Source organism: Diadema setosum, chromosome 14, assembly GCF_964275005.1.
Source record: "Diadema setosum chromosome 14, eeDiaSeto1, whole genome shotgun sequence".
Classification (NCBI taxonomy): domain Eukaryota; kingdom Metazoa; phylum Echinodermata; class Echinoidea; order Diadematoida; family Diadematidae; genus Diadema; species Diadema setosum.
In genome coordinates, this window is record NC_092698.1 from 13,768,379 (window position 1) to 13,840,467 (window position 72,089).

At 39.2% G+C, this 72,089-nt stretch overlaps 2 protein-coding genes across 2 annotated transcripts in view; both read left to right on the forward strand.

Annotated features, from left to right (window-relative positions):
* Positions 1–7,351: 7,351 nt before the first annotated feature.
* LOC140238035 (uncharacterized) lies at positions 7,352–39,584 on the forward strand. The gene is made up of 5 exons (XM_072317961.1): positions 7,352–7,451; positions 7,545–7,634; positions 36,195–36,545; positions 37,108–37,207; positions 38,583–39,584. The coding sequence occupies exons 3-5, from the start codon at positions 36,239–36,241 to the stop codon at positions 39,226–39,228; spliced, it is 1,053 nt and encodes a 350-aa protein (XP_072174062.1). The 5' UTR covers positions 7,352–7,451; positions 7,545–7,634; positions 36,195–36,238; the 3' UTR covers positions 39,229–39,584.
* An 18,911-nt stretch (positions 39,585–58,495) lies between these two features.
* The window catches only part of LOC140237453 (angiotensin-converting enzyme-like), a 17,172-nt gene continuing 3,578 nt past the window's right edge, over positions 58,496–72,089 (forward strand). The window contains exons 1-9 of the mRNA XM_072317379.1: positions 58,496–58,594; positions 62,493–62,651; positions 64,857–64,935; positions 66,105–66,248; positions 66,709–66,909; positions 68,344–68,450; positions 69,827–69,999; positions 70,921–71,144; positions 71,499–71,643. Coding sequence (XP_072173480.1) covers positions 58,517–58,594; positions 62,493–62,651; positions 64,857–64,935; positions 66,105–66,248; positions 66,709–66,909; positions 68,344–68,450; positions 69,827–69,999; positions 70,921–71,144; positions 71,499–71,643 — 1,310 coding nt within the window. The 5' untranslated portion in view covers positions 58,496–58,516. The remainder of the gene's footprint in view (positions 58,595–62,492; positions 62,652–64,856; positions 64,936–66,104; positions 66,249–66,708; positions 66,910–68,343; positions 68,451–69,826; positions 70,000–70,920; positions 71,145–71,498; positions 71,644–72,089) is intronic.

A 72,089-nucleotide genomic window follows, 5' to 3' on the forward strand; every position in this document is an offset into this window, starting at 1 on the left:
CAATATTTTTAGGAAGATAGGATTGCACGTAACATCGTTACTAATTATAATGATAATAACACTGATCCTAAGATGATACAATAAAACGGAAAAAAGTCATATTAAACACAAAAATAAAGAAGAACACTATTTCATCATTAGATTCTACACCAGTGGAGGTGTACTGCTTACATCACAGGATTTTCGCAAGTTGTTGATGTGGGTTCTAACAAGGGCGTAGCGAGGGGGGGGGTGTTTTGGGTGTTCAAACACCCCCCTTTGCCGAAATGGGGGTGTTTGAGGTGTTCAAACACCTCCCTTGGGCAAAAAGGAGGTGTTTGAGCTGTTCAACACCCCTCTTCAACAATGTTTAGATGTTAAAAAAATGAAACAAAAGCTGTCTTTACCGCTTTTATTTCCGTTTTGAATTCCGCCTTTCCTTTCTTTTGTGTTCATTTTCTTTCTCTCTCTCTCTCTCTTCCCTGCTTTGCTTTCTGGCCGAATCGCGAAGATACATTGCGCATAATGTTCACCGTTTACCGGTATTAGGGAGCTTTAGATTTTAGACGCGCGGACGTTCGAGGAGAAAAAAACATGATCTGAGCGTGCGCAGTAGCGCGGATAAAGTTACTGCGCACGCTCAGATCATGTTTTTTTCTCTTTGAACATCCGCGCGTCTAAAATCTAAAGCTCCCTATCATACCGTACGCGGTACCGTAAATTGTGTATGATGCATAATTATTATGTGTGTGCAATGCATGCTATACCGATTCTGTGACGCGCTTTGTGTATTATCGAAGCATCGACGTTTCTACTTCTTCTCTTCTTTCTTTTCCTCACCTTGTCTTTTTTACTCCTTTTTTCTTCATGTTTTTTCTTTTCTTTTTTTTTTTTTGCGTTTTGGGGGCGACCACACCCATCGTCCCCCTGGCTACACGGGTGTGGTCTGGGTCAGGTTCTCCCATTTGTTTATACACAAAATGCGTCGGTTACTTATCCAATGCTGTTTTGCGCCCTTTTCCATAATTATGCATGGCAGGCGTTACACCAAAAACGGCGATCTATCCGGTCTTCCCCTCTCCATTATCTTTTGTAAAAGTAATTCATGAAATTGGGGTCTTAAGTCTTAACTATACTGATGCTTCATACATTTATTACTAGTAGTAACATTGGTTATACGAGCACAATTTCGCCGGCGGAGGGGAGGGGAGCTGAACCTTTCGGCTTTTTGCCAAATTATCAACTTCCTTATTTTCCCAAAATAAAGTGAGAAAAACGCTACACAATGCACTGCCTCAAATTTTGATTTTTTTTTTTTGTTCTTAATAATTGAAGTTAATTTAAGCTAATTTGTGTGTGTGTGTGGGGGGGGGGGGGGGGATCCAGACTATTAACACTTATATAAAAACAAAAGCCTTTAGCTGCCACTTCCATTTCCGGAAAGTGAATAATTTTTATTCCTCCAAAGTTAAGCTACTATTACTCTGTCTCATGATTTGACCACAAATTTTGAAGATAAAATGATATGCAATAATTTGAATGAGTTTTGATAACATAATTATTAGACCCATTCATATCCGGGTTTTATTCTTTTCTTCCTTTTTTTTTGTTGGCGGAGGCGCACAAAACTAAAAGTTCCTAATTTTTTCACGATCGACACTCCTAATAGCCCTGTCATGACGTGCCAGTATCAGCAGACCTAAGTTAGTTCTGTTCTGTAGTGTCTGGTGTGGGAATATTTTATTCGCCAACGCAGTGCATCTGTGCAAGACGAAAATGGGAAGTTGTTGCAATGAAAGATTTTTTGTAATGATTGAACTAGGTATCGACTAAGATTTTACACTTAATGTCTAAAATCATTTAATATCAAATTATTTGCATTTAATGCCCCTTTTTGAACACCTCTAATATTACCGGGGGATGCATGTATGTTCTTGAGGGACGCACATTGCACCGTGCATTGCCCCCCCCCCCACACACACACACACCATGGGCGTAAATCCCGGGGGATGGGGGGGGGGGATATATCACCCCCCCCCCTGAAATGGAGGAGGGGGGATGGCCTGTACAATCATCCCCCCCCCCCGAAATTTGAGGGGAAAAAATGGAGGAAGCAGAAATGTGATTGCATCAATTTTGGCATATTGCATGACGTTCGTACGCCCGCCTCCAGACAGGTAACAGAGCTGAATAGTCTTGTAGGATAATGTATACATAATTTTCTCAAGCGCTCGCTCGCTTCGCTCGCTCGCAAAGACAGTAATATCGACATAAGGTATGACCCAGACGTTGACAACGTCAAATAGTATAGCCCTATAGGCCTACATTGTAAACATGTAAATCCAAAATTTCACCAAGTGTGCACCAGATCGCTTAATTTCAGGTCTGAAAATGTAAAATCTTCCTCGTCTGAGAGGGGGGGTATCACCCTCCCACACACTCCCCCTATTCGGTCGCTCCGCTCCCTCGCACAGATATTCCAATTCCAAGTCCCTCCCCCACCCACCATCATTACAGAACGATGCCTCTGGGATGATTGCTTTATTGACTTAAATCAAGAAACTAGAAAAATACAATGCCTACAGGAAGATAATACCGGTACGTTATTACATACAAAGAAATGGAGATCCATATTACCATTTCATTGAATATATTTGGGCATCATTCAGGGCTATGCTACGTTTTTAAAGGGAGGGGGGGGGGTCAAAATCACCTGTCAGTCAAGAAGAAAGAAAATCAAAAGATAAGAGAAACAACAGCAAAAACTCCTCGTTCTTTCAAGGTCTGATTCTCCACCAAAAGTCGGCTGACAAGCAAAAGAAAAAGAAAAACCAAACAAAAACAAAAAAGTCTTCATATTTTTGCTGCCACTTCCCTCATACTTTATATTTCATGCAAAACAGTGCTACATTCGATCCCTGTTAAGTGTGTGTGTGTGTGGGGGGGGGGCGTCAAGCTTTTGAAATCGACATGAAAGGGGGATCAAGAAATAAGATATTTTTCTAAGATTTCTTGTAACCATAATTAAAGAGGTACATAACGTGAAACATTGTGCAAAAAGTCCGGAGCCGACAAAATATTGCGATTCAGCATGATTCCTGGTTGGCATTCTGAATATAAGCAGGATGTGTGCAGTGTACTCAGAACATCCGAACGGCAAAAAGAGTCGCTGTAACGTTGCGCAATTTGATGTAGAATGTACACCTTTGTACCTTACGCTTCGTTTATTATATCAAAGCTAGATCATTAATGATTTTGCAGTGTTGCTTTACATACTAGTCTATATCAAAATGCCTTGCATTGCCAATAATAAGACTTAATAATAAGACTATTTCCTACTTTTTCATGTATATAAAACACACACACACACACAAACACAAACAATAATATTAGAGGATGTTCTAAAGTGCAGGTTTTGGATATCCTTCCCCCATTTGGTCACTTCGACGTCCCCTCGCTGGTCATACCTCCCCAAATCATGAACATAAACTGACACCATTGACTACCCTCTCAATTTCCAAAGCGTAAAAATATAGCTACAAAAGGCAGTTTTTGGAGTGCAAAATGTCAAAATTTTCAAGCTCACTCGGTCCGCTCGATCGCATAATTTTAATCGCTATGCCATTCTCCTGATGTTGCTGCCAGTAATTGCCAGTAGTTGCGCCCGGTGCGCCCCCCTTATTATTATAAAGTATAGCTACAAACGGCAGTTTGAGACTGAAAAATGTCAAAATTTTCAAGCTCACTCGCTCCACTCGCTCACATTTAGTTGTTATGCTATTCTCCTGATGTCACTGCCAGTTCTTGACAGCAGTTGCGCCCGTTGCACCCCCCCCCCCTTAATTTCCAATGCCAAAAAAAGTATAGCTACAAACGGCAGTTTTGGGACTGCAAAATATCAAAATTTTCAAGCTCACTCGCATTTAATCGCTATGCCATTCTGCTGATGTTGGTACCAGTAATTGCCAGCAGTTGCGCCCGGTGCACCCCCCTCCCCTTAATTTCCAAAGTGAAAAAATACAGCTACACAAACGGCAGTTTTGGGACTGTAAAATGTCAAAAATTGCAGGCTCACTAGCTGCGCTCGCTCGCATATTATAATCTTTATGTTATTCTCCTAATGTTGCTGCCAGTAATTGCCAGCAGTTGCACCCGGTGCCCCCCCCCCCCCTTAATTTCCAAAGCGAAAAAATATATAGCTACAACCGGCAGTTTTGGGACTGCATGTAAAATGTCAAAATTTTCAAGATCGCTCGCTTCGCTCGCTCGCATAATAATCGTCATGTCATTCTCCTGATGTCGCTGGCAGTAATTGCCAGCAGTTGCGTCCGGAGCGCCCCCTAATTTCCAGAGCGAAAAAATATAGCTACACAAACGGCAATTTTGGGACAGTAAAATGTCAAAATTTTCATGCTCGCTCGCTTCGCTCGCTCGCATTAATCGTGATGCCATTCTCCCGATGTTGCTGCCAGTAATTACCAGCAGTTGCGCCCGTTGCGCCCCCTTAATTTCCAAAGCGAAAAAATATAGCTACAACCGGCAGTTTTGGGACTGTAAAATGTTAAAATTTTCAAGCTCGCTCGCTTCGCTCGCTCGCATATAATCGTTATGTCATTCTCCTGATGTCGCTGCCAGTAATTGCCAGCAGTTGCGCCCGGTGCGCCCCCTTAATTTCCAAAGCGACAAAAATATCGCTACAACCGGCAGTTTGGAGACTGTAAAATGTCAAAATTTTCAAGATCGCTCGCTTCGCTCGCTCGCATATACTCGTTATGTCATTCTCCTGATGTCGTTGCCAGTAATTGCCAGCAGTTGCGTCCGGTGCGCCCACTTAATTTCCAAAGCGAAAAAATATAGCTACAATTAAACGGCAGTTTGGGGACTGTTAAATGTCAAAATTTTCAACCTCGCTCGCTCCGCTCGCTCGCATTCATTTCAATTGTTATGTAATTCTCCTGATGTTGCTGCCAGTAATTTGTCGTTTCACACCGTCATTCCATAATTCATAAGGAAAAAAAAATGACTGCGCAGTGGAATGTATCATATTCCGTTATGTATTGCAGTCCCCATTACAGTTTCCAGACTGACAGCACACGCACATACGCGCACACATACATACACATACGAAAAAATATAGCTACAATTAAACGGCAGTTTGGGGACTGTTAAATGTCAAAATTTTCAACCTCGCTCGCTCCGCTCGCTCGCATTCATTTCAATTGTTATGTAATTCTCCTGATGTTGCTGCCAGTAATTTGTCGTTTCACACCGTCATTCCATAATTCATAAGGAAAAAAAATGACTGCGCAGTGGAATGTATCATATTCCGTTATGTATTGCAGTCCCCATTACAGTTTCCAGACTGACAGCACACGCACATACGCGCACACATACATACACACGCATGCACGCACAAGCATGCATACACATCCTCAAAATTACTTTTCCACGAGGTGCTCCCCCCCCCCCTCCCCTGTCTTGACCAACCCGCCACGGTACGTCACTGGCTGCACCCGTCCGGTTATGGGCTTGTAATCGTGGTGATGGTGACTATCGCCGATCACCCCCCCCCCCCCCCCCACACACACACACACACTCCTCAGCACGGATTTACGCCGTTGACACACACACACTTGTTCAACGTCCGTTGGCAAAAGCATACGGATTTGGGAGCCCACAGACACGACGTAGCAATTTTAGGCTACTGCATGGGAAACTTCTGCTGCGTCCAGGCTGTGTTTGGGCCACGGATTCACTCCCCGTATGGATGATGCGCGTGCTCTCTACGGCCATCGAGCGCACAACGAATTGACACCGTGCGTCTTTTACGAAAAAATATAAAAGACGCCCGGTGTCAGGGGGGCACATTATGCCCCCCCCCCCCCTACCAGATTTTCATTTGCCACTCCTTCGCCCTTTATCCGATTTCAACCAAATTTGGTGACTTTTCCTAAAATCTTATTGCGAACATTTTGATATATAATTCAGCTATATTTGATGTTGCTGGTTGCCATGGCAACCATAAACTAACAACCATGTCAGTCAGATTTTGCATCTTTTTTCTTTTCCCATTTTATTTAACAGCATTACAGTGGATGAAATGGGTGTTTCTTGGCTGAAATTTGTTGAACGAGTAAAATTTGAAGTAATTATGGTCTTGGAAAGTTTTTCTTATTATTTCCTGCATGTGTTTTTATGTGACAAAGGCATAAAACAATAGATATAATAGAGATAATTGAAAACAATAATACTTTCTAAAGATTGCCCTTCTATTTTGTGATATTTTGATTCCCTCACCCAAGCTATGCCTCTAACATCATTAGTTCTTCATATTTTCAATTTGTAATCTTGAAATTCCACTATTATGCAAATTAAATATGAAATGTCATAACTGTACATGTACCCATCCCAAACATTTCATCTCAGGTGTCATAATGTATTATTATGTTGACACGAATAGCGCCCCCATGTGGTGACCTTGAGAAATTTCAACCATAACAAATAATAAGATTCCACTTGTACAAATAATAAGATTCCACTTGTTTATCACTTGTGACAAATATGAAAATGATTGGTCTATGATAAGACATATATAATGGGGATAAAGAAATTATGCAGAAAAATCATGTTTTTAGCACATTTCCTATGTATTTCTTTATATTTTGGAAACTAGCGCCCTCCATGGGTGACCTAGAGAAAATTCAATTGTACAGTCGTGTAGAGTATGAGTTACTCTACCCATGTGCCAAATATGACAATGATACATCAAATAATAAAAAAGTTATAAAGGGGGGGCACAATGTGCCCCCCCCCCCCCCCCTGGGCCTGCGAGGGGTCAAAATAGCTTGGGCTTAATAGGGTTAAACACCCCCCTCTAAAAAATCCTGGCTACGCCTATGGAGCAGAGAGATTGTTTATATTAAAATGATATCTCTGTGAGCTGACCCATTTGAACTTTGTAAATTTCTCGATCGGCGATTTGCCGTTATCTGGAAACCGAGCTGCGATCGAATAATTTACAAGGTAAATCATGTGTAAATGTCATCCCGATATTGACTGAAATTGGGTAGGCGGAATTGTCGGCGGAGAGTCGCAACTGATCCTTGCCCTGACGTTTGTGATATTGGAGGTTACCAATTTTTCGTCCGCGCGCAGTGGGGAGTTATGAATGTGGTAATGAGAACAACACAGGCATACCATACAGTGTTCAAAGTGATGTATGGCCAGTGAGTGAGGCAGCAGCGATCAAACAGCATTCCGCGCGTAGTGATGTTGAAATGTGTGCGTGTGTGTATGTGTTGCGTGTCCGGCCATCCTCTGTGTGAGTTACACCAGGGGGAGGATACGCCAAGATTAAAGCCCTCAACTTCTTCACACGACGTTTTCCGAAATCCTATCGATGAGATGAACGTGCGTGTAAGTGACTCTCTGCTCTTGTATCCTGGAAAACTACATCCACCACATTTTGAAAAGTACGTTAGAGCCGTAAATCGAGGAGGACAAATTCACATGTGAATTTTTGAGCATTTGTTCGTAAACGATTTTTGTTTCCTTTTTTTTTTCAGGCTGATATTTCATCGACTGCGTTAGCGACTGAATGCAGTTTTTCCTAATCCACACGGAGGAGAGCCCCGGCAGCTCGGCGGCGGAGTGAAGTAAGTACTGTATACCGAGAGCAGTATAGGTAGGTTACGTTAGGTGTATAGCTAGTAATAATCGCAGCGATGCGTGATGGATGACAAGCTGTAATAACATCAGGAGCGCATGCATAAGGGGTCGAATGGCGCAGCTGCGTTCGTCGCAGTCCCCTCGTTTGTTTATTCAAACATTTCAGATGTTTGAAGCACGATGTTGATGCTACTGTTGAAGGTAGTATCTTGGATAAGGGGGCTACTCACCGGAGTGACTCATTAGCATGATTAGTATGCTAACCAGTGCATGGGTACTGGTGAGTACGCATATGCATACATGTACTTCAGTGTTCATTCATTCACTTGACTTGGACACACGTCCATTTGTTTACAGCTAGAAACCGCGCTTTGTAATATGCTGATATAATGCCCGGCAGTGTTTAAGCCGGCTAAATTGTAGTAGAGTTGTGGATATTGATCAGGGAATTCGGAACGTGTGATAATTTCTTTTCAACCAAGGACCACGTTGATTGATGGACAAAGCGTCTTTATCGATCCACAAAGAAGGTCGCATTGAAACCTCAGATTTGCATAGGAATTAAGCGAATGAAATTGTGCGCTCCAGCTATATGAGATTATATGCTTGCCAGTTTAGGCCTATATGAGATTAGCTGTAATCTTTTTTCACGCATTTACACTAGACAGAAGCGATAATAACTGGAAACTAACGCATACATTTCCGGAGAAGATAATCACGGGCAAACAAGACCGGTGTTGTATATAGTGAATTATTTGCATTATTATTTTGATGTTGGACAACACTATGTTTATTTGTTCGTTTTTTATTGCCCCAAACATCTTCATTGCTCTTATGCCATTGCTATTTCATCGCTGTGACTGTGCCCGTGACTGTTGTAATAACGTAATGTCAAACGGTTAATGTCATATCATCAGTCTCTTATAATACTGCCAAAACCAGCAGGTCTATACCGAAGCTTCATTCTAGCTCGTGTTGGAAAACATATTTTTATCAGAAAACCCCTTGGTTGAATATCGTTTTACGCCATATATAATAATAGGTAGGCCTATTTATATGATGACCATCTTCAGATTTTGTTCAATAATATCACTGTTTTTAGTTCAAGTTTTGACATCATTAATGGATTCTTTCTTTCAGTTATCTCAACCCAAACAGGAATCTGTTTCATACTCGATCCCCGTGAATATATGTGTACCAGTGTTCTATATATCTGATATCATTTCTGATGGTTTTTGGTTATTTTTGTTTCTATAGTACGTTGTTTATTAGTTTCTATAGTCATCATTCTGAAATGCATTCGAATGGATGAACTAAACTTCAATACTCCTCATTCTTGAGTAATTCACTTGTATCAAGTCAAGAATATCAAATACCACATTCATGTGGTAATGGTGGTTCAAGCATCGTTATGATAATTCATCTTATTATTAACATGTTTTTCCTCGAGAAATCGTTTTCCTTGACAACTGATTCAAAGCTTTGGATGAAAAAAAAAAAGATATAGTATAGGCCCTAGAGGTTGCAATTGTGAGACTGGGCAGGAGCGCAGAATGTACTGGAGATCATTCATTTCTTACAAGTAGCTTCCTGCATGCATCAGCACCTATAGACCCACACACTTATAGTTACAAACAATCGTTGGGAAATGTTCAGAGGAATATAAAAAGAATGACCCACATATTAATCATTCACCGAAGATGTTAGGCGAGCCTATGTTATAAAATGTGACAAGTTTTAACAGTGAAACTGCTTGGAGCCTTGCTTCTGATGCAATCATAACCTCGAAAACAAAGATACTTTATCAAAACAATGCATATAAAATTCACATTTATACTGTAGTTTCTAGTACTCTATAGGTACTCCTCGAGTTAAAGTACTTTTAGTTTTAGTTTCCTGAGGGGGGGGGGGGGGTTGGTTCTCTGTATGAGCCATGTTTATTATGAAGATGTGCATAATCAACCATTTGAAAAACATCTGTCGGATATTTTTGTTACATTATCCAAAGCCTCCATGGACTGAAATATTTACTCATCACTGCTCGGAAGGATGCGCAATATCCATTTCCAAATGGCTTTTTATACTGCCCAGAGAGTAATATAAGCCCAAACAGGAAGACATGATGGCAAAGAGTGTATTTAGTTTGAGTTTCATGCTTGCGTCTCTCTACGCCTTCATAGGTGCATCGAATGAGGAGTACCGGGTATCTTTATACTACGGATTTCCTCTCTATAACGAAGTTGCTGCCTGCCCCCAGTTAAAGCGGGATCAGAAAGCATCTAGTTAGATGACTGTGGATAAGACGCACCGCTTTCTGGGCGAAAGGCATAGTCAGACACGGCACCATTTTGTACCGGTGAAAGACGTGCGTCTGAATGTCAGGCTAATGAGGATGCTTCAATTACTAGTAACGGCGCGGCAGCATAATGCAAGACTATATAGGCCTATGCGAAACAGTTTCTGAATAAATTGCCTTCAGCGTGGCTGCATTATGATATTGCATGCAGACAGGTTTCTCCTTTGTCCGCGTCTGTCCTCAGATCGAGAAAGACATCTTGTACACCGAATTTATATAAGGGTGCTCTTGCCTTTCACCAGGGGGAATTAAGCGCAGGTGGCGATTTCTGCCACATCCCCTTTAATACGTCCTGCTGACGTTAACCTTTTTCCCGAAATGACGTTCTCGACGCACATATAAAATTTTATCCATAGCCAAGGCTTTTCGCGCTGTGCTATTACATCTCCTCGTTTCCAAGTTCAGCGTTTAGGACCGTTTTGCACAGCATACGAAACCTTCGTGTGGTAAATAGTGTGCCAATCATCATACAAAGTTTCTCACTCTGTGGAGTGAGGTCCGCAGAGGTGCGACGTTGAAATGAGCATACATTATGCGAAATCGATCATTACATTGTACAAATATGGCAGCAGACTGTGCAAATAGCGTGATTCCCTTCCTCCCCCTCCCCCCACCCCCCCCCCCCCAAAAAAAAAGATGTGGAGACTGCTGGTTGCATACAGCACTAGTGAGCCACCCGAAGTCTGGGTTGTGGCTGCGGTCGGATAGAAAGTCTAGCGGTCTGCCCTCTTACCATTTTAGGAGAAGTACCTCACTTAAAATGGCTTATGATTATCAGATTAATCAATGTAATTCTATGTTTGTTCGTGGAGTACGCTGACATTCAATCCAGATGTGAAACACAATATAGATAGATATCTGTCTGTCCACCTATTCTATCGATATCATTGAGTGATAGGTTTTTGATTGATATAGAATATCAAATTAACATAAAGCATACCTATCTTTACATGGTGGCAAACACTTGATAATGATCTTGATATCATTAATAACACACTCAGGATAGATATCGATAATTTTCTTTTTATCTAGAATCATGATTTTCATTACTGTCATTTCACTGTCATACTTTCAATTTGCTTTTGTGGTTTTTTTTTTCTTCATATTCTTTATTGCCCAGCTCTTTCTGTCCCGGGCTTCTATCTTTCTCTTTAAGGAGGGAGGGGGGGGGGGGGGCTGATTGAACAAGAGTTGGAGAGAGGACAAGAGGCTCGTAGTTGTGAGAAGGCTTTAACCTGTGGCATATTATACATCGGCTGTCAATCATCGCTAATAGTTTTGACTTCCCCACAATAGGGCTAAAACCTCTCCCAGCTGAACGGATTGTGCTTAAGAATACTGCCACCGTCAACTACATATAGTCAAGATTATTCAGCTCCAATACACAAGTCGAAAGCTGAATCGTCGCCAGCCAACTGAAAACCAACAAAGTGCATGTCATTTAAGGTGAATTAACCGCTTTGTGTTAGCCGCAGCAGAATTTTCATATTTCCTTCGATGTCTCACCGGAAGTCTTGAATGACAAAGGGGGCGAGGGGGGGGGGGGGGGAGGGGGAGGGGGTGGTAGAGGTTGGGAGGGGTGATTTGTTACATTAACTGGGGTAATGAGACCAAGCGAACCGACCGACTTCCATGCCCGGGGTGATTTCCTGGCAAAGTGCGCCATTAGTGGGGTTAATAAACTTCGAAATGGGGAATATGCATTTTATATATAGTATGCGATGAATCTGACGACATACTTTGCATGACGATGCGTGTGTGTGTATTTTTCCCGTCCCTGCGTATGGGAATGTTAGTAAGGGTTTGTATGAAGTAGAAGGGAAAAGAAAAAGGAGAAATGTGAGACAAACAAGAAGAAACGGCAATGTTTTCTTACAGAAGAAAGAGGAAAAACGCACGCACTGCTTCATATATATAATGTTTTATATGATGCGTTATTAGAGATATTTTGTATCGATTTAATATCAATGTAGTCTTCATGAGAAGAAGATACAAACTCTTATAGTCTTCGAACACCTGAATTACTACGTGGCCTAGGTCCTACGAAGTGAATTCTGTAGAAAATTTACATAAAAGCATAAAAACAACAAAACAAAAATGTTAGTAAAACAATGTGGAGAAAAGGAGAAAAGGTATGTTCTTTCAAGGTGTGTGCGCTTCAGTTTTGAAGAGTCCTGTGTGGCCCATCAAGGCAAATTAACTATAAGTCTTTGGAAAAAGAGGAAGAAATAGAAAAAGAAGAAGAAAAAGGAGAGGATGAAGAAGAAATGAGTAGCCGTCACGCTTTGTAAGAATTTAGTTATTTCAGTCTGCCATTATTGAGAAGATCAGAAAGTATCACAGACCTTTATTGACTATCTCATTTATTTTACAGTCACGCTGACTGCGTCCCAAATATACTCGTTGACGATAATTAGGGATTCTATTACATTCGGCGCCGCAGAGGAGGTCGTGCTTGGGACGGTGTTTGGACTTATAACCAATTCGTCTACACTTTGATCACGGTCCAAGTCCAATCTAGAAACCTCAAACAGAAGCCGAACCAAGTACAAATAGAATATCACTCTTCAAAGAATTCAATTACGACGGACCACACGAACGGCAAATGTAGAATAACGATTCCCCTCCTATTGGTTCCGCGGGACGCAATCTACTCTTTGGCGTACTTCATATAAACTGCATAATGGAGAAAGTGGTTCTAATGACAATCAATTGCCAGAGTTTGAACTCTGGACAGATTTTGTGAGGGTTTGTCGCTTGGAAACTGTAATGTAAACTTGCCAGTCCACATCCAATGAGTATACACCCTGAGGTGTAAGTCGCAGTTTTATGAGCTTTGCTATGGGCCTACACATGCACCGTTTGAAAACTTTCACTCAGAAGGATGTTTGTGGTGACCTCTGGAGGACTTTTTTGGTTGAACACTAACTGCCCAGTAGTATATGGTCCCCATTTAGGGGTACTAGACATCAACGAAGCAAGGCGGAATTTCGTTTTGCTCTCAATATCCTGCGCCTTTAGCGTTTAGACTTGCACTTGTACAGTATACCGCATCCAGGAAGGTGGGGAATAGAGACCTATCACTCAACCCCTTCTTTGTCATTGTGTGTCCATACGAGCCTATATAGGCCGAGGACACTTTTTTTGGTGGTAAAATGTGACAATTTTGTCGTTTGGAATAGTAATTCACTGTTTTAAAACGCAAAAGTCATGACCATAAATTTACAGGGTGTGTTTGAAGATTTCCCGACGCAAGACAAGGCAATTTTTCCCAGCTCGAAACATCGTATATTATTACTGTTTTATGATTTCCATAATCATGAAGAGACTCGGTGGAGTGATCAATCACACGGAATCTTTGGCACATTGTATGACCGAAAATTCTTCTGTGACCTCGTATGACCGAAAACGATAACCTTCCGCCATCCCCTTTCATCGGTTATCACAGACTTGGGAATTGATAAACAAGTTTGTTTAGGTGTCCCCTTCGGAATTCTTTGTTTCTTTTCAACACTTTTTTTTCCATTTACATTTCTTTTTATTTAATTTCCAACAATACAAAACATTATAGACATAACACAATATCAATGCAATGTTATATCGAAGACAAATACTGTGAATTAACAATACTGCGCATCACCTTCTGGTGATATAATTTTACTGAATCAAAATCAGAGTTGCTGGAAATGGAGGAGACATGCTGAAAAGACAAGGTTGTATTTTGCAGTCTCCTCGTGGACAATAACTACTACTACTGAACTGAACTAATAACACCACGGAGGCTTAAGGAAAAAGAGAGAGAGAAAGAAACACGTATACACACATACATATCTATACAAAAAAAAAAAACAAACAAACACCCAATTACGATTCGTCTATACACATAATCTTTGTAGACGAATTATTGGGTCATTTACATCGCTAAATAACATGCAGCGGAAATGTGTAACGCATTTTCTAGTATGATGACACAGTCACACACTAGGCATTCAGTCTGATGTGTACAGTACCTAATCGCCCTCTTCTCTTTTGTAATAATGTCTCCAGTTCTCGTCTCCTCTGTCCTTCTCCTAACTCTTTATTCCTTCTTTCTTTTCACTTCTCTTACTGTTGTACTTCATTTTCATCTCCTTTCTTTCACCTTGTTGTCCTCTTTTTGCTTGCAACTCATTTTTCCTCCTTTCTCCTCTTCCTCTCATGCAGTCTATACTCAGCAAAAAAGAAAGAAAGAAAGAAAGTAAACACTTCTTCAAGTTCATATTTCTCATAGAATATATGGCTAGATGTTAATGTTTTATATATCATGTTAAAGTATTTTCATTGGTTATCAGCCTGGTTGGTCAATAAAAAACAAACTTTACGTATGAGTGAACACATTTGCTTTTCTCTCCCAAGGCAGAAAAGTGAAAATTGCAAAAATAGATGAGTTGCCATTCATGCGTATGTGCTCTTCCATATAATAGTGAGAACAAAAGACAAATTTAACACAATAAGAAACCCAAATCAATTTGCAAAGATCGACCCATATGTCTTTATCACCTTTGTAGCCCCCAAAGGTAAATAAAGGCAAAAAAAAAAAATGGAGAAAAATAAATCATCTGTCAAATCCAAATTCAAATGGCATTGGAGAAGAAGCGATATTAACAAATATGGTAGAAATTTGAAATACATGTACTATTTCAATCAAGAAAATCGAGAATGATATTTGATTCTCAGATTTGTCGCACTAATTCTTAAATTTCTAATTTAAAAGGATGAAATAAAGAAATTCTGTCCATTTTATCACCTTTGCGGCTTACTCCCTATGTCATTTGAAGTTTGAGTCGACAGAAAATTATTTTCCCCTTTTAGTTTCCTACTTTGTTTTTATTTGAGAATGATAAGATAGAGAAGGGAATGAAAACTTATTGTTGCTATTTCATTCATGTCTCTCATTATGTTAGATTGGTCTTTTTAAATCATTGCTATCTTGAAGGGCATTTGAAAATGAATGACAAAATGTCAATTTCTGCAGTTTTACTTTTGTACCTTGGAGGACAAAAACGATTTTGTTCACTCATGCGTAACATTTCCTTTGTATTAACCTACCAGCTTGATAGCCAATTAGATAACCTTTGATATGGTATATGACACAATGATTTTTATCAAAATCTTTTATGAAAAATATGAACTGGAAAAAGTGTTAACTTTCTTTTTTGTTTGTGCTGAGTGTATTGAACTGTACACATTGACTATACTTTTAATCGATTACTCGTGGCTATTAATAGGTCATAAGTAGAGACTGCCTCTGTACAGTGTATAGCTACTTTACTGATACTACCTTTAAAGTGCTTGTTATAGTTCTATGTATATAATATCACGACCACTGTAATAAGCGTACTTAAATACTTCTGTTGATGCTGGTTCTATTAGTGTTACTGGTTTATGACACTGCCACTTTTACTGAGCTTACACTGCCACTAGCTACTGCTACTATACTTGTACCGCTGCTGCTGTTACTACTACTACTACTACTACTTCTACTACTACTACTACTACTACTACTACTACTACTACTACTACTACTACTACTACTACTCCTATTACTATCACTACTATACTACTACTACTATTACTACTACTACTACTACAACTACTACTACTACTACTACTACTACTACTACTACTACTACTACTACTACTACTACTACTACTACTACTACTACATACTACTACTACTACTACTATTACTACCACTACTACTATTACTACCACTTATACTTGTACTTATACTTACACTTATACTGATTATATCACATTACAGTACTCATGAACACATTCCCCCAAACCATTTTATTGTTTTCCATTTTCATTTATTTGTTATCACAGAATAATGTTTAGGCCTACCACAAAATGCTTTTCAGTTGTGGCAAAAAAAGAACAAATAAAATCGTATGTCACCCAATCGCAGGACTCACATGTGTGCGTGGTAGGTCTATCACATCGAAAGTAATATTTAGCCGCGTGTCATTTGGCCAGGGGAAAACTTGCTCGTTTCCCATATAGAAATGAAAAGTAATGGTAAGATGAAGAGTTTCCGTTTTTCCCAGGAAGTGCGTGCATGTTTTGTTATGGTTTGTTTATTTGTTTGTTTGTTTTTGACAAGGAAAAAGTATGCATCATAATTTTTTGTACGTTTGATGTCAATGTGTGTATGTGTGAGGGTGTATGTGTATATGTATGTATGGGTGTATGCGTGTATGCATGTATGTGTGTATATGTATGTATGTGTGTATGTACGTATGATGTTTATATTCATCAAGTATATAAGCAACTTATGTGACAATGAAAGTGTATAAAAATATACTAGGTATCATAAGAGCGACACTTTCACTTTGCTTTAAGAAAAAAAAAGATAACAATAATGTGGGCGTTGTTATAGCTGATAATAGCCCGTAATTTTAGCGTCTCCTCTGTCTTCCCTTGATATTCTCAAGTACTCTAATGACGTCATTGTATATTTAAGCTATACAAAACGTTGTGTGTCACGTCATACTCAAGAGAGCATATTGATTATAGTTCAACAAACAGCAGGCATGTTAACGTTTTATAAAGTACGATCCTAAATATTTGAGATGAGACCAAGAAAAAAAAAAGATTTGTAAACTTTCAGTTTCACAAGACTTATTATTAGAATAGGTGTCTGGTCAGTCAAAATTGGCCGGTCGAATGTGGAATTGTTGGTTGTTGGGTTTTTTTAGCTCACCTGAGCCAAAGGCTCAAGTGAGCTATTGCGATCGCCCTTCGTCCGGCGTCCGTCGTGCGTCGTCCGTCGTCCGTCGTGCGTAAACTTTTTTACATTTTCATCTTCTTCTTGAAAACCTCAAGACCGATTTCCATCAAACTTGGCAGGTATCATCCCTAGGGGGTTAGGAACTCAATTTGTTAAAATGGGCACCATACCCCACCCAGGGGGCCCCCAGGGGGGCCCAACCCCCCCCCCCCCAAATTAAGGAATCTGTAAAAATCTTCTTCTCTAGAACCAGAAGTGATAGAGCTAAGTTAATACTATGAGTTAGTACATTGATGACTATAGTTTCGAGTTTGTTCATGGCAGAATCAAGGGTGCCCCCCTTGGGACCCAGGGGAGGGGGGTGGGGAGGGGTCCTAATGGGGCCTAAATTGTACATTTTCATCTTCTTCTTGAGAACCCCATGACCCATTTTCACCAAACTTGGCAGGTAGCATCCTAAGGGGGTTAGGATCTCATTTTGTTAAAATGGGCACCATGCCCCACCCAGGGGGCCCCCATTGGGGCCCAACCCCCCCCCCCCCCAAAAAAAAAAATGAAGGAATCTTTAAAAATCTTCTCTAAGATAAGCTAAGATAATACTATGAGTGAGTACATTCATGACTGTAGTTTCAAGTTTGTTCATGGCAGATCCAGGGGTGCCCCTCTTGGGGGCAGGGGGGGGGGGGGGTGGGAAGGTCCAAATGGGGGCCTGAATTGTACATTTTCATCTTCTTCCTGAAAACCTCATGATGGATTTTCGTCAAACTTGGCAGGTAGCATCCCTAGGGGTCAGGATCTCAATTTATCAAAGTGGGCACCATGCCCCATCCAGTTGGCCCCAGGGGGCCCAAACCCCCCTCCCAAAAAAAAAAAAAAATGAAGGAATCTTTAAAAATCTTCTCTAAGATAAGCTAAGATAATACTATGAGTGAGTACATTAATGACTGTAGTTTCAAGTTTGTTCATAGCAGATCCAGGGGTGCCCCTCTTGGGGGCAGGGGGGGGGGGTTGGGAAGGTCCAAATGGGGGCCTGAATTGTACATTTTCATCTTCTTCCTGAAAACCTCATGATGGATTTTCGTCAAACTTGGCAGGTAGCATCCCTAGGGGGTCAGGATCTCAATTTATCAAAGTGGGCACCATGCCCCACCCAGTGGGCCCCAGGGGGCCCCAATACCCCCAAATTAAGGAATCTTTAAAAATTTTGGCCCTTATTGTACATTTTCATGTTCTACTTGAGAATGCCTGGTCAAATTTTAGTAAAGCTGTGAATAATTTAGATTAGTGACTGCGTGAAAGGTGAACTTGCGATACTCAGGTGAGCGCTAGACCCGCGGGTCTCTTGTTTTTTTTTTCTGTTCTCTTTCCGTATGCCGGAAGTCTCATAGTAGGTATTATCATGGCCTCATAAAATCACATGAATGTCGGGCAAGTTCATTCGCCAAGTCTTTCCCAGGCTTAAGTTGCCATTTCATATCATTTCTCCCACCAATCTTTTATTCTTTTTTTTTTGTATACTTTTATACTTTTATGAGCAGAAAAGTTTGAGTAGCTCAAACAACACAGTGAGAGGAGGTCGGTCGACTTTGGAAAAGGGAGTATTATAATCGAGAGTCATTAATACATCCTTAGTAAAGTATATGTAGGAAGACTCCTTTGGAAGCTATGTGCCATTGTCAGAAGAAGTCTTGTTGTCGTTGGCCCAAGGGATAGACATATCACACTGACATCTTTGCGCCCTGCTGGAATGGGCGGGACTCACCGACAGAATGCTCATCCTTTCCCTCTATATGCACCCATCCCCTTCCATGCATTGCGGCATTCGAACTCTACAAGTGATCCGTTCTATCCTCGTTTCGGATCCCTTTATCCTGGGATAAGCACTCCCACATACATCCCTGTCAACTTCTGTTAGCTTGAATGTCGATGGATCCCTTTTGCAGATTGCATTTTTTTTTCAGGGCTCCCTCTCGCTGTGAAAGGGAACATACTGAGATAGGGATGAGGCAGAAAGCTTTGGGAACCAGTATGAGGTGGAGGAAAGTGAGCAGAAAAAGAGAGGAAATAGAGGGAGAAGGAGGGGACGATGTGATTAACAAGAGAAGGCAGCATGTAGCAGCGAGATGAATTGTTGAGGAAGAAGACGAAAGAAAGACAAGGGAAAATAACGAGGTAATGATTGAGATGGAAAATATAGAATGAAGATAAACAGGGCAACGAAAACGAGACGAAAGGAATAAGTAGAGATACGAATAAGAGGGTAGCGGGAGGGGATGAAGAAGAAATACATGTAAAAGAAAACTCCAGAGAAGAACCTTGAAAAATTCGGGAAAAATAAACCATGAAACAAACATAAAAGCAAACGCTTAAAGAAAAAGACTGCAGGCGGGGGAGGGGGGTTGGTTGGGGAGGGAGAGACCAGAGAATAAAAGGCGACGTATTTTTTTGACGTGTTTCTGTGAATGCCTTATACATGTAGTTGGTTGGTGCGTGAGTGTGTGTGTGTGTGTGTGTGTGTGTGTGAGGGATATTGATGAAAAAGCATCGAATTTGATGAAAAGGTGTTGTGCATCTATAATACACGATAAAAGAGTACGTGTGTGTGTGTGTGTGTGTGAACGTGTATGTGTTTGTAATATGTACAATAATTTGTCGTAAGTACAGAGAATTTCGATACAGCTGTATAAGTTACTACATGGTGCCGTATACATTAAAGAACACCTCTATTCATAGATTTGGATTTGTATCTGATAAATCATGGCTGTTGTTTGTTTGTTTGTTTTTTTTAAAGGAGGACGAGACGTATGTGCATATATTTCTGTTTTGTGAACAAGTTCAAAGAACTTTGCAAGAAATAATAGATAGATCAGATTTGAGGGAAATAGATATCAGTGACTGGAATTTATTTTTTATGGGGATTCGAGGAAACTCTCATAGAATCAAAACGTGTAATTCCATGATTTTCATTATAAAATATATCATATATTTTTCCAGATCAAAAGGAGTGCTTCCTTCAACGAATGAAATTTTACTGATGATTACAGATTATAATGATCAGGAAAAGGAATTAGCAACTAAAACTTGTAAAGTAGGGTTACGTTTATTGAAATGGGAAGAGTTAAATATTTAGAGAGTGTAAGTGTAGTGTTGTAATTTTATTGAGCTTATTTCTTATTATTCTGCACGGCAGTCTGTAGGATGTAAGAGTTTGTGTTTTTGTTGTTGGTTGTATGCTTTTTTTTAACCTTCCTACACACCCATAACTAATGCTTTCCTGGCAATATCAGCACTGTAACTTGGTGATTTAAGTACGTATTTGAGTGAGTGAGAATGTGAGAGGGTTCACACCTGACATGGGGTTGGGTTGGGGGGGGGGTGCCTTGTTCCCTTCTGTTTGATGTGTTGATGTGTTTGCCTTTTCGTTATCCTTTTTTTTATGTACAAAATTCTTTCCTTTTCATTCGTAAATTGACAATGTGGAATTTATGTCGTCATAATGAAATTTGTATTCTTTTGCAAGTAACTAATTTGTATATTATTGTTCATATGAAAAAGAAAGAAAAATTAAAGATTGACAAAAAAGTGTATGATTGTGAAAAGAATACAGATAGAGAACAGATAGAGGGAAAGGGAGTGGTTGCAGTGCAATATCTAGATTTCTATCCTTTATGTGATGAGAATTCATTCCATTCAACAACGAATAACGAAGAGTCGAGCTAAGCAATTAGGCCCAACTCTATAATAAGAGGCAAAAATGCTCTGTCCCCCGAAAAGGAGAGCCTATATATACACAAACATAACCAAACTACACAAAACATGAGTTGCCAATGTTTGGACACACGTGTGCGCATCAGGGAGGTGGATCTCTCTTTCACCTCCCGGGTGTGCGTGAGAGAGTCATAACTCACACGCACGTAAAAGATCCCGCTTCATTTCGTTCATCTTTATAGGGAGGTGAGGCTCACCTCCCTGGTTTGCCGCAAAGAGCAGGGCGCAGAACCCAGTGAAGTGGTCCGCCTCACGGTTCCATGATATTTGCTCCTGCGACAATTGCTCCCATGAAATATCTGCAAGCTAAGCCAAACATAAATTCTACCCACAAACATAATCCGAACCTTAATCCTAATCCTCTCATCAAACTAAACCTAAAACGATATCACAACCTGTATAACCCTAACCATAAGTCCCTGGGGAAAATAAGACCGTAGCAATTGTCGCAGAAGCAAATGTTGTTCTCCCCGCCTCACACAAGTGGACTCCATGGAAGATGGCCCATGATACACATTTATACCTAACTGCCATATTTATGTATAAACACACTCGAAATTTATTACCATTTTTTCATAATGCCCTAGTAACCAATGACCATATTCACTCATACCCTACCCGTCGTTCCCATAATCCAAAGCTTTTACTTGCTCAAAAGTCGATCAGACATCACGGTCCGGATGCATGGAACACTCTTCCGGAGGAGTTGAAACAGTGTGCCTCCTTGTTTTCATTCAAAGCAAACTTAAAGAAGCACATTTTATTACAGTATACTTCAAATACGAACTAAAAACAAATAATTTATATGACTAATGTTGGTCTCCCAATAGCAACATCGCATATCGTTCCCTCTTCCAGCAAACCAGTTCTATTATTCTAAATTCCAGCCTATGCATGCCCTTGTGCACTTTCAAGCACTTGCACGCACATTCACCACCATCACACATCAGTTTATTTCCCCCTGCTATCTTCGCAGCAGAATTTGTTTTGTTACGAATCTAGTACGTCCCTACCTTGGCCGGCCATCTTTTTAAGCAATGCTTACAATGGTGGCCCTCTGCATAATCGCTTCTTAACTACAATTGTTATTGTAATCCCTGCTGCATAAACATGCATACTGTATATTATATAATTAATTTCCTTTTATATCGTTGTTTATGCAAGTCAAACGACTCTGTTTTAAATATACTTTGTATGTTTCCCACATGTTCATGATTATTGTAACATGTATACTGATTTGTAGAAAATAAAGTATCTATCAAACAAACAAGACCAGCTAGTCCAGCTGAATACAGGAGAATATGGGCTATCTTGACATCTTCTCAGATGGAAAATGAAACAGAGTCCCCAACCCTTTTATACCCGTACACGATACTGGGAGGGGGGGGGGGTGGGGGTGACGGGAGGGGACAACATTATAGAGCAGAGACACAACTCAACATTGTACTTTTTCTCTTTTTTTTACATAGACCTACTGTATACTTACACTATGGAAACAATAGTAACTCTAATATGGAGTGTCGTTTGACCTTCAGCTCAATCTATCTGTAAAGTGAGTCTCCGCCTAGGTATTATTGTACGTAAATAGCGAACTGATAAATCATATTACTGCTCAATCAGACAGACTTAAACACGCACTGTGTGAGCACTTTTACGCCAATATCCGTTCTAAAGTCTTGCTTCGCCCAATAATGACCCCTCTTTCCTTAACTCTCAAAAATGTTAATCAGAACGCTTTGTTTGTTTGTTTTGTTTGTTTTCATTTCCATCTGAGAAGATGGCTGGATAGCCCATATTCAGCTGCAATAGCTGGTCTTCCGTGGGGTCCAGTTGGATGTTAGGCGACCGCACCCTGCTCTTTGCGATGACTAAATGAAGCGGGATCTTGTACGTGCATGAGTTGTGACTCTCCCATACAATACACGGGACCTCCAGTAAAATGTCCTATCCGAGGGACAGTGATTTTGCCTCTTACTATAGAGGCGACGCACGGTATGATTACACACAACATTGCTCACTGGAACCCGATAATCGAACCGGGGTCCATTGGATCCTGAGGCAGAAGCTTTATCGACTGAGCTAACTCACCGCCCTTTGCTTGACAGGGTCTGGGTCTTTTTGCCTTTTGATGCTGCGCAATCACCTTACATTATTTTCTAAACTTTTCCTCTCGGGATAAAATGAGATGATTATTTCCCTATTGCCGATAGGAGCAGGTTGTAAACTATTCTCTGTTGACCTTTCATAAACAATTAACTATCTGAATATTTTAAGGCGATGTCTCGAGTTACTGTATCTCGACTTGTGTATGACAAGTGCTATAGCAATGATATAAAATTGATTATTACAAAGTCCCCTCGGTAGACTATTATAGGCTAAACTGGTACACCCTTGCTTGAAGTTGGAGATACGCGCGCAATTTTCATGGGACGCCAACTGCACAAAGAAAACAAAAGTGTGATTGACATTGCATTTGGGAGAAGGAATCAACGCTGGACTGCATAGTGTGACTTCGATACCGTTTAAATGCACGTTTATGTTATTCTTATGTTTCTGGTGCTCTATTTATTCTCTCCATTACAGATATTACTCCCCTTCACTCTTTCTTTCTTTGGGGGAGGGTGGAGAGAGGGAGAAATTACAATGGAACATTGTCCGCTCCCAGCTAGCCGATATGGAATGCCATGCCTTAAATATCATATTCGTCATCGATGAAAGAGCGGTCGATGTACGTTACACGATCCGCTTCACCTCGTAGCACAACAGCCTCCGGACGAAATCTGTCACATAGGCAAACAAAGGACACACCCGATCCTATACCAATACTCGTTGCCATGGTTACAGCATAAGTGGCATGAGCGTGGTTCCATTGGAATAGCTAGTGGAGTTGGCGTATCGTCTGCTGTGCGAGTAACTAGTAATTGCGGAAGGCGGAAAAGCTGATGTGAGAAAAAGGAATTCATTCAGTGGCTCGAAGGTGACAGAATAAATAACAATACGCTATCCATTATCGGTCCTTGGCATGGCTGTTCGTATTATGGGGAGAGTTGAAGGGGGGTCACGAAATGGAGGTCGACACAGCAGACCACGATGATTTAGCATACATGACGGTATCCTGGCAGCCACGCCCAAGTGCGGGCTATAACCATAAATTATCATAATGTATGATATACAAGGAAAACGGACATTTTGCAGAAGTTCGATTTTCTTTCAAGTAATGTATATGAAAGAAAGGATTAGAATGAAATTATGTGCGCATGTCTTCGTTTGTGTGTGTGTGTGTGCGTGTGTGTTACTGAACATAGCCCCACATACTCAAAGCCATGTTTGCATTTTGCATGATACGTATAGGTTGCAACCTATTCCAAAATGTTACAGCAATTTTACTCTTCCGCGTCATTGCGTAGACCTATGATAGTCGAATTTTCGTTCTTCGATTATTCACAACAAATTTCAGCAGCAATCCTTCCATTTCATTTTCTCAGAAACAACCCCTAGAAAACAAAATGAAATTTGATAACCGAAATTACCCCTAAAGTTGGCCTTTAACGCGAAAAAGGTTTGGTCATTCATTGTTATCATTGTCATAGACAGAGAACGCGGAAATGCCTCAGTTTATACACAGTGCAGAAAATAAATGGGTGAATCACACCGAATAGCCTCTTTTCCCCAACTCTTTCGATTCACAGAGTGTGTGAAAATGATCTGAGGACTAAAATGAAAGAAAAAGTAAAGAAACGTGGGGAAAACCTTACTTAACAGTAAACACGAAAAAAAAAGAAGAATCAAGTTGGATCTAGTTTAATTGCGCAATACTGAAGTGTGCAGGATTTGAAAAAAAAAAAACCCTCAAAGAATTCTCATTCTCTGATTTGTGGGAACTGATCCGACTCACGTGTTTAGGCATGTGATATAACCGGGGGAAAATTGTTTCGAGATTGGTGATAATCTTGAACTTGAATTCTATTTGTCTTTTCCTCCCCTGGCAACCAGCTGCATGCACCTGGAATCACCACAATTTTTGTATCATGTAATACGATTTTCTGTTTGTATTCTATGTCCTTTTGTATGTTGAATTGCCGAATAAGTAATAATAATAATAATAATAATAATAATAATAATAATAATAATAATAATAATAATAATAATGATAATAATGATAATAATAATGATAATACTACTACTACTACTACTACTACTACTACTACTACTACTACTAATAATAATAATAATGATAATAATAATAATAATGACATTAAGAGCTCGCTTGACTCACCCTCTATTGGATAACCTCTCAAAACTTGAATTATGTGGGGTTTTCATGTCACAGTACGTGATGGCAATATCATGCTTATAAGAGTTTAGAAAACGAATCAAGTTATTCTCCTGCTGTCCGGGTTATCCAAAGGTGATTCAGCACCTTCCAGCTTTCCTTTTGTTGCAGTCTAATACATGATATAGGCATTGGACATAAAAATGCATTGTGGTTGTTGTGACGCTATATAATATTCCATATGTTTGCGGTCTATCTTGTTATCTCATCATCACTATAGTCTTTTGTTTTGTGTGTCTGTTTTCGTGAGAAATTTCGTGGAAATGAATGTGATATAATGAAATCGATGAGTCATAATAAATAATCACTGGAAAAAAAAGCTCAGTAACGTGACATGCAGTTGTAGAAATACAAGTTATTCATTTATCATCAAGAGAGTATCTATTATGCAAGGAGGCTATGCACGGTGACAATGACTTCGCCTCATAACCCCGGTTGAAATGTAAATTATGATCAATATTAAGAAGTCATTTTCTGATCAGTGATTCTGCAACTCATTCTCATCCTACTGTAAAGGCCCCTTTATTGTAAACAGTGATAAGTGATAATTGTTATGATAAAAATTTATAGAAGGAAGGATGATTTCTTTCTTTCTTTTTTTACTCTTAACCATTTCAGGAAAAAAAAAAAGATTATTAGGAAATGTTTGCTTGTAAGTCAGCGGGAAAAAGACATCGTCATCATCACATACGTGTTGCATGTAATGTGCCTATTCCATGGGCGATTACTATTGGATTCCATATCCTTATAGAAGTGTTTTCTTTTTATCAGGTTAAAAATCTATCATTATGCTCTCACTGTCGTAGCCGCCGCAAGTGCGATTACACATCGTGTACAAGTTGACATTGATATAGCAACGCAAAAAAACCCCAAAACCACCCAACAACAACAACCATAAAGAACTCGTCGCGAGAAACGGTTATTTGACTTCGATATATCGGTTGAATAGAATGATAACTTGTTGAGCAAATCAGACTTGAATTCAGAAAGTTATCGGATCTTGAAGTTTCACATGTTTTCACTGAAACTCTTGTTGGTGCTTTTGACAAATTAAGTATTAAAATTGTGTTCTGTCAATAATGTAGCAGCTACATCCTGTTTCACAATTATAGTCAACGTTGCTTTTTAGGTTAATACGTTAGGAACCAACTAGTACTTACAAGCATTGCTTTCAGTCGATTCCATCATGTTCCACTTCTTGGTTTGTTGTTGTTGTTGTTTTTTTTTTTTCGTAAGAGACCTAATCATTTTATTCCATCATTTACTCACAGATAGCTTTGTGTTGTCGATTCACCTGATGTCATTGTATTTAGTTTTGTAGCAATGCGTGTTTTTTTTTTTTTCGTTTGTGTTTTGCGTTACAATAATGTGATCATGATGCTTTTGATTTTTTTGTTGTTTATGTATTGTATTGGATTTTCTTGTGAAATATGAGAAAAATTCAGTTCAAATCAATTCAGTTAAATTCAATACAAGACTGCAATAAGAGAGTATCTTATCATCTTATTCATATTGATTTCATGTCACAAAAAGAATTTAATAAAGGTTCAGGTTCAGCTGATTGGAAGACTTGTGACATGATGACGTCATCACCTCTGCCTATGCGATTATGTGGCTACAGACTGGTTTAACTGATAATAATGGGAAAACGTAGGGAAATTCGAAATCCCATCATACTTTATAGCTTTTGGAGTTTAGGTCCCATTTTATTGAAACTTCTTTCCGTATTTACCTTTGATTTTACTCTATTCGTTCAAGGCAAACACAGTGTAGAATAGCACTTAAATTCACTTCACTCTATATGCATATGCATCAAAGCCAGCTTGGACACGGGAGTGTGGAATTTCTCTTTTGAAAGGGAATTCCAGCCCAGTCATATATTTGAAAAAAAAAAGTTTGTCTGAAAAGGAAAAGTAAATTTTTACGAGCTAAACTTTGACAATTTGAAAAGAATAATCGGATAAAAATTATAGAGAAGTTGTGAAATTGTGATAAGTTTCACTAAATTTTGCACAGCAGATCTTGATCAATAAGAATACGCATATGAATTAGCTAATAATGTCATCACCTCACAATTTTCCATTGAACGTGTAGAAGAAATTGACAAAAAATCATTCCTTTTTTTTTTTTTTTTTGCTAAATAGATGTAAAACATGATATTACTCGTTGCCGAATAATTTCGGTATAATGATAATGATCACTCAGATATATCCGAATTTTAGACTGGAGCATAATGTATGCAGCAAAGAACTGGAAATTTCAAGATTTTGTGTGCAAGGTAGGCCTATGTTTTTCTCTTCTTTTCTTTTTCTATTTAAAACAACAGCACCAATAGGCCTATATATGGCAAGCTGTGAGGGGATGACATCTTCAATTTTCTTATTTGCATATTCATATTGACTGTTCGAGAAATGTTTTGCAAAAATAAGCGAAACTTCTAATTTCATAACTTCCTAAATTCTCAACCGATTCTGATAAAATCATCACCAGTGTGCATGCGGATTTTTTTTTTCTTTTTAATCAGACTATTTTTCTTTTAACATGACCGTAATTTCCCTTTAAGCCGCATCCTCGTGAGCTTGTATAAACAAAAGTAAACTGAGAGCGATGCGTGTGGATGTATTGGGCAGTCTCCCGCGTATATTACCCCGCCCCGACATCTCCGTTGTCGAACATTATACATACGTGTGGATGCCAACATAAGCAGGATGGCTGCCGTAAATCATTTCTTATGGATAATATATTAGGGAAATATATTGTACAGAGGTGTACAGTATTGAGATATTAGTGGGCGACGGCCATAACCGCATATTATACTCCTTCCTGCGTGCAGACTTGAACTATTATTGGCCTATGTTTTCTTCTTTTTTTTTAAGGGAGAAAGCACAACTTATCTTTTTTTAATGGTATTACACTTTTATTCTGTGTTGAAAATGAAAATAAATAATTGCAATGAAAAATAAATCACGAGTCTTAAAGGTACTAGCCCTGGTAGCCCACATTTGTAAACCTGCAGCAATTGGTCTCATAGTTAGCGTGGAGTTTGGGTATGTTTGCAGTAACACCTGTGCAAAATTTCGTTCCAATTAGTCCATTACTTTCATAAAAATAAATGAAAATGCACCGTATGCATGCGTATAACGCTCGCTAGCTCCGGTCCACGTACGTACTACTTGCATGCGATACATTGTGTAAGTTATATGTACGGACTAGTAGCTAGCCCCGCCCGGAGACCGCGCCGCAAGGCGCGGTCCTGGCGGCTACCTCGCAGCTGAGCGGGAGCAAAAATCACTGCCACATTCACGGCGACTTCACAAATAAAGCACGGCTAAATATCTATCATAAACACAGTGACAATTAATACATTACCTTTTCGACTTTGTTTTTCTCACCCATTTATCTAGAAACTGCAAAATTTTCGACATTTTTTTAGGAGTAATAAGCGGCCTGCCCTAGTGCAACAGTGGAGAGACTTGCTGCTATATCCATTAGTACGCATTACGCATACTCTCAATGCACTGCACTGCATGCATGCTGTGCGCCTGTGCAAGTGATTGTGAGTTTCAGTGAGCATCGGTGAGCTGAAGATATTCGCGTTATAAGACAACATTTTCTGCATCGTAAGCAATGAAATGCATCAAACAGTCGCCGAAATTAATCATTTAGGTTTAATCGACCCATGTAAGTATCCCTAGTAGTTTTTGTTGAAAAATTAAGGAAATATAGCGCCGAAACGGCACCCGTTTTGTACAACTCCTCGATCTGAATGCGAAAACGGCACAGTCCCAAGGCTGCACGTTGGGGCTGATCGCAGTTAGTACGTAGCTAGCCCGCGCTCGTAATTCGGTTTTGGGTCGGGTTGACCCGGTTTGATTGATTTTAAAACGATGATTTTCTCTCTTTTATCGAATGGTATAGACAAAGAGCAACAGGTGAGGTATGTTACTGTTATAACTTGTACTTGAAGTCATATTGGACCTGTTTTATGCAGTTTTGATTTTCGTGGGTTTGCAAATGTGGGCTAGTACCTTATTGTGCGGTTTCAGCCTGAATTAAAAGTAGCATTTACCATTTGCAGATGAAACAAAGACCCAGCTTTAGCTAGTGATAGAAACAACCAATGAAAAATGTTAATCAGTTAGGCCTATTATCAATGTTAGATATTGTTAAATACAAAATGTGAACAAGTATTGTTTCTAGAATAAACCGTCTACAGTTATGGTTTATTGAGAAAAAGAGTGATATCTCCTTTTATTCTAGGCTTTATTTCGATTTTTTTTTATATGGTATAATGTTTTGTGATACAGTAAAACGTTATCTGACCTACACATATGCATCAAATGTGAACTGCTCCCAGTGGTAAACAGTATCTTTAGTTAACCATAATTAAGGCCTCGTCGTCTCCTGAATGCTGTGCAGTGAGTGTACATGTCTCTCCGTCCCTCATGTCTTTCATCGCATGTCTGTTTAAATAGCAGCTGCTTATTTGCATAGATCTGTTCATATGATATGTGGTGTTACACACGCTCCTCGGTCCCCCTGGACATCAATTGGGTAAAATATAACGTTATCTTGGTATCAGGCAGATGGGCGGAGGTTAACTCTCTAGCTCGTCTGACGTTGTCTTAAAGCATGGCGATGGTAGAGAGGCTCTCTCACATCTTCCTGCGATGAGTAGTGTTCCGGCCATCAAGATGAAGGACCGTGTAGAGCGAAAGGAAAATCTTTTCTCCCTATCAGTTTTGGGCGTAGACAATATTGCCGAGGTGATTTAAGGCTTTAGTGTATGACTGTTATAGTTATGATCGAAATCTACCAGAACTGTAGACGATGTGCTGGACACTAACAATAAAAATCAAGCTGCCTTGGTTCTTTAAGCAGACTTAAAAAAAAAAAAATTGATTGTGGTAATGATGAGGATAATAGTCACAAGGGCAGTGATGATAAGATAATGAGACCCATTCATTGATGGTGAGGGGTGTTGTCGCTGATATGTTGATAGAGGACATGTGGACTTTGCAACGACAGGGAAGGTGGTCATGTTGAAGGTGTTGGGGCATAACTCATAATTCACAATAATTATGTAACAAATCTTTTTCACAATCCCTTGAAGATAAATAAACCCTAGAAGTGTCTATCTCTTTCTTTTTTGAATGTGCTCGAGTGTAAGCCATACGCCAATAAGCCTTTATTTAGGGTTCTGTTGTTGATATTGTTGTTGCTTGTTCGTTGCTTTTTTTTTCTGGGACTGGGAAGATTCAGTGTCCATCTCTTTACTTTCCTGGTGTGCGGATTGTCTAAGCGAAAACGTGTAGCAAATGGTTTTTGACATTCAAATTTTCAAAGTCATGGTACTCAGAGATACATGAATAAAAGTTTGCTTAAATCGAAAGAGCATAAGTCAAGTTAAGTTTTGAACATGTATTATTTTCTTTCTTTCTTTTTTACAAACATACGGCCGGGCCCATACCCTTCATCACAACAAGCCTTTGTTTTAGGATTCTTTTTTTTTTTTCTCAGACGCACTCTATATTTGAGAATAGATACTCTTTGAAAGAAAAGCTTGCCTCCATGACGCAATAGTGAAAACCAGGGAGGTCTTACCTCCCTGTGAATACAAAGGACCTCAGTTGTAAACCTAAGCCACGACGCCTTAATTAGAGGCTATCAAAAACCTTGCTACCTGTTCCGCAGCCTTGTACAGTGGTGCTCAGGTGTAGCTCCTGTGGATACTCTCTTCATGCATGCATGTAGGAGAAGGCATAGACTACAATAACGAGATGGAATCATATGGAATCGAGAGCACTTATAAGCTTGTCCTTGATATCATGTTTCATCGATTGGAGTGTCCTCTACGTCCATGCAGGGTACATGATCATGATCTATATATAGAAACTGCTGTCGTCATTTGTTAGATACACACACGCTCACACACACATACACACATTGTCCGAGTTTGAAACGGCTTCCCCCTATACTCTCCCTCTTCCTCTAAGGTGCACTTATTTGACTACAGCTCCGTCGAATGTTCTTTATACATCAGCAGGAACGCATTCCTAGCCGTGGGATATAACTGACATGCATAATGTTTTTCACGAATCAGATGTGCGTTACTACGTTATCTTTCCGCTGCACTTGTAGTCAGTAATAAATTAAAGAGCATTGTTATTTGGCCGAAGTTTTCTATAATTAGTTTTGACAAAGACATGACATCTAAAAAAGAAAGGGAATATAGAAATACGACGCAAACGACCTACCAAAAATTTAATTGCCATTTTTTCTGAATTTCCTACTTCCATTTGATATTTCCAAGCTCAGCCTTGGATACTGCAGCGTTCAATTTAATAATTTACCCTGTGTTGGACAGTGTGACAGGGCTTTCTTTAGTTGCATAGGATCCCGACTACACTGCAAGAGACGGTCTATTCATGGTGAAGTTTTGTTTCAGATCACCTTTGAATCGTGCGCTATTGCTTGGAACCCTGCCTCGAGTCTTGAGCATTGGAAGTCACTGCCCCTGTTTACATTAACGGATGTAGTGGTAGATGTGTGTTGCGATGGATTCAAAGTGCAGAGACTCCAACCCCAAGTACCTTCTGATCTGGAGATTCTCCCGCCTGAAACCCCTAGCAAACGGGAGACTCCAAGTTTATGTGTACGAAGCGCGAAGTTCCTAGGGTTATAGATGCTCTCTGGTGCTATCTAAGGCTATTTTTTTGCAACATACGATAGTGAGAAATCCTTTCTAACGGGAGACATTGAGCCAGGGCGGGAGAAATTAAATCTCAAACGGGAGAACGGGAGATTTTGCAAAAATGGGTTTTCGGCGGGAGATCTCCTGTCGAAAACGGGAGAGTTGGAGTCTCTGAAAGTGATTGCGCTGGGAGCATTTTGTGCCTCATGGGATATTAACTTGATTTGGAGACACTTACCTGTCACGATTTTGAGAACACTCAAGCACCTGACCTTTATACATGTACCTTCAAGGGATGGTATAGTATGTGAGTATTCAGCTTTTAACTTTTTGCAAGATACACTGTACTTAGAAACCACTTTATGAAATGTTTAAGAGCATACAATTCTAAGAGGAATTCAAACTTTATTGGGTGAAAACCGATTTTGAAATGTTTGAGATTTTCAAAAACAGAGTAAAGCAAAGCGATCCTAATAAAAGATGGGTCCCACCCTTTATTAGGATCGCTTTGTTTGGGATATCTCAGTCATTTCAATACCAATTTTCATCAAATAAACTTTGGATTCCTTTTAGAAGTATATGCTCTTTAATGTTACATAAAAGTTTCTTCATTATCTAAAAAAAAAAAAAATCGTTATCAAAAAACAAAACAAAAAACAAAACACGTTTGAAACCTAAAGCCCTATCTCAACCAAAACTGTACCATCCCTTTCACCAATCGCAGGGGCACATCATATTGACGAACCGTTTGAAACGCTATTGAGCTACTCAGTCACCCGAAAATAGCATTTCAAATCCTGAATTCCGAGTGTATGTATGCCTCAACATCAAGTAAAGTTATCGTTTGCCATACAATAAATATCTTGAGTTAAAGCAGACCTATTTAAAAAGTGACTCAACCTGAATTCTGCGTGTTTTTGTCTTCATTACCCCCCCCCAAAAAAAAAAAAGTTCTAGCCAACGTCCCAACTAACCAACCAACAACGCACGAACAAACAAACCCAAAGTAATTCCTGCTGCTTTCTTCAATGGCACATTTCCCACACGTCGCAAATCATCAGTCTCTTTGTGATATATTTTGCAAACTGTTTTCAAGAAAAAATTTCTTCCAATGTGAGAACACAGCAAATAATAATCACGTGGTCTTTAAAAAATCACGTGATGTTTATTCAGCCTCTAACTGGTACTTGACTAACGTATCATTATTATGATATAACACAATGCTGAGGAGTTGGTTGTAACAGTCCAAGATTTACATCGTGCAGTTAATTTCCTCATCGCCTTCTCATGTTCGTAGTTTTTGTTTGTTTGTTTGTTTGTTTGTTTTGCTTATTTAAAGAAGGAATATGCATTATATCCGTCATGATTTCGACGAAAAAAAAAGGAAAAAGAAAAACACCCGATGTTCGAATCTTTCGGGCTATGAAATTTCGCATTTCCGTGTCTCTCTATTATAGTAAACATACTAGAGATAATTATTGCAGCATTATGGGAAAATTATATCCGGCAATTTTGATAATTGTAGTCTTCTCCTTACAACTCATGGGCTTTATCAATGCATTATCAATGATATACAGAAAAAGGGAAATTCGTCAGAAGATGCATGTTATTGTCTTTCGTGACCATCGAAGAATGATGGAAATGTCAAAAGTGATCTTTGGTATGCACTTTACACTTGCATGCTCTATAATTTCTTCATGTTTTGATTTCCGTATCAAAACCTCATCGCATTCAAATACAAGCGATATAAGATGTTTTACTTAGAAAAACAGTAAATAAACGGCAGATAGCCAGTCATCAGAGAAGTAACAATACTTTGATTGTTTCTTCTTGTCTTCCTTAATACTAGCCACATTATTGCATCGTACACTTGAATGCTTACAGAGGAAATCCAGTCCAGTTAATATAAGTTAGTCTGATTAAAAAAAAAAGAGTAAAATCTTACGAGTTCAACGGTAAAGATTTGACTGGAATCGGATGAAAAATAAGGAAGTTATGACATTTTGAAGTTTTGCTAATTTCCGCAAAACAGGTCTTGTACAATGGATATGAATATGCAAATGAGTGAAGTAACCATGTCATACACTCACAATTTTCCATTATACAAAAAATGACGAAAATTCATTGTTTCTGTCAGTAAAGTCTGAAACATGATGTTATTCCCAGTTGAATAACTTCAGAATAGTGATCAGTTAGATATACGAGGATTTGAGCCTCGGGCATAATTGCGTTTTGAATGAAAAACTGGAAATTTCAAAATTTTTTGTACAAACTATAAATGGTAAGTTGTGAGGGAATGACATGCTCACTTTGCCGTTTGCATATTCATATTGACTGTTTAAGAACTGTTTCCCCAATAAATAGCGAAACTTCAAAATGTCATAACTTCCTTAGTTTTCATCCGATTTCGATCAAAATTATACCGTTGAACTCGTAATATTTTACTCTTTCTTATCAGACTAACTTATATTTGGACTGGATTTCCCCCTTTAAGTGTTAATATGTTAGAGTCGACAAGCGGTATTTATGCTCGCATATACACTTGAGTGTATGTATGAGGTTTTTTCTCTTCTTCTTTCTTTCTTTCCAGATCACATTTAGTGGTTCATTTAGTGCAGTTTGCAGATATTTTGAAGGGGGCCCAAGGATGATAGAAATTCGACAGAAAAAGCCTAATGATTATAGTAATTATCCAGTTACTTTACATGCTACACGCCGGTATCATCACGCCATTATCATGCATTACTCACGTCGAAAGTACAAGAAGTTGATACGTTCTAAGAACTGTAGAATTACCGTTCAGTTGTGTCAGTAGGAACTTTCTAATTACATGTAATTAATATGGCCATCAAAACTGTATTAATGACCCAATTAACGTTGTAATGTGCGATAGCAAGCACAAAATGAGACAGTGATCCAAAAATATGCAATCATTTGACTGCGCAGAATGTAATGAATACATTAAGGGATAAATATATTGAAAGACCCTATACTTGTCCTTTCTGTACGTGATAGGAGTACTCTGTTTCAGAGAAGGAGCATCTTGTGGGCTTGAAATAATTATGTGCTGTGATAAACACAGTCCCAATTATACTTGAGGTATCTCACGTCATTTCCTGCAATTACAAGTGTCCTACGTGTATTCCAAGAATGAATGCTCTCGATTCTGCAATATGAAACGAAGAGGAAGAGAGGTTTACGGAAACACTAATGTGTATGTAGCCCTGATCACTAGAGAGAGAGAGATCAGTTGTATGATAACTACAGGAGTGTATGGAAGGACTGTCGAGAGAAGACCCTAGAAAGAGGAGAGTACAAGAGGTAAGCGAGATCGGGAGTGTGTATAAATGGAAAGAATATTGGACAGGGTCGAAGGGCTGCTGGCTGTGCGTATCCGGGCAATGATTACCCCCAGAGGGCAATAATCCCCGGCTAAATACTGGTTAGTTGTAAGGTTGTTAGAGTAAAGATTAGGGTTAGGGTTAAGTTTAGAGTTTGGGTTACACTCTAAAAACGCAAATGTTGAATCATCATTTAAAAGGGCCGAGGAGTGACAGCATTTTTAAAGTGTTGCATCCAACTTTTAAGATAACATTTTGAATGTTGAATCTAGCAGGAAAACCAACACTTTGAAAATGTTGTCACTCCTCGGCCCTTTTAAATGCTAATTCAACATTTGTGTTTTTAGAGTGTAGGGTAAGGTTCAGAATTAGGATTAGGATTAGGGCCAGGGGAAGGGTCCGGGGTAATTAGGGATAATTGCCCTAGACCCGCTGCTGTGAGCTTGGACGTTGAAGAGACGGGAAGATATAGGCGACAGGGACAGTTGTAAAGGAAGAATAGAGTGAGAATCGGGTAAAGGGTTTGGAAGTCAGTGGGAGGAGAAAGATGAAACAGAAAGGAGGGAGGAGAGGGGGAAGGAGAAGGTTGGGAAATCTTGGAGATAAGAGAGAGAAAACTAATGGAAGGTGTGTAATGGCGAACGATGTATCACAAAACGAAGCGAGAAAACGAAGCCGGCAAGCAATAGAGATCGAATGCTGACAATGGAGCGCGGAATCGAAGAAGAAGAAATAATCATTAAAAGTTTAGTATTGAAATGGACTCTGCGAAAGAGGAATGTGGGAGAGGAGACAATTAAGTAGCCCTGAAATGGAAGAGAACTAAGAAATACCATTAGTTCCTGTAAACAACTGAAAACTGGTGATGTTGGTGTGAAAAAGGACCGTTGGGTTGTGAGGAGAGTATATTTATAGAGGAAAAAGGAGGCAAGATGTAAGTCGAAGAGAAATTAAACTGTAGGGAAGAGAAAAAAAGTCCTAAACCGTTGGCTGATGGTCAATCCTCTTGGAGAGTCGTGAAAACGATTGAGCAAAGCTCTGGGGAAAAGAGATCTATAATGCAAAGATGTTCTCTCAAATAACATATTGCGCGACTGGCATAAAACGTTCCAGTAACAATCACCATCAGCAGCCAAAGTTGGAATTATCTCGATAATGGCTTCAAACTAGGTAAAATGGAAACAAGATAAGAAGGCTTCTTTCCCCTCTCATTCTCTCTAATCAATGTCTTTCTATTTTGCCTCACTCTTTCTTTACTCCTTCTCGTGTACACTCTTTTACAGCTGTTTGAATTCATCAACGATACCAGTTCTGGTCTACCAAGACGATGTTCAGTAGCTGTCGGACGTGCTGGCGGGGAACCACTGGGAACCTGTCGCTCGATTCCTGCCGATGTCGACTTGACCGCTTCCCAACCTTGCCCAAGTTTGACCTTTTTAACACCACCGTGACCGATGTTTCCACTGTGGCGCCCTCGACGATCGCTGGCGAGACGAAGTCGGTCTATTCAGTCCTGACCACCAGAGGGCGTACTGTGGAATACGAGTACACAGCCGAGACTGCATCGCCGCCAGTCGTACCCGTAGACCCCGAGACGAACAACAAGACACGAGCGTGGTTTGCCGAGAGATCAGGTATGGTGATGAAAGAGAGAATGCTGATTGTTTTTATTTTAGCTGTTCTAGGTTTTGTTAGTCAGTCTCCACTGGAAATAAAAAACCCACAAGCACATTCTTGGAATTTGTAATTGACATGTTTGATTGTTTTGTTGCTTTTTTGGTGGAGTAGTCTTTATTCTGTAGACCCTATGTATTTCTTCATTCTTATTTATTATTATTGATTTATTAGTTTAGAAAATTAAACCTATTACCAACATTTCATCCGAAGAGACCTCCAAATTAAATCATAACATACTTAGATATGCATAAATTGCGGCATGTTTGTGTATAAAGATAGTGAAGTATGTGTGAATATGGCGAAACTAGTTACTTCATTCGTTCGAGGCGGTTACAGTTGTAAATGCGTGTGGGTATGCATGTTCGCGTGTTTGTGTTTTGTGTTTATCATTATGAGGTAATTGACAAGTTTGCTTGGCGAGTGATAACAGCGTTTGGATGATTATCATGTTTATGCTCCATAGTTATCTTATATCCATGTCATCAGCTCTAACTACCTTTGTTGATGTCATTTTACCAGCTACCATCAGGATACTGGTAGCAGCCAGTGTCTCCCTTGTGTTCGCCGTCCTTCTCATCTGTATCCTGGTCTGCCTCGTCAGAAGAAAGAAGAAGAAAACGTAAGTAGGGCGCCATCACACGGGAGCGCCACTCCATGTTCCAAAACTCAAGTTCGTAATCCCACTTACCGCATAATAAATGAGCAAGGAAAGTTAAAGGTCATTTGTGATATTGGGCATGTTGGATTGTAAGTTCACTAAGATAAAGCATCGGTTATGAAATGTCCTGATTATGCTGCTTGCCATGACGCCTACGTGACAGCAACAAAGTGGTCATTAAAGCTTTTATCTGCAGGGAGGTGAGAATTGTGAGATCACCTCCCTGATATCTCGCAGAAAAGGTTTGTTAATGCATTCAATGTAAAACAACCAGATGAATGCTTTCCCGAGTGTAAATTGACATGCCATTCTAGTCACCTGCGCAGGGTCACTCTTTGTGTGAACATGAGTTCCATAAATTGTTTCGTCAAGCAAGGTAGACTAATCCATTATGTCGCATTGACAGTGACTGAGGGGTATTTTTACTGAGCAGGCGAATAATTTGCGAAAAATGGCTAAGTCCAACAATATTGGAGAAGTTTTTATTTGAATGTGTTCCGACAATGAGGCCAAGAAACTTTCTTGCGCAGTTTGTGCCTAATTCTCGCGACATTTTACAATGACCAAGCAAAGATGATGAGCTATAGGTGCTGAATTTTGGGCCCAGAAACATACAATCTCTTGATATTTTATGCACACACTTAATAGGAAAGTTTTCAGCCACTGATAGCATCACCACGTGATTATCTCCACACATTTCTATGGAAGCATGTGAAAGTGTAAACTACATTTCGTGGCATTGCGATGATGCTGCCTCTCTTTTGTCTGTCTTACTGTATTTTCTAAATCAAAGTCAATTTGAGCATAGACTTGAGACCCATTTTAAATGACGTAGGAAAGAGGACCCATCCGTATCAATAATTTTTCAGTTCTTGTTAAATGAATTCCATAAGATCAGTCTGGATACAGTCCAATACTCCCTACACTGTCTATCGCATTCCTGTCTTACTTATATTCCTTCATCTTCACCCTATTCACATCATCCTTCTTCCCATTATTCTCGACTGAATTCTGTCTGTAAATGAGGCAAACGGACTACCAAGTGGCTAAACACAACGTAGAAGTAGAATGATAGATACAGAGTGGCGTGAGATTTGATTTGAAACTTCTCCGAGTCACTATGCAACCTGTGCTTTGTAAACTATTGTAATTTTCAAGTTGGTTTTATACTTCTCTAATATTATCATCCGGTCACACTATATGTCTTATAATTTTTAAGATGTTTATCATGATATAAGCCGTGTTTTCCAAGTAATCATGGTCTGGAATTTACTTGATTATTATGAGGGAAAAAGAAATCGTCAAATTATTTTTATTGTGCATTGTTGTTTCGCAGAAGTTACAGTTTTCCTCAGCGGCCAGAGACCGAGGGATGCGAAACGGGCGAGGGCCCGCGGGAGGTGCCCACAGTGGCTCCGCAAGAAAGCAGCACAAGTAACTTTCCCCTGGTGCCTATGGACCCCATCAGCCAAGAGGCGGCCGTCTCCCAGTCCCCCAAGACCGCCGCACCTCCGGATCCAGAACCTCCAGCAACCCGGCAACGATTTCCCATGCTGAAGAAAGTAACTGCGACCGTCGTGAACAACGGTTCACCGAAGAGGGTCGCTCGCCCGGTGAGCCGGCACGATTCCACCGCTCCTCTCGTGGACCACGAGGCCGCTGCATTGCGAGACAAATGGAAAGACATGTCACACCCAACAACGGCTGATCACAAAAACTATCATCGGGCGCCGTCACTGGATGATGATGAGCAAAACTTTAGCAATTCCACCCACAATGATAAATTATCAACATTAGACGAGGTGGGTGAAAGGACGAGTAAGGAGCCGACCCAGTTGGAAATTTTACCCTCGCGTCGTTTTCCCGCCAAAAGCCTCGTTGGCACCCGGCCTTCTGACAGACGAGCGATCAAAAGACCCGATTCATCAACTCCTTTGTTTCACAGCGATTCGGTGGATAGCGTAGAAGTGGGAGTGGCTTAATGTGCTTGGCTTTTCTGTAGCATTTGCTTACGTCCATGTGCTTGTATAAAAGGAGCAGCAACAATGGATATGTCGTGGCAAGATGATGAGTTGCAGAGAAGTCGATGATAAGGATTCACGCGTGCATTTCCAATTGATTGCCAGTTCAGAATCACTTCTACGCTTTGCGGCCTAATGTCGTGCTGTCGCTCTCTGCTTTCTGCAATTTGAGTGTATGAACGACTCCTCTGTAGCATTGATTGCCTTCCTTTACCGTAACACTTCCACAGCTTCTTTATTCTTCCCGTCTCGCATTCTCAACTTTAACACCTACATTTATTGTTCACATTGAGTGATATAGCAAAAGAAAAAAAAAAGCACGTATACACATGATGCTTCACACATCCTAATTATGGTTATACTTAATCAGCGGAATTTCTACCTGAATGGTTGTTGCAATGCAGATGAACGACAGATTCAGGATATCTCCTTCGAGGAAATCATGCAATTGGCTTTGCCATTTGGGAAAAGTGTTTGTAAATTTTTGGATTAACTTATCTATCTATCTATTTATTTATTTTATATAAAAAAAAAGAAATGACTATTACCTGCTTGATAAATGGTGTCTTACCCACAACATTAAGAGCGAGTTTTGCAGAGGAGTTATATATTTGATTTAAATCAAGACACACATTCGACAAAAGAATCACGAAAGTGCCTTGATTTCAGTCAGGTAGTATACGTGTAATTATTGAGGATTATAAAAGATAATGTCACTTAATGTCTGTATCGGCTAATTGAAATTCAAAGGCCATAGTGAAACTGACTTTTATGGATTTGATATCCATTTCTCGATCATTTACATTAAAAAAGTAAATGGAAAAAAAAAAGATATTCATAAAAATGCGGTTTTAGATGAATAATAGCCATGGGATGGAGTTTTAAGCAGACAATGGAAGTCACTTTTTACAGTTAAAGAAACAAACATACACACAATTTCCGGCCATACCAGTCTCTACTGTGATGTACGTCAAGTCGTTTTTGCACGGTTTATCGTATGAGTCAACTCTTCTAAATTTATTGTTAACTATATTTGCAGTTTTCCGCTGTTAAGCAGTGTGTGTGGTTACATCAAAAATCCCGAACCTCCACGCTCAATGTTTTGCGATTTGCAATCGGCATGATAGGTGAAATATAATTATCATCCTCTTCACACAAGAAATCATGTAGTTTTGCTTTCAAAGGCCCTCAATCTGTAGTATGCGCTTACCGTCGTGAACGTGAACGAGTCCTCTCACTTTATTATGTCTTTTCGTGACGCCCCTATGCTCGCTTCTCTTGCAGCAACTGCAGCGTGAGGGCCTTTGACAAAGACTAGGGACCAAAAAAATTGTATTCAATATTATTACAATCTCTGTTGTGGAGACGCAACACTGGTGCCAAAGCCTTGTCATACGCAGCAATGCTCATATCATATAGTGTAAAGAAATATAGAGACACATTTTTGTCAGTATATTATCTGATCTATATACCTTTTCACCGATTCATTTCATTCTTCAAAATTTACTGTGCTTCACAGATTCAGTGTCATGCCTGTCATATTTGGTTATCGTAATGAGTAAAGAATGCTTTCAAATCTTTAGCGTTCTTTTACCAAAGAATATTCATGTAAAGTCGTTGAATATTTTTGTCATTGGTTGGTTGGTAATATTCCGCGACGAAACTACTCGGGCTTGCGTCACGATACTGCCTATAGTCTGACATGTAGCTATAAAAATGCTGCCCTCTACTGACTGTTTTTGTCGTCGCTTCAAAGAATGCCGAAGGCAGTATGTTTTCTAGTTATCCGTCGGCCCATTTGTTCCAGGGTCCCGTTTCATAAAACACGTTATCAGTAACAACTGCCACATCTCTATGACAAATTTGCTCTCAACCAATCAGATGCAAGGATCTCAGTAGCTTATGACAACTATCGTAACTTGTTATCGATACAACACATAAGTTTTATGAAACGGGGCCCAGATCTCGTCGAAATCGAAGTCCTTCGATGGGTTTTCTTGATACGATGTACTAGACTCAGATAGGCTACATAGAGTGCGGATGTGCTGATCAGATTTTAGGCCCAATCCATCAAGGTCAAAGTGACATTGATTTTCAAATGGCACATTTCGCTGTGGCTTCTTACAGGAATGTTCAGGGTAATGTGATTTGGTATGAAGAGTAGTATGAGATAATTACAATCCGGTGAATTACCATGTTGCCCTTGGAAAGCATTGGGCCGAATGCATAAACGCTAGCAATTTATTGCTTGTGCTAACCTTTTACTCGAATCCGTATGCATAAAAACAAGCAATTGCTTGCGAGCAGAAGCTTTTGCTGGCAAGAACAAGCAATTGCTTGCTGCCCGCATGCAATTGCTTAGAGACCAAGCGTTTGCTTAAAAACGTATGCATAAAACATACCTTTTGCTTGTTCTTGCTAGCAATTGCTTACGATTTTCCAAGCTCTCTAAAATTAACTTGAGCTTTTGCTTAACTTGGACGTTCCCTTTTAAGTATCATTTTCACATTCATACAAGAAAGACCACACTTGTGCAGGAGTGGTATAAATCTACAAGAAATTACTCTTTAGCAGTGTTAGAAACTTTTTCATTTCAACAACGGGAATGTCCACTGGTCAGCACGAAAAAAAGGCATATGTCTGACTTCGGTGGAGAGCAAGGAGACCTCTCTCCACGTGAGATCTGGTAGATCCGGGCTATCTCTATAAGCAGTGATGGGAATCAGCCAGTACGTGTGTGTGTGCGTCTGTGTGCGCATTTATGAGTGCCATTTCATAGCTCTTGCTATGTCAGGAAATGTTTCGCACACACACCCCTTTCAAATACATGCTGTCACACTCGCCTTTGTTCTTGTGTTCGCACAGGCGTGACGTTCCTTTTGTTTAAAACGCAAGCAATTGCTTGTGCGGGACAAGCAAAAGGTATGGGCAAAAGCAAAAGGTTATGCATATGGATTTAAGCAATTGCTTGAGCTAGACCTAGCTAGAAAAGCTTGTGCTTTTGCTTGAAGCAATTGCTTACAAGCATATTGCTTGTTTTATGCATTCGGCCCAATGTTTCGTCAAATCGATTGTATGAAAAAAAAAAAGAAGCTGTGTTGATGTTACTGATTTATTTCATAATTGCTCATGAAAGTGAGAAGCCGCAAAAAAAAAAAGAAAAAAAAAAAAAGAAGGGCGTGGAATGATGCAATAATGAAGGTAGTTATGGGGAAAGGTGCTAAAAAAAGGTGAAAGGAAAATCTGAAATTAATGAAAATTTGATACGAACCTCGCTTAAGTTACATCAATGAGAGAGTAATGAAATTTAGAAGCACTATAGAAAGTTTAGCTTCATACATTAGCATACACTATCAGTATAACTAAATCCCTGTTTGTTTGTGGGCAAAGCTTCCTTTTTTTTTTTGAATTCAATCTTCTCTTTTAAAACGTCTGTCGAGAAACAACTTAGACCGAATCTTGGTAACGTTCCGCAACACAAGGAGTTTTGCAAATATAATTATAATTTGTCTTAAAAATTGAATTTACCGTGGTAAGAACCTGAATTATGCTGAAGAGTGGTCGCCTAGTTGCTGTAATGGCAACAATTATTGTGTGCTGCAATTCTCGTATAGACTTCATGATACGGGGCCCTCCAAGGTCAGACTTGTGCCTGTCGTGGAATGGAGCTCTTCACTTAGCATCATTATACTGTTTGTAAACGACAGAGGGCGCTTTTGAGGACAAAATACCAGTGCCGTATAATATATACGGCACTGCAAAATACTTTTGCCCATTTTGACTCTACTGGAATACATGATCTCTAATCAATTCAAAATGTTGTGATTTGCATCGCCCACATGGAAACTTGATAAACTTAACTCATGAACGCTTACGACTTATCAAATAAATTCGACGAAATGAGATTTGAAATCGTGAAATGCAGTCACAGTGGTTTTGAGTCTTCTTTTTTTGGCTGTTTTTATTTTGGGTTTATACGAATGTGTAGGGTTACGCCATTTCCTGACCCACTTTATCTGACACACTCTTTCTGACACACTTTTTTTGCCATTCACTTTGCACACGGGGCAGTTTTCATGAGACGGCGTCTGTTATTGGCTACTGTGCTAATGAATATTCAAGACTATGGTATGGCTTGTCGAACGTCGCGCTCAAGGCCGGCCAATAAGAGGCGGCCAGGAGCTGGTGAGCTGGAGGCGCGCGGCAATTTCTAACCTCATCCACGTGTAGGCCTTGCTACTACGTGGGCTTCCAGCACCTTTTTTTTTTTCAGCTGCTTAACCCATCCACGTACGGCCTGCCCTCTGTGTACTAGTAATCTTCGTGCCTGCCTAGTAAGTCGGCAGTGAACTTGGGCGCGATCTTCCCTACGGCGCGATCTACACGCGAAGGGTATTCATGCTCCCAACCCAGTCAGACCGCAACGCTGCTGTTAATGAGCTCAAATCAAAAATTTATCGTACGCGCAGGTTTTTGCGCATGTCCTTCTCAGCACCCGAGATTTTGCGAGATAATTCAGAGACAAAGTGCATGGTCTACGAGATTCACTTATTGGCGACATGAAGATCTATTATCCGTGACCAATTGACATGGTTTGTGAATATTTGAAATAAATCACACCTTTTAATGCTTACATTATACAGAATGAGCTTATGATATCATTATTCATATCTCTGCATTATATCGATATTTTCCAAACGACCCTGAGACAAATTAGAACAAGGCTTTCTATTTATTGCCAACCCGACCCGTTCATAGGTTGAATCACCACATGAATGATAGTCAACGTTTTAGATATACCTGTTATAACAGCACACTAAGAACTGAATTGGTCCCTCGCTTAGAAAACAATAAAAATTGAAAATCTCGTCGAGCAAAAATCATAGTGTGGCAATTTGAGATACATGCGCTCCCAGGGTATCATTAGATAAATTACTCAGCGATGTATACAGTGGATTAATAAGGAATAATTATTCTAATACCAAAAAAAGAGCCCCAAAGAACTCATGTATGCAAACACAGTGCTAGATCTTGTATTATTGATTTGTATGCAACTTATTAATGCACTCTACTTTTATCTAGTTGTGCCGGCAAAAAAAAAAAGTTCAAGCCAAAGTTGAGCTGTCGATCAGAGTGGAGTGTTGTTCTTGTTGTTTACGTGGAGATCTTACACCAGCTGCAGTTGCCTGAACCTGAGCGCGTATACACACATTGTGCGCGCGCCCACACACACACCATATAGGGTCCTACACTGTCATCTACACACAGTGTATTACTGTTATGTAGAGTACACGTTTACTGTCATTCCGCGAGGTGCGTTCAACTCTCCACTCAGAGGGAATTAACCAATCAGAAACGCGTATTCGCGGCAAACTGAAATCTCGTCAAAAATTAACTGTACAACGCAATGATTTATTCGCCAACCTGACCCGTTCATAGGATCAGTCCACATAAAGTCATTATGTTTTCATAGAATGATATTTCCTCTTTCATTTTATACCTCTTCCATTTTGGTCCACCTTAATTTCGTCGGTCTAGTGTACCCCTTAAGAAGAATGGAAAATATGCAAATTTTGTGTTTTATAATTTCCTTGTTCAGTATATTTTATATGTCATAACCTTTCAAGTGGTCGAATTTCATCAAAGTACAACTCTTCAGCTTTTTATCGATATATAAATCATGAAGATTGATAATGTCATTTAGATTTACAGACACTCTAAAAATGTGGTCTCCCAGCTCATTACGTATTCATGTCCGCGAGGTCCATGCATATGCGTACGATAAATGCGAAGGCTTTTCAGGACGTTGCGGTCTGACTGAACCCCCCCCCCCCCCCCCCGAGATAGCTCTGGAACATTCCATTCACTGACGGGGGTTTTATTTTGCAATGTTATCAAATAACTCTCATGTAAGCAAATTCTTGCCATAGCTAATCTATTTTAGAATAAAATCGTAATCCATCTATGATTAGATAACCTAGTTCAAATTGGCAGAGACATAGAAAAATATTTGTTTTACAATCGTGATACGTTCAACTACTCATCTGTGCTGAAATCCGCATGTCTGCTCCACACATGTTATCGCTATCGCTCAAACTTCGATCGCGCGGTGCCGGTGGCTTGTGTGTGTTTACAACATGTGTGCATATGGAGGAAGCATGGGGCTGAAAAAACAGTACCACGTGGTGAGGTAAAAAACAAATCGGACGTAAGAAGTCGTACATTCGAGAGCTAAACAGACAAATAGCGAAAACAAAGTCCACTGAAAAGGTCTTGACACTGTAATGTATGTTCCAAATTCATGTCTGGCTTAGTTTCGAGAGAATTTTCTACACTTGTAAAGGTTTTCTTTGCAAGAGATCAGGAGTGAGATCGGTGAAGTAGCTAAACATGTACTCTATGTGACTGTTGGTGACTTTATGTTGCATGCATGCTTGCACGTGGCTGGGAGAGTGCGGCAAGAACGCTAGGAATGCACCACCAGCACGTACAGTGGGCTGCAAATTCTTGGGGCAAAATTAGACTTCATTGTTCAGCCCGTCTAGTATTTATATATTCATAATAATTCTAATTCTTCATGAAATCACGATAAAAATTCTTCATATTTATATTCATAATACATTTAAGAAGCGTAATATGAAATATTTTGACCTTTTTTTTGAAATCCAAAGAAAAAAAAATGTTTTGAATAAAAAATTGATAATAAATAATAGTTCTTGACTCAAGTCTAAACTTCGTGCGTCTTCTTCCAGTTACCCCGCAGTTGCCCATGGATACTACGCATAAATAATCAGCTGTTTGCTGAGTCATTCCTACCCTACTGCCTCTGTTCAAATTGAGAGCGATTGTGATTTTATCGGTGGCATTTATAGTTTCATGACCTAATCCAATAAAACTAGACAAATTTAAACATCAAATGTTGTGACAGTTTTTGTCAGAATTTCCTATCAATATCACTTGTTGCCACGATAGTTTTGAGATTTCACTAGCTTCATTATCGAAGCTGTTCTGAGGCTGTTGGACATTTGAAAGAACTGCTTTGTAAGAAATCACCTTTTATTTATTATCTATTTTCACACACAAGAATTTTGATGACTTACATAATCTTTTAAAACTATTCTAATGTCATAATATTTCATGATGGTATGTGTTCTGTCTTTACATGGCAAGATGGGATTTTTTTTTCTTCCGTCCAGGGTCAAAGAAGGAAGTGACAGGAAGGAAACCAACACGATAGGAAGGAAATGAAAAGGATAGAATGAAACACCTGCTCAGCGGGCTCTTTTTTATTGATTTTTACAATGGTGAATGCAGTACATCAGAATTTAAGTAAATTTACAGTTCTAAATAATTTATCATTTGAAAAATGAGCAAAGAAAATGGGATATAATCGAGTTCTTAAAATGAAAACTAAATTAGCATCGCCATTTAGATCTAATATTTACTAAAGAATAGCCATGAGGCAACCTTATTGTCAAGCTTTTGGTTGAGTTTCTTTAGAGAAACGAATTTTTGGAGCACTAACCCAAGTGAACAACCAAAAGGTAAAAAAAAAAAAAACTGATTAAATGCAGGTCTCTAGGTCTAGACCACTCCTGTGCATGAGCGAGCAACAGCCCCCGTGGACAGTGTCACTCTCGTCCTTGGCCTATAGGCTAGGCTACTCGTGTCGTTCTCGCCATCAATGATCAACGTCATGGTCACACGAAATAAATTGCATCATCAAAAGGGTTCGTATATCATCACCAGAATCATTATGATCATCATCACTATCATCTCAACCACAGCAAAACCCTGAATATCATTCCCACCATAGTCACTCCCAGCTCACAAAAACACATCAGCATACAGACATCGCAGACTTTGTAGCTAACTACGTTAGACTTTAGATCAATGTTAGTTGTACACAAAATGAAACGGAGGTGGAAAACTAGTAATGAATACACGGAGATCATCAACGATGGCATTTTACCGTAGAAAAAATACACTGAACATCTTGCACCGCAAAAAAAAAAAAAAAAAAAAAAAAAAAAATTGAGGTAAAAAACTACGTTGAGGAAAACTAGGGTGAAAACTCGCTGCTTGGAAGACGAACGATGAAGACACTGTACGGTAAAAATGCACACGGAAACAAACGAGTGGGTACCATGAATGTTCTCGCACACACGTAGATAATCTACATCGTGTTCAATCAAAAAACTCAACAAACACTCGAACAAAAACTCACCTCTAAATTGTTGCAAACAAGATAATCACTTCAAAAAATGGGGGAAAACACTTGTGGTAGTACGATTGTACTCTAAGAATAACAGAGATAAGATGATACGAAAGCAAAAGAGAGAAAAAGAGAGAGAAATGGACAGGAAACCTGCAGAAGTTATGCCACACTCACTGGCACTAATTCAACACACACACGCACGCACACTGGTAATCAGATATCGTCATGGACCCCCTTGAGGAGATCGATATCACGCGTAAGTCAATAGCTAAAAGCCAATCACAGACACAGAATCAGACCGAGTGACTCATTATGAAAAAATTATCGCAAGGCTGATGAATATTCATTAGCACAGTTGCCAATAACAGAGGCCGTCTCATGAAAACTGCCCCGTGTACAAAATGAATGGCAAAAAAAGTGTGTCAGAAAGAGTGTGTCAGATGAAGTGGGTCAGGAAATGGCGTAACCCGAATGTGTACAGACACACAGTATGAAATAATATGTGTGCATGTGTATGTATGTATGTATGTATGTATGTATGTGCTCATTTCTAATTCCTAACATATTTTTGTTTGTCTCTTTCAACTTTTTTTGTCTCTTTCAACTTTTTAGACATAGATCGTAGTACGCGTACCTAATACATAGAACCCTATCTAATCAGGTTTTTTTTTTTCTCGTCAAAGCAACATAGGTCCTACTTGTGCTGTGAATACATCATGTCCAGTAATATTTTGAGTCACTATATGATTGTTGTCTTGAAGATAATGAGCTGAGGAACTTTCATGATGAGAACAGTTATGATGATAATGAAAAAAAAAAAACGAGTAGAGTTTTCAAACCAATTGCACATTTTATGTTCCTGAAAGCTCATTCAAAACAAGACAATACCTCATCCCCCTCAAGAAAAAAAAGTATGAAAAATAAAAATGAATATATTATATATATATATATATATATATATATGCATTTAGTTATGGTAAACCAAGTTGTAATGATGACAATAATCATAAAGATGACATCATTATTAGTACATGTAGTAATGCCAGCAGTTATACCACAAGAAGTGGAATTGCCACCATTCCTAATCCTTGTCATTGATACTTTGATGCTATAATCATAATTCATATCAAAATAGCTCAGGTATTGCGTCTATTGGATCTTGTTGACATGCAATTTTGATTCACAAACTTTCTGTATACCTGTGATATTGATAAGGGCCCCGTTGCTTAAAACATTTGGCAAAATCATACATTAGTCCAAATCAAACATAAGAATCAAATATAACTCTGCAACGCGGAAATCAAACACAACGTTGTCTGATGCTTTCAGACTATATTCGATTATTTGAACTTAGGTTTGATCCGAAAGTTTTATGGAGGAGGGCTCGGGCTTCATTAATAACTTTCGTCACTCTTGCCAATACTTTGGAAATGGATCATAATGAACGACAAATACGACAAAATAGAATTTGGCTTTCCTTGTGCTACAGAAGAGGCTACTATGTAATCTCGTGAGATTTTCGTGCCAAAATTGATTTTTTTTTTTTTTTTTTTGTGGCTAACTTTGTCAATTTGGGGAAGCTGAATCCAAAAAACTTTGGTTCCATCTTTTCCAACCACGTCTTCAGCCGCCATTTTGGATTTCGAAATGGCCGCCATAGCATACTGTAGTATAACCCATATCTCATAAAGTGAGCATTGTAGAAGCTTTAAATTTGGTGCAAAATGCATAGTTGTGAAGTCAGACACTCTGATTTATCTTTTTCCTGATATTTTGGATTGTTTTGATACAGTTTGTAGGCTGCCATCTTGAAATTCAAAATGGCCGCCATAGCGATTTTACCTATATCTGAGGTCACAATTATTGTAGAAGCATCAAATTTCCAAGAATGCACATGCTCGTGGTGTCATACGTTTCAGTACACCTCTTTCCTAATTGTTGGTCAGTAGATAGGCCACCATGTTGAAATCGAAGATGGCCGCCGTAGAAAACATTTTATACTGTTAGCGCCTTAGATGAATTTGCCAAAATTGTCCTAGTTAGACCGAATTCATTTCCAGGTCACGCAGAATGACATCCATTTCTCAATTCAAAATGGCCGGCATAAATTCAAAATGTAAGGACAAGGTTTCAATGACGTCATCAAGCCATGCTGAGGGGCAAAAACTGCGTATGGGTGGGGGGGGGGGGGGGTCCCATACCACTGTCCCATACATGTGGGCAAGCGTGTAAGCGTTACATCCCATATAACCAGGCGGGTATATGGGGTTCGCGTATTGCTAAAGTAATGAGCTTACACGCGGGATTTGTTTTTGCCTCTCAGGCAACACATTATTTTGGGTCGTGGAACCTCGTGAATGATTATATTTAATCCCAGTCAATTAATATTTGTACAAAAGCAAGCATTGATACGATTAAAGGTGATCTTCAAAAACTTGATGCTGCCTCGATAGAATGAAGACAAACAAGGAAAAGTCTCGCAATGGCAAGAAATGCCATGGTCACCCTACCAGGCATCCCATTTACAAGCTTGTTTGTTGGCCACTGACTGAAACAAGGTTTGCTAGATATATTTCTGGAATAACACAGAATGAATAAGGAATGAATATGCTTTTTCCTGATTGCCCTTGAGTGGATCATGTTCAATTATTAAGACTTCCAAGATGCTTACTGCTGTACAGCCAATGATTCTAAAACTATAAACAAAGGAGCAATAATAGCTCAGTTCTGTGGCGCTTTGCATGCATCAGGATTCCTCCACAATTTAGAAGATCATCACATGAGTGTAATCTCAGAAATTGTCACTGCATTGAAGATGATGAATGTGGTGTTTGGTAATCAGGTATCGGAAACATTCAAGGGTGATATTCTAGAAAGAGATGAAAAGGGCAGTTTTCCTGTTCTGTACTAAGAATTTGTATCTGAAAGAATTAAAATAAATCTATATATATATGGGATAGTATGAGAAAGGTCAGACATTCAGCTCGTGCAATCAAAATACACTATGTAAGATTCGATCGGAAGTCATTAAGCTTTAGAGGATCACCAACTTCTCACAACATTTCTACTGGTTCTACAGTTTGATAGACCTGTCATTATCCAGTCATTGCTGAACGATACAATTATCGTAAGGTATAAATTCTAAGTAATTCCACAATCACTCTTCATCACATAGTTTAATGGCCTTCTCCTCATTCTCACTAATTTTTCATACCTATGCCTTAGAAATCCACAAAACTGAGCCAAATAATCAGCCTGAAAGTTGATACTGAGCAGTTAATTCCACCTGACACATAATATTATACCACATCATGGAAAGAAAAGAAACAAAGGGTTCACGTATTAGATGCCATGGGAGCTGTCACCCGTCACTAACAACGAGGAAGCAGATATCCTCATTCCATTTCATGTTTTAGATGCTACTTCAAGAGCAACAGGGAAAATCAGAGTTATTGATGATTATACACAGACAGTAGACACAGACATTTCAGTTCTCATGATGGATCTTGTAAGTTTTCTTTACTTACTGCATCGCATGTTGTCTGCTCCATCACTGGAAAAGGAAATGATAAATGTACAATTGACATTATTGAGAGATTATGTTCTGCAGTTTGTACGAAAAAACAACAACTAAAGGTCTGCTTTTTCATGCCTTTCATGGTGCCAGCTGAAGTTGAAAATTTGAGGATGTCTCAAAGAGCAGATGGACTAAGAAGTATCTAAACCTTGAATCCATGCAGAGCCTGCAATGACACAGTCACACAGTCCATTCCTTCCAGGAGTTAGGCGTGGATGACTTCAACCAGGACAATCTCCCGCTTTACCCTCGTAGAGTCTTGATACAACCAGGGAGGTGTAAGAAAAGGTGAGACAACTCCCTCTCTCCTTTGAAGGATGCGCGGCACCGCCGAGAAGTTATGCGCTTAACTACAGGTGGAAATCAGGTGCTTTGACAAAAGAGAGCATCAATAATTGGGACTAGCGCTCTCACATAACTTGCCCCTACTGCATTTCGCTCTCTCTCTCTTTCAATGTGATGGCAACAATGAATTTCTGTACCTTGAATTGGAGCAGCGAATCAAAATGCAGTGTAAAACTGACAATTTTAACAGCAAATAGTTTAAAATCACGCTGGTACACGCTTTAGCCGAGTACTTTATTTGAAAGATCAAAATATCCAGATTAAAGGATAGAAAACTATTTTAAACATGCGGAAATGTGCGCATTATAGAAAAATATTAGGTTTTTAAGAGGGCCTAATTTTCATTTCATTTCGATTTGCGCATTACGAAGAAACTAGAAATACATGTTTATAATATTGAATTCTTTCTAAACTACTCTTTATCAATTCGAGTATTTCATTTAAAATTTTTCGGGGAATAAAGCTTGTAATTCAACGAAAGGTGAAATGCGTTCTTCGTCTCCGAACTTCGCCTTGCAACTAGAGCGGTGCAGAGCATGACTTCAAAGCGTATAGTGGAATGCTATACATCCCACTGTAACGCTTTGAAACCAAACATGTGTTTGAATGAATTACGAACGAGTTGTCTCTCCTTTTCTTACACCTCCCTGATACAACACATCCAGGGGGGGGGGGGGTGTTTCACCAGCGTTAGTCAGCGCTGACAATTTCAGCAAAATCCTTGGTTTTGATGGGATGAGATGCTCTGGTCACTGACTGTTACTATGGTGATTGTCAGCGCTGACTAACGTTGATGAAACACCCCCCCCCCCAGAGCAAACCTCGTAAACTCTCACAACCTAATTTGTGCCTCTACTACCTGACGAAAGGGGAATATAATTTATTACATTGTAGTTACTTCCAGAGGGTATGCATAGTCTGTTCAATTAAATGCTTTGAGCTTCCTACACCAACGGTAGCCACAGAATTCATTATCATGCTCATATAGCAAGAAAACTGTTTCTGGAAGAATTTAGAACCAATTCTCCCCTGTGTAGAGCCTTAAAGTGCTGTGACTTTAAAAACACATGCAGGGAATGAGCCTAGAAGACATTATCTAAGTGACTACCACATTAATTTTTAGAGTGTAGGGTTAAACTCCACAAACAAATCGTCTAACTTGGTCATTAAGTCACTCAGACACAATTATTATAGGAGGTACTTTTGAAAGTTATTTGTTTTGACACAAGACTCACGTGATTTCCCATTCACAAATTTTACCCAAACGCAATGTTTCTAAAGGAATGTTTCCCATGACAACCATTTTGCATTTCAACATGGCAGTGTACCTACCCAGGACAGGAAGCACTCCCTTTTACGCAATTCACTGGAGTGATTGACTTACACATGTCATGAGTGCTCCAACATTCTTGATTTTGCAGTTTAAAGATCTTACAGCACCAAATATGGTCGAAATCCATCTTGAATTTCAAGAGTGGTGGCCATTACGAATAATCTATTATTACAGAATGTATAGGCCCTAAGTGTGTGTGTGTGCGTGCGTGTGTTTTAAAGGATGTACACTGTACGTCACCACAAACATTGATATGCCTAAAAATTGCTCGTAACCCGCCAGAGATATCAGCTGAAAAACAGTAATTTTGAATGTTAAGATTGCAGCCTCGAAATCTGCAATTTCAGGGAGGGGAAATGTGCTTCTGAATGTTCAACATCATGAGCACGGTTTATGCCCGAAATGTGAACTCTCTGTATTGCTTACAACATGAGATATGGGTCAGAATAACATATGGCGGCCATTTTGAATTTCAAGATGTCCATCTATGATATCAAAATGAACCATTGTTTCAGAAAAAGATGTTTCAGAATGTCTGATAGCATACGCATGCTTTTTGCCCCAAATTAGAACCTTACACAATGCATACGATATGATATACAGGCCCAATTACATTTGTTATGGTGGCCATTTTGAATTTCAAGATGGCCGCCAACGAAAATGCTACATCACTTAAAAAAACAAAACGTATATATTAGCATGTCTGACATAATAAGCATGTATTTTGACCCAACTTTATACTTTCCATAATGCTTACAACCTGAGATATGCGTAAAAATACATTTAGCTACATGGCGGCCATTTTTAATTTAAAGATGGCTGCCTAAAAATTGTATCAAAACAATTTACAATGTCAGAAAATGGTGTATCACAATGTATGATATCACAATCATGCATTTTGAATCAAATTTGAACCTTCTATGATGCTCTCATTATGAGATTTGGGTCAAAATACAGTTTGCTATGGCGGTCATTTTGAAATTCAAAATGGCGGCTGAAGACGTTATCAGAAAAAATGGAACCAAAGTTTTTGGATGCAGCACCCCCAAATTGACCAAGTTAGCTAAAAAAAAAAAAAAATAATAATTTTGGCACGAAAATCTCACGGGACCCAATATTTCGACATAGCAGACTGTACTTCTATGTTTGTCAAAAACTTCGGTAACAGTAAATAATCGTGCCATCCATGGTGTCTCACACAATAATGGATGGGTGTTTATGCGCTTGATACATACAGTGTATACTACACATTATATATATCATTATATGTGAATCGATATACATATACATATATGTGTGTGTGTGTGTGTGTGTGTGTTTGTGTGTGCGTTTGTATAAATGTAGATATGTGATGCGGCATGTTTTGAGCAAATTATCTATTTTGTCCCCGTTTTCGGGCTTTTTGCGAGAATATGTGTTAAAAAAAACGGATTTCATTTCCTTGGCTAAAAGAGTTATAATGTAAGTTTGACATTAGTTTGCACAATGTATATGTTACTGCATTTTGTCTTTAAATAATCTAAGATTGACATTTTGTACAACGTTTGTGTAGAATGTAGTTTGTCTTTGTATAATGTTTTGTTTTTGTTTCTGTGAACGCTTCTGTTTCTGTGATATGAAAGTGAACGAAATTTGAATAAAGAATTATCAAAAAAAAAAAATAATGACAGACTCAGGTGGAAGTCGCACGAGATTTTTGTTCTCCAGAAATCGGAGAAGATGGTCAGTAAGGCCCCGATCTCACTAGGAAGGCGACCATGGCGATCTGTGACGATTTAACAAATCGTGGCGCGATCGCCGTCCGTCTCCATTTTTGGCCTCCGAGGCGATTACACTATCTTTTACGGTTTCTCCACGCTCAACCTGCGCTGTAGGCGATAGCGCCACGATGATAATACGACTCTGCCACGTTGTTGCCGCATTTCCAGGCCGACAAGACGCGCTGCTTCTGCGATCAAACCGATTGTATTGCGATATTCGTATGCTTATCAAGACCTCGCTACAACAGTGATACGATCGGAGCGACAGTGATACGTTTACGCAGGGCTCATGCTACGATCTCAAGCGATCGGGGTATAAATGGGTTTCATGATTGAATTTCTTCAGTCAGATGTCAGTGTTAAACCAACATGGATATGCAGAATATGGTTTCACCCTTACATCTTAGCATTCTAGAACACACCAGTTAGAACCTGATGTGAAATTGCACTATTAGTTGAGTCATCCACTCAATTAAAAGGGTAAAATGTGTACAAAATTTATATAATATTAAAGAACAGGCTTACAAGCAAACTACAAATCGTATCATACAATGAGCCAATTTTATGAAGATATATATATATATATATATATATATATATATATGTATATATATATATATATATATATAAAAATTACAGCTTAATTTACTTTCATTGACTTGCAGTGGTATATGACAAACAAAAAATTTAATAAACAGAGTAGATTCGTACGTGGAAAAAAAAATATGCGCTTTTCTCCATGTCCACCTCCCTGGCCTGGTGCATCACTTTCTTTCGTTCATGGTTGGTTCCTGTTGTAATGCTGTAAAAGTGGTAAATTTCATGGGCGATGGGGGCCGCTTTCCATGCGCTTGAGTTGCGCTTTACGCGTTGCTACCCCGTCAGAGCTACGAACGTGGCGCTTTTAATGCGCTCGTGGGGCGAATGTGATACGCTCTAAAACCACGTCGACCTCGCTACGGAAGTTTTGTTCAAAACTTCCGTAGCGAGGTCGCCGACCATGGCGATGGTGGCGACTCTTAGCGCTTCTGAACCTCTCAAGATACGATGGAGAAGATTTAAAGCGATCCAGCCACGATCCGCTGCGCTTTGTCGATTTCTGATGATCGTAGCGAAATCGCCGTCTAGTGAGATGGGGGTAGAAGTAAAATTTTTACTCAATGTATTTAACAATTTAATGAGATTCCGTATACGAAAAAAATTGAATTTAGATAAAATGAAAATAATTATGAAAGGTCAATATTGACTGCAAGAATAACAGTTCAAAAATGCTCATTCAGATCGGTTTGTGATTTTTTCCCCATCGGCAAGAGCGTCCTAAAGGTTAAAGGTTAAAGCTTACGAGGATGCGATCCTCGTCAAAAAGGAAATGATGCAATCAACCTGTCCATTTTGTTATAAATATGGCATTGACTTTCGTTTTCATTGGGTTAGTTTATGAAATTTTTGTCGTTGTCAATAATCATCATAGTGCAAATGTAACAACGGGATGCAGTAATTCCTTTGCGAACCAGCATTACGCCATTTCATCCGACGTCAATAATTTTCGGCTTGTTACCTTTGCATTGTGATGATTATTGACAACGACAAAAATTTCATAATTTAACCCACTGAATATTCATCCTGTACTTTAAAAAAAAAGTCCATGCCATATTTATAACAAAATAGACAGGTTGATTGCATCATCTCTATTTTGACGAGGACCTTTTGACGAGGATCGCATCCTCGTTCTAGCAACAAAATGACTTTGCGCAAAACCTTTAGGACGCTCTGGCCGAGGGGAAAAAAACTCACAAACCGATTTGAATGAGCACTTTTGAACTGTTACTCTTGCAGTCGATATTGACCTTTCGTAATTGTTTTCATTTTATCTAAATCTATTTTTTTTTTTTTTTGGTATTCAGAATCTCATTAACTAACTGTTAAATACATTGAGTAAGAATTTTACTTCTACCCCTAATCTCACTAGACGGCGATTCCGCTACGATCATCAGGCTCAAGCGCATCGAAAGCGGCCCCCATCGCCCATGAAATTTACCACTTTTACAGTATTACGTAACAGGAACCAACCATGAACGAAAGAAAGCGATGCACCAGACCAGGGAGGTGGACATGGAGGAAGGCGTATAAAATTCTTTTTTCCACATACACACAGTACGAATCTACTCTGTTTATTATTTTTTTTTGTCATCTACCATTGCAAGTCAATGAAAGTAAATTAAGTTATAATCTTTTCAAATATATCTTCATAAAATTGGCTCATTGTATGATGCGATTTGTAGTTTGCTCGTAAGCCGGTTCTTTAATATTATATACATTTTGTACACATTTTACTCTTTTAACTGAATGGATGACTTAACTAATAGTGTAATTTCACATCAGGTTCTAACTGGTATGTTCCAGAATGCTAAGATGTAAGGTTGAAACCATATTCTGCAATTCCATGTTGGTTTAACACTGACATCTCACTGAAGAAATTCAATCATGAAACCCATTCCATACCCCGATCGCTTGAGAGTGGAGAGGAAGTCTTTCTGAAACTCTATATAAAGTGATCGCAGAGGGATGCAGTAATTCTTTTGCGAACCAGCATTACGCCATTTCATCCGACGTCAGTAATTTTCGGCTTTCGTCTCCTTCTCTCTCCCACTCTCTCCCTCTCTCTCTCCCTCTCTCTCTCCCTCTCTCTCTCTCTCTCCCTCTCTCTCCCTCTCTCTCTCTCTCTCTCTTGATTCCTGAATGACATATAATGATATAGTGACCATACATAATGTGTATTATACATAATATCAGGTGTGTATTATAATGATATGTGACAAGTACATAAACACTCATTCATGAGTGAGACATGGATGGCACGATTATTTACTTTTCCCGAAGTTTTAGACAAGAGCAGGTATCCAGTTCACATGCATGCTAAAACTCGCGAAGGCACCTTATGCAAGACGAGAAGGGGTTGAAATTGAAATTGAAATAGAACTCATATAAAGCGTCTACACAGAAGGCAGGAAGAAGGCACTACTTGAAGTGGCCGAGGTACATTGTTCATTACCATAAATGGAGTGACTTGATGCACCTCTGTATAAGTCGCCTTAAAATTTCTCCAAGCTGCCTTCCCGCTTTTCCGCCCTAAAACCAAAGGCGAATGTAAATAGACCTATCTGCCTATATTCCTATAAAAGCCACCTTCTCAGTGCAGGTGTATAATTCCATAATTGTGTTCATGCTTGTGATCATGTACTTGAAAAGGGTGAAGAGGTGCAATTCACAAGCCTCGACAAAACCCAGCTTTCCCAATTATTCTGTAATGCTGATTTTGATATAGTTCGTTGAATGATAAGGTCGTACAGGGCAAGTATTAGACCTACTGATAACCTCTGCCAATTCCTCCTACATCGTAGGCCTATATTGCTTACCAAGGTCAACTCACATACCAAACATACCTAAAGTTTCTTTCCAATGTTTCCTTCCTTTCCTCCTCATCTTTCCTCCCTCTCTGCATGCCCATCACGGTAAAAACACATTATCCAGGCCTCTGCGATCACTAGACTTTCAGAAAGACTAGACTTTCAGAAAGACTTCCTCTCCAACGGGAAGTGATAGACACACGGTGACAGTACAGATGACAGTACCAGCTTGATGTTTGCAATGTGATACTGTTGACTGCATGTGACCGGTTTGTTTGGTTTTGTTTTGGTAATTGTCTTGGTTTTGGCTACGGTTTTTTAAAATTGTATACTAGAGAGAAAGTGTAGACGTCTCATTCAACCACCATCTGTTGACTGGTAGGTACCCTGACCATGACCATGCTCGTTCGCGCCATCGCTTTTTTCGCTATCGTTCTGGTGGCCGCAATGTGCGCAATGACGGCGGCGAGTACCACCCCGCAGGAGAAGCCACCAGCCGACCGGATGGAAGCGGCATCTATCATGGACGAACTGGCAGTCCAAGAACTTGGGAGCAACTCGAACGAAACCCAGTGCGTGCTATTCTTGGAGGAATATAACCGGCTCGCCATGGAAGTGTACTCGTTTTCTGTCAGCAAAGCTTGGATATACAACACAAATATTACCCGCTACAACCAGGAGCAGTTGGTAAACTTTTTTAGTTTCAATGTTTTCATTTATATAGACGAAAGCTGTCCAATCTAAATATACCTATTTGTAGAAAATGAACAATTAACATGGTGCTGCTTGTCAACTGTTGTTTTTTTTTTCTCATACAAATTACGATGATATTGAATGCAACGTCCCACGTGCATTCACAACGTCCTATTGATTGTAGATTTTTTTTATTCCTCTACAGAGGTACTTTATTCATTCATTTCCAAAACTATACATCGCGGAAAATTTTTAAACAATTGAATGGGCACATACTCAGAAAAGTACACATTCTTCATTGGTTACTAAGTAAATGATCTCATCATGTTTGATATAATCTCAGAAACATTATCTAACAGTATTTCATTTCTAAAACTAATCCATATTTTCAAACTATTGTATGAATTTCCTTGAAATAAATGTATGCATGTATAGCATGTATTGTTTATAAATTGCATACTGGGCATATATCAATATTTTGTTTATATTCGTTACATTTGGACTCTTTGATTCCACTCCCATAATCAATAGTTTCTCTTTTAATAAATTGTTTCTCTAAAAGCGAACTGAATAAATTCAGTGATATTTTTCCAAAACATAGACACTTTAGGACATTCCAAGAGAACGTGACTAAACGTTTCTGTTTCAGAACAAAATGTACACAAATTGTCACTTATAATTTTCCATTTGAAAAGATTACATCTATAGGTAAAATACAATGTAAAGTCTTGAAAAAGCATTGCTTTACTTTGTTGTTCCTTAGTTTTCGAAATTTTTGTTTCAAAACAGTATTCCAATCAAAATCAGTATTCAGATCAAATCTCTCTTTCCAATATAACAATATAGTAAAATCACTTTTCTTACTCTCACATAACAAATTATAGAATTGTTTCAGATAATCTGATATAATCATTGTCCTTTATTACATATAGATCAATATCACAATCTTTATGGATTGATTGTAGATAGAAACAAATAAATTGGAGTGAATGAACGTTAAAGAGGTCTGATATCACAAAAAGTAAATGTCTTGCATAGACAGACTCTGGTGAATGAAGATTAGTTTTAATTTCAGTACAATGAACAACAATAAGAAAAGTCATGTTTGGATTGATTACTATCTTAATTAGTAGACAGTCAGCTGGAGAATTCGATTATAAAGTGTTATATATATCTTAATCCTCTCTTGAAAAGTGGGAAAAACATAAAGATGTTTACGAAACCTGTGTACAGAAACTCCAGTTCTTCACCCCCCCCCCAAAAAAAAAAAAAAAAGTAGAGAGAAATGTTCAAGAATAGTGGTGTAATGCAGAGACGATGCTATTTCAAACCTGGGAGGTAGGCTCCCAATTCTCTGTTCAAACAGGACCGCTAGTAAACCTAAATGTAGGCCTACCATTAATAAAGAAAGAAGGTAGGAAATACATGGCGCTGTTTATTAGGGCTTTCAGCCATCTAAAAACTAAAACATAGCTGCATGATCTTACGTGCTACTGCTATCGCTCTCAAACAAATAATTGCAAATCCTTCGAAAGGGATAAAACGTTGCATATATTATACCCTTCTCGGTTTTCTCAGAGAACAAGTCTAAAATTCGATCAAGTCAAAATGTCAAGAGGGGTGAAAAAAAAAGAAGCTAACAACTTGACGTTGACATGAATTCCCCTGAGACGAAAAGATCTCGGCCACGACCAGAGGAAAGAAGGTAACAAAAACAGAAAACAAAAACGAAACAAAAATTGCTATTACTCGTATCTAGGACTCCTGTTGCTAAGGTTTCCCCAAGGTTGACCTCAGCAAATTGTTCGGGTCAGTGATGAGCACATCACGAGCTAGTTTACTACAAGTAAGGAAACAAAATATTCCACGCGTTCAAGATGACTCTAATCTCTGCTTCAAAACAGTGATATCCATAACCATAATGTTAATGCGCACTAGATGAGGTGATCTCGATATTTTCTCACTTTGGTTTGAATATAAGATATAAGATCATCCTTTTTATCAATATAATTCAGCCGCCATTATTTTCTTCATTCTTGTAAAAGTCATCAATGCTACATCGTTAACAGTGAGGAACACAATAGATACAATTTTATTTCTTTAATTCATGTTAAAGTTTAAAGTTCAAAATATTTTGTTGTCATGTAAAAATGTATGCATAAAAATTGTTTTCAGACATTTGTGCAGAGTGCATAAAGAGTACGGTAATCACTCAGTATACAAGCCGACATGCAAAATATACACAATGACATTCAATGCATAATGCATACAACAGCAAAAGAAATCACAATATTATGACAATCTTGCAAAAAATATGTCATAGAAAAAGACAGGAAATGCATAAAACACAGATTTATGTGAAAGCGAATCAATCCGTCTAATTTGCACGTGTGACAGTGCCTGATACAACTAATTTGTGAAAATATATGAAACATGATACAGGGCCTACTCCAACTTTCTCTTACTTTCTAACCTTCCTTTCTATTGCAATGAAACTTTCGTGTTAGTATATACAGAAGCGTTTTGTATCCGTAAAAGCAAACGGGAGTATAGAGTTGAGGTGTGCATGAACTCATGTTAAGACTACAGATCCCAGGAATTTATGGATGTACTGCAGTATAGGAATTCTTACTGGTAAGAACAAATCAGTGGGACTGTATTGATTATTGAGAAAAGTACATGTAGGATGGAAAAATGAAAAGCCTTACCCTAAAAGACCGTGACGGATGCAGTAGCAACAAAATTCTCAGCTTTCGTTTATTGAGTAGATCTCACTATTCTTCTTTTTTTTTTTTTTTTTTAGCGAACAAATTAAGAATACAACGTTGAATAAAACTCCGTATCAATTCCACTAGAGTGGAGTAAAGAAGATGTTTAACTGTTCTAGCTTTAAAAACAAGTGACAATGACTATCTGTAGTATGATTATGACTTCTGTGATAAGAAAGAGAGAAAATAGATAATGACCCGTTTATCAAGTATATACAAATTCAGTAAGCAACTTCTGTTTGTTTGTTCGCTTTAATAATACGCGTACACGTCAAAGATGAAGGATGTGACTGGAGTGACTGCTACTTCATGTAATAAGTGGGAGTGGGGGACGGCATCACCGAAAGCGAAATAATACACTCGACAGAAGAGATTGGCACCCAAACATGCATGTATGATTATACATTCATATGCTTCTTTACTGTATGTCATGAAGATAGATAGAACGGAGAAGGGCGTGGGGGATGTCCCTCCCATATGAGAAAGAGTTCGCATTTTCGGGATGGAAATTTTTATAAAACATGTTTACCTTTTGAACAAGTTCGCAGATACAAACTCTGTCAGAAATTGTAATATAGGTAGAATAGAAATACAATAATATTAAGCCTTAAAATTAAGGGAGAGGGGAACGCCCCCCCCCCCCCAGAAATCAAGGGAGTCGGGGACACCTCCACTCACCCCCTCAACTCCCGCGATCGCCGCCACAGCCTATTGTACTGACAACAATAAAAACATTGGTTGAAATAAGTATAAGAATATTTGAAATATATCACGCTTTCGCGGGCGGTGGTTGTAAATGGGTGCATGCAGAAACATGCAATGATAAACTCTAGTCGTTCCTAAAGAGATTTACAACCTTAGAAAATCTCTTTGGTCGTCACAGAGGGGGTCAGTCTGATATAAGATTGCACTAATGCTGTTCTTTTTGTAGAGTAGGTATAGGCATACTACTTGCCTATGAGTTACGAAATTCCTTGCCCGACGGTGCAGACCACATTTTAAACGAGCATGAAAATGAAATGTGTCGACAACATTCCTCATCTTTGCCTATAGCAAAATAGAAGGTTTTATTGTGTTTGTTATTGTTATTTTGTAAATGCATTGGTTTTCCATATTTCTGTAAGGTTGAGGCACGGCTCAAGTCGTCGAACTTCTCCGCGGAGATGCGTCTTCGGGCTCTGGTTTTCAACGACACCGAATTCTCGGAGCGGACAAAGCAACTCCTCTCTTCTCTCACCTTCGAAGGCGGGTCAGCGTTAAAGAACGAAGAGGAATACAAAGAAGTAAATATCATCATAACAGATATAGTGCTAACGAACTTAATAATCATACAATCACAATCATGCTGGTGATAATGACATCAGAAATGACGCGACAATGTGGTAATGATGATAGTGATGATTGGAGCTGCTTTGGCTCAGAGGTTAGGATCTAATAAACCTTAGTTCCCCGTTCCCCGCGGTTCGAGGCTCCCATCGTTATGAGACCATCTTTGACTATTACTGACCGGACTTTACGGATTTAGTGATCTTCATAATTTGCAATGGAAATAAAGTATGTAATATATATCAGTCAATCTCAGTCCAAAACGGTCCATAACGGTCTGATACGGCCATGTGGCTGTCACTGACCAACGAACACAAGGGTTAATTTTTGGCCGAGTTGGGATTATTCATACATGATGAGATGGCGGAGTTACGAGGGTCATGATAATAGTTTGTTAGGTCCATGACGGTCGAGCTCCGGTCTTGTAACAGTCTATAACGGTCTATTCATACCATTGTATTTCTGTTTTCTACCGCCCAACACCAAACTACCACGTCAACATCCACATGTTATGTACATCCAGGGTGATGGATTTTTTTCCCACTTCCCTGGTATATCTGCACACGACAGTTTACTTTGCTGTAGAACTTTAAAAGTGCAGCGTATCGATATCCGGTTGGGCGCCGACCACACAAGACCGTCACAGACCGTAGTAGACCGCGTAATTGACCGTACAATCGTGTCAGACCTGAGATACTCCATCAGACCGTTGAGAACCGAGAGAGAACTGTACGGCATTCCTTTGAGCTCCTTCCCCATACGACTCTTCACAAATACCGCGACAGGCCGTGAGAAGTCTTAGCAGGACCATACATAACTCTAGGCAAACGGGGCCGCCATGGCCACTGCGATCATAGTGTAAACGATGTTCGTTTGATTTTTTTTTTTGTCAAAAAAAAAAAGAAGAAATGAAATGGATTGAAAAGGCCCTTGCTGATTTTAATTAATTATCTATTACGTTCACAAAGGAGGTCAAAGTAAGAATGATCTTGAAAGGAGGAATGTTTCTTTGGACAATTAATACATATAGATTTTTGAAATTATCGATATTTCTAGCGGACAGAATTTGAGGGGCATGCGTGATTATAGTGATGTAGCATTTACATGAAAAACAATATCATTGTTTAATTTCGCTCAATGTTAAAGCTATGTCTTCATACTGTATTGAACACTAGAATCCAACTAAGATTACAGGCAAACATAGAGTGGATGATTCCCGTAAAGCCGTGTCACACCTTTCCTGGCAAACTACGGGGGACTAATTGCGAGTAGGGATTTTCCAGCGCGCAGGAGAATTTTCTGCGGGGGGACAAGAATGTTTGCGAGTTTCTCTCTTGTGCTAGACGCGTGCTATTTACATTCTACTTGCGTGTAGTCCATGTACCCTGCGTGAGAGCTTTGAAACCGATCTATTTTCGGTTACGAGCGACTTAAGGGTACTGCGAAGTACCTGCGTTGGAGTTGCCTGCGAGGTGCTGCCGGTAAGGGTCTCCTACTGGTGTTCTGCGTGTACCTCTGCGAACGAACCCCCTTGACTCACTCGGAACAAGTTTTGAGCATGCTCAAGGTCTTGTCATACCGTATCTATCTCGGGAAGTTTTGCGGGTTGACAGGCGGGGAAACAAATTTGCTACCCGGAGCTCTCGGCAGTTGGTCCGCGACTAACAGTACCTAGCGCGTATCTCGCCCATAATAGATTATTTGCCCGGAGGTGCGCACGCAAGTCCTACCCGCAGCCAAGTATTGAGCGTGACCAAAACTTTTTCCGGGTGAGTCGCGGGGATTGCCCGTAGAGGTCCACGCAGACCGCCAGTAGGAGGCCCTTAGCGGCAGCACGTCTAGCTGAGCCCAAAGACGAGACAAGACGAGACAAGTATATGCCTGGGTGCAAATTCAGAGAAACTTTTTGAATGTTGAAAATAGTTTCACGACAGAGGTTCAAACAGGCGCAAGGCTATCCCTGGAAAGAAGGTTTGTATAACTTTTTCTGTTCCCGATAGTGCTGTCTCTTTCACAAATTCGTTTTCTGTACTTGATGTCATCCTTTCAAGAGTTGCTTTATCAGATCTAAATGCTTCAATAACCACTTTCTTAACATTTCTAAAGATTGAATATCAGTTGTAGCTGGTTTATTTCTTAATTCTTTTCAACAGTACCTGGAGTTACTGTCTGCTATGAAGGGACGTTATTCCAGCGGAAAGCCGTGCAAGAAGGACGGCACTTGCTACTCTCTTGATCCAGGTATTACCATTATTAAGTTTACCTTGGTTTCAAATATCAAAGTAAGTTGTTCCTCTTGCTGCCAACAGAACGTTTATGCCCAAAGAATTTTTTCAATGCCTGAGTTTATTTCTAAGAGGACATTTCATTGTGTATTATTTGCTGCATCATCTTTTTTTTTTTTTTATTCAGAGCAATGCTAGTTTTAGGTCCATCTCGTTAATATTTTGAGAGCTTTTCCTTCTGTGCTGAACGAAACAGTCTAAATCACACTATATTTAATTCGTCTTGAAGTGGATGTCTTTCTAATAGCATCCCTTGGTGGAATTAGGGAACGGTACATGTATATAAATCGTTTAGGATTTTTAATGGCCTTTCATGACTCTTTCAAGATTGATTTGAAAACTATATAGACATACTACAGATTTTACTGTTTATGAATCATCATAACTATAATACAAAAAGTTATATAATCCAGGAGTTTCAACAAGTGAATCAAAAATGTTTGATAGTACGCTCATTAATTCAATAATAAATTGTACAGTGCACTCCCATAACGAAAACGGTTATGGTATAACGAAATTTCGTTACAAGGAAAGAAAGATTCAGGCCCCAAATTGTCTGCATATTCTTATAATTCATTCGGCTATAATGAAATTTCGATATAACGAAAGAAAACTGCCGGTCCCGAAGACTTCATTTTTATTATCAGATTATAGCTGATTTATTGGCTTAAAATCCTGGCTTGATATGTGTGTTGTACATGTACTTTGTCATCATCTTTTTAAAATGACACCCCCCCCCCCCCCCCACCAACAACAACAACAACAGAGGGACGAAAGTAGGGAAAAGTGAAACTGTGACGCGTACGCAGTTATTCTAATTTCTCATCATAATGATAAGTTGTACAATATAGCCTATCCAGCATTCATCCATTAGAAAGAATCTCCAGGAACACAGTTGCTACCAGTCTTTGTATAAATTGGGGGGAAATAGATGCTATTTTCATTAAATATTGGTTGCAGCCCCTAACGTACACCAGAAACATTGTAATTCTGTTAACAATCTCCGACGTGAATCGTGGTTACAATTGTGCAAATTAAGTCTAGACATATTTATTACAATGATTTTTGCAAATTACATTTTTATACTGTCTCTCTTACCTTCTATGTTTGTTTGTTTTTTTCCAGATCTGCAAACTATCATGGCAAGATCAAGAGACTATGACGAGTTGTTCTGGGCATGGGATGCTTGGAGGGACGAAGTTGGAGCGCCGGCCCGGGCTGACTTTGTGAAATATGTGCAGACCAAGAACAAAATTGCTAGGGCGAATGGTATGGAAGATCTTTAAACGGATTAACCCTTAGTCACAGGACCTGTTAAAAAAAAAAATCAGCTGTGTAAACGTGTAGAGGTTTGACATCCCCTTTCATTATTCTCCCTAATATCTATAAAGGTAAAGCAGGAGTGTACAGTTTCAGAACCAATTCTTTTCGTTTGAAAGGGAGAGTTTGGTATAGTCGAAAAGTAACAGGTCAATATTAATAACGAGATGCTCTGGGTTTAGCTGTTAACATCTAAGGTCCTGTCATGAAGACTGTGACTTTAACAGTGTTTAAGCTAAAGGTTTAGCTCACGTTTCAAAACACTTGACGAGAGTGATGGAGGACATCATTATGTTATCTAAAATGCAGGCGGGGCCGCGGCGGTAATGATGCTCCTCGTATAGATATACGAGCACAGCTGAGCAGCCAAAATGTCACGTTTCTGTATACGTTTCTCATAACGGTATAGGCTACGCGGACAGTGGGGAGGCTTGGCGAGGAAGGTATGAGGTCGAGTCGATTCCCAGCTTGGCCGAGATGGTGGATGATCTCTACCATCAGCTGGAGCCCCTCTACCTAAACCTTCACGCCTATGTGAGGAGAAAGCTCTACAACCTCTACGGACCGAGGTACATCACCCTCCGGGGACCAATACCGGCACATATTTTGGGTATGCCACATATCATCATACATGTATTTGGTTGATTGAATTAATCTGATCTGATCAAATCTAATATGAAATTATGTCTTCTCTTTTTTTTTTTCAAAATACACACATACACGCACACACACACATACACGCACACACACAAATACGCAAAAGTCTTGAAAGGGCCCCTGAAATCCAAGTGCGCATTGATTTGTGTTGATTTATGATACCCTCAACATCACTTTTGCGGTGAAACAAATATCTAGAAACATTCCATATATTATTTTTAACGAATATTTTTTGTATTTTTCTTCAGATTACTTGGGAACGCCCACAAAAAATCCTTCCAAACCAATCAATATTAATATTCTTGAGATGACCTCATCTGTCAATCATTGCTAAAGTACTGAAATGTTTAACAAAAGACATTGGAATGCACCTTCCCCTCGACTCAGCATAACTTGCATGTTCCCTCGCCATGTCTTTTGTTAGTCACATTAATATGACAGAAACATGCAACTTATGCTGAGTCGAGGGGAAGGTGCATTCCAATGTCTTTTGTTAAACATTTCAATACTTGATTGACAGATGAGGTCATCTCAAGAATATTAATATTGATTGGTTTGGAAGGATTTTTTTTGTAGGCGGTCCCAAGTAATCTGAAGAAAAATAGAAGAAAAAATCGTTCAAAATATATGAAATGTTTCTAGATATTTGTTTTACCGCAAAAGTGATGTTGAGGGTATCATAAATCAACACTAATCAACATGCATTTGGATTTCAGGGCCCCTTCAATCGTTGTTAATGATGACAGTAGATACAAACTGACTTAGGGGGAAAACCCTGACTTAAAACAAACAAAATATAACAAAGATGATTAAAAGTTTCAGGCTTTTCATTTCAGGCTTTCACATTTTTGTGAAAAAAAAAATAGCATGAGTCATAATGATTATGCTAGAAATGATGAAGTCATTATTTATCAAGCTTCCCCGTGACTGCATGACATACAGAACTCTGCCACTTTTTTTTCCATTTTACCAATCACCGTTTGTCTTGTTGTTATTATTAATGTTGTTGTTGTTGCAATCGTCGTTATTGTTTACTAATTCAGACAAAGTGGATTCAAATGAAGTGAAGTTTCTCTGCTCTGGTACTTCCAGTAGGTTATCTATTACACTACAACCAGCGAGGTGCGAAGACTTTAATTCCATCTCATTACTGTAATAATTAACTCAAGGAAATAAGACTTTTTTTTCTTGTCCTAACTTCCCCCAAGAACAATGCATGGATATTCTGCCACTAAATTACAATTCATTACCAAACCTTGATGCCTAGCATTGTTGAGAAAATTGTGTACGTTAAGATGCACTCTATTGGACATAGTTGGGTGTCGTAATTAATAGATGTGTCCCTGATGCCAAATATGACAGAAATTTTTGCTACGTCACTCTGCAGGTAACATGTGGGCCCAGACTTGGGCTTACCTGAGCGACATTTGTGAGCCATTTCCAAACAAGACTCGAGTGGATTTCGAAGAGTTGACCAGAATCATGGTAAAGCAGGTAAACAGCATACAAATCTATTTATTTGATTATTGTTTCATGTGAGATTATATTCATAGGTTTTCAGCTTGTCTCGGGAAAGCCTCAAAATAATTAAAGGGCATACATACATACATAACATAAACTGTGTGGTTACTGTTAGATATTTTCATTGCTTGAAATTTAGCACAAACGTTTACATGCATGAAAAAAAAAAGACTACTCATGACATCACGTTATGGGAGAAAAAAGCAAACAAACAAAAGAGAACTTGACCTGTATTCATGACACAATGTGCAAAATGATGCTTGTCCAAAGCTTGTGACAATGAAAGTTCGTCCGTGTTTGGTGGTTCATCCACCGGTCATCACCCTAGTTTATGTCAAACAGGACACTGTTTCTCAGGATGTTCGAGGGCTTCCCAACTGTTTGAATGAGGCTATTTCCGGCTGCGACCTTGGCCTATTCTAGTGAAAGATGTAAATGTTTTAAGGGCTGTAGTTCTGACGTCCAGAAATTCTTGACATAACTTAAAAGTTCAAAACACCATCAACCATTGAATTAAGCGGCTTAGTAGTAATTTTGTTTGTCTGTTTGCATGCTTCTGTCGTGTTTCTGTTGTTGTTGTTGTTGTTGGTTTTTTATTTATTTATTTTTTTTTTTTTGGGGGGGGGGGGGGTTAGAAGCTGTTCCTTCTATGTTTTTCTCTATTTTTCCTCCCTGGACATGTCAGCTGTCTTTATCATGCTCTCTCTCTCTCTCTCTCTCTCTCTCTTCCCGCTTGAGCATCAGTACCCGTGATTGAATACTGTGAGATTCAATACTTTTCTGTACCGATGAAAGGTCATTTATTCCCTATTTACATCGGTCTCCCCCGCTTTTATATGAATTTTATTAATGTTTTATTACATGATGACATTTTCACAGATTAATTATGTACATTGCCGGTCAGTGCCCCACTGTTTGCGTTTATTAGGCCTACATGAAATGCATCGCTCCGGTGATCCCTCGCATTTGTTGAATTACATCTTAAGGGTTTATGTCAGATCAGTGTGTGTGTGTGTGTGTGTGTGCGTGTGTGTGTGTATGTGTGTGTCACACATACACACACACGAGCTACAGTAGCTTCTGACCACATGAGCACTGCGAATTAAGGGTTTCTAGCCGACGAACACTGTATTTGGGCTTTCTATAACTCAGTCGGTGGAGCATCATTTTACCAATGCGGATGACTCGGGTTGGAATCCCAATGGAATTTTATTTTCTTTACTCAATTTTTAAACTGACAAATATTTCAATTTCTGGTCAGTTTTCCTTTGTTTTAAGTCCATTTATTCCATTCTCTTTCTTTTTCTTACCCTCTCTCTCTCTCTCTTTTTTCCAACATGATGATGCAGAATTATACGGTAATCAAGATGTACAAAATGGCCGAAGAATTTTTCATCTCTCTGGGGCTTGATCCACTGCCCGATTCTTTCTGGAACGACTCCATGTTGGTCCGCCCATCGGACGGGCGGAACGTCAACTGCCACCCCTCTGCTTGGGATTTTAATAATCAGCGGGACTTCAGGTTAGTTCAGCGCAGCCAAGGAACGTGATGAACAAACTCAGGCAAATTCACATCTGCGCTTACAATTTACCTGTGCATTGATTACCTGTCGAATATTATTTATTTATTCATTTATTTGTTTATTTATTTATTGATTTATTTATTCATTTATTCATTTATTTATTTATTAATTCTGTTTTATTTTCACAGGGTAGCCCTTTCAGTTATAGAACTGATTTTAAAAGGGATATGATATACGAATATGATTCTGGCTGTCTGGATCTTTGTATCAGGCACCATGTTATTCATTCGACCTCCTGTTTCTACAGTACTTTCCGAAGTCAAATCTCTTGTCATGAAAATCATTCTTTCATGTCAGCATACAAGACAGTGTTTTGGTGATTGTTCATTTTCTGCATTTCAACAGAAATTTCGAAATAGTCTCAAAATATCGATTTATTCTATCCAAATACACTCATGGCTTACCATTTCAAGAAATTTCTTTAAAATTATTCATTTCACTGATATCACCTTGAAATTTTCACTACTCGTGCTTAGTCTGCTTTCTACTAATTTTGATTTGTCAATCATGTTTGTACAATTATCATAATTGTGTTACAACATTGTACAATGCTTTGTACAGGGGGTGTCAAGGTGCTGTATAAACTCTTAATGTGTGTGTGTGTGTGCGTGCGTGCGTGCATAATGGCATGACCTATTGTAATGAACTACCATGCACATAGAGTATCGCTATGGATAAGGGATTATAAAAACGTGATACATCTCACTCTTGTGCTTACGGTGAAATCATTTGCATTTCACACTATAATAAGAATGAATCGAATAACAATTTGAAAGGTGATCAAGCCGTTTTCCTTTTTGGTGTTCTTCTGTTTGTTTGTTTGTTTGTTTGATTGATTTTTTTTTATTCGCCCAATTTAGAATTAAAATGTGCACGACGGTAAACATGGGTCACTTCATAACGATTCATCATGAGATGGGACACACCCAATATCAGATGATGTATAAGGATCTTCCCTTGGGGTTCCGAGGCGGGGCCAATCCCGCCTTCCACGAAGCCCTCGGGGATGTGTTAGCCCTCTCCGTCTCTACACCACAACATCTTCACAAAGTAGGACTCCTAGAAAACCTTGAGGTTGACCGCGGTGAGTTACCGCTTGTCTCCAGACGCGAAAGTATCCTTAAAATTTATCAAGTTGATTATGCCCATCAAATTTCTTTTTTTTTTCTACGTCGTCTTTTCTTTCTACTCTTACTACTAGTACTACTACTACTTCTTCTTTTTCATCATAATCATCTTAATCACCATCATATTCATCATCGTCGTCATCTTCATCTTTATCTTCTCTTAGCATCTCGAGGTTATGTGAAAGCTGCAAATTCTTCTGATTAAATATGTATCACCAGCAACCGGTATACTGTAATGTGGCTTATTAGTATTAGTTAATAAAGAAACAAATCTGCTTTAACGCTTGTTCATGGTCACACTTTTCTAACAGAGGCCGACCTCAACTTTTTGATGGGAATCGCCTTGGAAAAGATCGCATTCCTCCCTTCGGGCATTTTGTTTGACCAATGGCGATGGAGCGTCTTCAACGGATCCACCCCCGAGTCGCGGTACAACTCAGACTGGTGGAAATTAAGGCAAGGCAACTGAATTGCTTTTATACCACACATCTTGAATCTAGGTGGTTCGTTGTAAGTGGACAATATGCAATGAAAAAGTCCGTTGTTTTAGTGCCGAAACGTAATAACAGTAATATACAGTATTATAATCGTAAACTTTACAAGAAAAAAATTACAGAGGGTGTTTTCTTTAAGTGCTCTAGAGACAGAAAGAGAAAGAGAGAGAGAGAGAGGGAGAGAGTGGGGGGGGGGGGACGGAGCGAGTGAAGATATATTGTGTGTACATATTGCACACACGTGCATCTCTGCTTGTTTATTTTTATGACATTATTACCAGCCGACAACACTCTAAATCAGTCGTTAGCAATATACCAGATGAGAAGTGCGAAATTACTCAAGGGCTTCCTGCAATTACCACGCTCCAGATCTCAAAAGTATACAAGTCTGTTTTCCTCACAATGAAC

Coding starts and splice junctions, on each gene's coding strand:
- LOC140238035 (XM_072317961.1), top strand. CDS start 36,239: ATGTTCAGTAGCTGTCGGACGTGCTGGCGGGGAACCACTGGGAACCTG. Junction 36,546..37,107: donor GTGGTTTGCCGAGAGATCAG/GTATGGTGATGA, acceptor TCATTTTACCAG/CTACCATCAGGATACTGGTA. Junction 37,208..38,582: donor AGAAGAAAGAAGAAGAAAAC/GTAAGTAGGGCG, acceptor GTTGTTTCGCAG/AAGTTACAGTTTTCCTCAGC.